This window comes from Ambystoma mexicanum, chromosome 5p, assembly GCF_040938575.1.
Source record: "Ambystoma mexicanum isolate Mex_15411 chromosome 5p, UKY_AmexF1_1, whole genome shotgun sequence".
Classification (NCBI taxonomy): Eukaryota; Metazoa; Chordata; class Amphibia; order Caudata; family Ambystomatidae; genus Ambystoma; species Ambystoma mexicanum.
Genome location: NC_090930.1, coordinates 1011559428 through 1011631516, shown reverse-complemented (window position 1 = coordinate 1011631516; position 72089 = coordinate 1011559428).

Below are 72089 nucleotides of genomic sequence, written 5' to 3'. Positions count from 1 at the left end.
CCTGCTCTTTGCCTTCTTAGTCTCCCTTCCCGTGTTCTGCCTCAGTTCGCCATTTCTTTCCCTTCCTTCCTGTCTTGCTGCTCCGTCCTGCTTTCTCTTCCCCCTCTTCGCTGGTTCTTCGTTCCCGCCTCAGTGGAGTTCCGACTTACCCTTTTAGCTTCAGTTACTCCTTCCCTTGTTCCCGTCCTTATTTGCTTACCTGATTGTTGGCGTTGAACTGCTCTGCTTGCTTTGGCTGTGCTCCGGACGCCTAGGATTCCGTTTAGTTTCTCATCTGCCTCGATCCTGCACAAGCGGCACTCTGCAGCTACATTAAGTGAAAGAAGCAACATTCAGCAACTTCCCGGAGAGGTTTTTTTAGCCTTGGCTTTTTCCTCTCGCTGGCTCCCTCGGAAGGGGGTCCTTTGTCTGCCTGGTCATCTGAGGCAGCAGAGTGGCTTCCATCCGGGGGTGGCCGTATCTCTTCAAACAAAAGGTAAAAGGCTGGAAGAAAACAAGACATTTACATTCTTCTTCTTTCGAAAACACAGGTGACGAGGAGGGGGAATTTATGTTAAGTGACGATCCGGAAGAGGTAGTCAGGATTGACACGAGTTATGACAGTAGTATTCAATCGACTAGCTGTGTTCCGCCGAGACCCTCTTCAATCGGGCTTCCGACATCTGAATTCTACCAAGTCAGCTCTACTCAATCTAAACAACTTCAGCTCTTCTGCTCGGTATGCAAACCTTTGACCTATGTGTATTCTTCTCAACCACTCTGCTGCTTTTGATAATGTTGACAAGTCTGACCTTCTCTCTACATCGTTTCTCCTTGACATCAGAGATAAGGCCCACACGTAATACATTGCCCCTGACACTTTCAGGTGTTTTAGAACTGCCTCACCTCCCCACTCACCCCCTTACTGTTGGGATTCCCCAAGGGTCTGTCCTTGGTCAACTTCTCACCACCCTCTATGCTTCAGCTCTTGCACCTGAATCTCCTTTTATTGCTTCTCCTATCAACTAGTCGAAGATAACACTCAGATCTTCTTCTCCTTTCACTCCTTATCTGACAAATATGTTAAACTGTCTCTCAGCCATCCAATATTAGATGGCTTCTCACTCGCTCATGCTCAACTCCACTAAGGCTGAAGTGCTCTACTTCCCAGCCAAACATGCTATCTGCTCCTCGCCTCCTCTTCTCCTCTTCTCTCCGGACTACTTTCCATAATCTGCTTCTGCTCGCAACCTTGGTGTCATCTTCGACAGTCACATATCTTTTTGCTCTTCATCTCCAAATCTGCAACTGCAGCTAGATGCAACCTTCTCAATATCAGAACAAATCTGTCATCTTCTTCCTTTCAATTATGCTAAATTGCTAATCTCCTCATTAGTCCCACCTTGATCTGAATACTGTGCCAGTCTCTTCTATGGCCTTCCCAACTATGCACTTTCACTTCTGGACAAAGTCCTCAACTTAGTAGTCCAAGCACTTTTCAACGTTTCTCGCTTTACCTCTCTACCTTCTCTGCCCGTCACCAGATTGGCTGGCTATCTATTAAAGAAATGGGTAAGTATAAACTTCTTCTCATTACCTTCAAAAGTTTGTCCATGGACTCACTCCACCTTAACAAAGTGCTAATCTCACTCCCTTCTCTCCTGTTCACTCATTAAGCTCATCCTTAGCTTACCTCCTTGCCACCACCTGAGTCCCCTGAACTTCATCTCGTTTCCGCTCTTTCTCTCTGTTCACTTATGGAATGCTCTTCCTCTCCCTCTCCATACTACTCCAAGTCTACCGCTATATAAATCCAACCTCAAAGCTCTACTTCTTTCCGAAGAACCTGTTTTCTAGAACTTTGTGCTACTGCATCACCCTGTTTTCCTCTCGCCCTACCCTTAATGGACAACCCTACAGCACACATCACTTCGTCACCCCTCTATCCTTAATTCAGCAGTTTATCCACCATCCCGTTCCTTTGTCATTCTGTCCTGTCCTCATCCTTGGTTTATGTTTCCACCTTCCCCTGCAACATCTGGTCTTCAAGTCACATTCTCTCACCGCATTGGAACGGACCTGTGTCCTCCGCTGTGTTCTCAATGGTAAATTCTGTAACATTTTTTGTGCCAAAAATGCATTGCTTTCCCAGAATTTTTATTTAAAAAAAATGCCTGTGGTCAGTACAGACAGTTAGTTTGGCCTTTTAGGACACACATCTGCTCTCTGCTGAATCCATTGATTTATGATATTATTAACCACACTTGTGACTTTGGTATGATGGCCTATCACTGTGTTACCTATCAGAACTTGAGTTTTTGTTAGAATTGTTGTTTTGTTAAGTTATTGGGGCTTACATAATGCAGATTATTTCTTTTTCATGGTTTTATTGTGCTTCAGGGTCTGCAAGAGAAAAACAGTGGGGTTGGTTATGAGTAATTAGGAGCAGTGTGAGAATGGCAGAATTGCTTTGTAGCAATGTTGTTGCGTGCAGATCTGAAAAGACTCCGCTCTGTGTGGTTCTTATGCAGCTGGATGTTTTGTGAGCTGTGTATGGGGAGTGATTAATGTACATCGCAGATTGGTAATAACATTTACTTTTAGTTATCTGTGGTGTCTAGAATAGTGTTGAGGATAGTGTGGAGAGTTATGTCGGTGCATCTGTGGTGTGTTTGTGTTGTGTTGCAGGAGACTCATTTGTAGAGATACATGTTTTGCGATGGTGTTGGTACTTATTCAACCTATGTCGTGTGGGCGTTAGGGATGTTTGTTGAGATGCGCTCTCCATTAGAGTAGGAACTTGGAAACGTAGGGCCTTATTCGCTGACGTGTTTTATAGTGACAAAACAATTTGGAAAAAGCGCTGTGAATAATAAGGACCTTAGAGTGTTAGTATTAGTACATGTCAAGATGATATGCAAAGAGAACTATGAAGATAACTAATCCTTCATTAAAATACAGATGTTTTGGTATTCACAAAGGTCATTTTTGGTGGGTTCATATTTATTGGGACGCTGTAAAGCAGATTGGTACACAATTTTCATCTTTGTTTTTTATGAACTGTGGGTAGATATTGGGGTAATCCTGCTTGTGTTGTAATTTTGTAATTGTTGTTTGGTTCCAGATCACTGTTTCACTCAACGGATTGGAAGGATGCTTATTTAAAATAAGGTCTGCTGATAATGCAGGTCTTAAATGCTTTACAGTTTCCTAGTCCTGTAGTTTGGACATTCCTGTTGGTAGTGTGGTCCACAGTTTGTTTATCATGATTGTTAATGATAAGACTGCATGTTATAACTTTGTGTAGTGAGGCACTATGTTGGGTGCTTCACTGCTGAATCTAAATGGCCTCATTGGGTGGTAGAGTGTGATTATCCTTTGGGTAGATTGTGGACTTCCACTAAGTAAGCCACAGTGAGCTATGCAAGGTGATTTAAATTATAGTCTTCACCCAATGGATGTGCACTGTAGAATTTAGAGTGCTGGAATGAAATGTTCTCTTTCAACAGTCACAGTAGTATTCTGGCCACAGCATTTTATATTCTTTGTAGTTTCTTCAACAGGTGCCCTGGGGCACCCAAATAAATGTTATTGACACAATCCAGTCTTGATTGGATAATTTGTCTGGTTGCAATGTTTCACACTGGAATTAGATGAAAGGCAGGACAGATCTATTCATTGAGGGTGAACAAGCATTTCCTGATTTGTGCATTGGTTTGAGGTTCCTGAGTTAACCGGTTATCAACCATTATTCTCAGTTAGATGATCAATGTGGAGTTTTTTGGACAGTCTACTTTCTCTTGGCCAATATAGGGGATTTTGACTTGATGGAATAGATCATGATTTCTATTTTGTTGGGGCTAAAATTCAGTTGTTCCTTTATCAGATAACTAGCAAAACCAGTAGGAGTTTCATTTTTGTCATTGGGGTGTTTGAAGTCGATTTGCATGTCATCTGCATAACTGGACATGTGAGGAGATGCTTTTCTATCTGATTATTGGAAGATACATGTGAAAGTTGAAGAGGACAAGAGATCAGCTGGACTCATGTGTTACTCTACAGGTGATACTACGATGGGGTGATTGAAAATTGGGATATTGGGTGGTTTTAATTTTTTCTGGGAGGACTGATGCATTCCACAATAGTGCTGCATCTGAGCAATCATGTAATGCTCATTTGTTTCCTCTCTGTGGTCTGAAGCCCACTTGCCCGTGATCAAGGATGTTGTTGGTGCGAACATGGTAAAAGTAGTTGTCTCTAGACATAGCTTTGCAGGAACTTGGCTCGGTTTGTCTGTTGGAGATTGGGTGGCAAATAGATATTTTGGATATCTAAAGGGTTTGATGTAGGCTGCCTTGAAATCTTTAGGTACTCTTCCTTCTATCAGGCATGCATTCATAAGTGCATAGTATAAAGTAGTCTGTATTTCTTAGCTCTTAATTGACTTGCAGATGCCTGGAGGGCATGCGGGTGCTCATGTTTCCATCTTCTGTGCAACAGGTGGCCATTTATCTTAAGACAATCTGGTTTAGTAATTCATGTTAAGCTGTTAAGGTTAGATGTTCTGCAATTTTCCAAATATTATGTGGTCTTGGTTCTTGTTTTAGGCTTACTTGCATCACATCATGGGTTGTGTGTATATTTGTGACTTTGCTGGCTTAATGGTACAAAATGGTGTCACATAACTCTTGTATGTATGGATTGGTGGGTTGCTGCAGGCATTAGAGTTTCACACTTCCTTGAGGAGCATACACATTGCCTTTTGTGGGCATGCAGCATGAGCAATGTTTTCTGCATAGCGAGGTCTCCATGCTCTTAGCACTGTTGCTTTGCAGTGTTGTAGTTGTCATTGGCAGGCAACATTATTCCGCTTTGTTCTCGTTTTTCCTACAGGCCGTTTCCAGTTTTCTGTTGAATTCTTTGAGTGTGGCTATTTCTAGCATGTACCATTTAAATGCTTGCTTTTTGTCCACTGGGATGAATTTCGTCAATGCTACAAATTTGTCCAGAGCTGTAACAATCCAATTTTAACCATTGTGTACCACCTCTTCTGACTGAGTGGGGTCCCATGAGGCTATGCGCCTGATTTATAATAGCATTTTACAATGGCAAAATCCCATTGAAAAACGTTTTTATAAATCGGGCCCTATGTTGTTCTGGTGTTTTATGAATGTGTCATGTTCCTCCAGGTTGAGGGTCTTCCATGCTCTCTTGGTGACTGTCATTTTTTGTGTACTGGGTGGATATTGCTTGGTGTTGGATGACCATGCACCATGGTGGAGGTAGTGGTGGGATAACGTTTTTGATTTTTTTTCTTGCAGGAGATTGCATCAAGCGTGTGGTTTGGTACATGTGTGCTGCTTTTACCAGTTGTTTTATGTGAAGGACTTTCATGTTTGAAGATATTGGGCCTCATTACAAATCAGGCGGTCCGGAAATAACGGTGGCGGTAAACCCGCCGCCACTGTTGTTTCCGGACCGCCTGATCCCGACTCCTGCAGGCGGGAGGTGATGTTCCTGCCAGGTCTGACCTGGTGGGTTTAACACCGCCCGCCTGCAGGCGGACGAGGAAACACCGGCAGCATTATGAGAAGCTGCCGGTGTTTCCATGATCCCCATTCCCATCGAGTCCCAGAGGACTCGATGGGAATGGGGATTAACACCATTCCGCATCCGTGAATCCCTGGAAACCGGGGTTGTAATGCCCCGGTAATTCCGGGAATCACAGAGGCGGAATGGTAATACGAGTCCAGCGGTAACCAGGCGGTTTTACCGCCTCGGTTACCGCCGGACTCGTAATGAGGCCCATTGTGTCTCTGATCTATGTTGAATTCTCCAAGTGTTATGAGTTGCTTGTGATCCACTATGTTGGTGCCTGCTGCATCTGAGCATCTCGTTGTAATGGTGGGTTGTAAAACAGTAGCTGTAGATTAGAGGACATGACAGTGTTGCAAGATGGGTGACATATCATTGCTTCAAGATAAACAAGATAGAGAGCTACTGTTGCCCAAATTGAATGTTACTGGCATATATTCAGACATACTGCATGCTAAAAGAATACAATCTGGTTGAGGATATAATGTAAAAGATGTAAACAATGAGTATTTCATTTTACACCGCAGTACAGTATTGAGTAACATTTTTCTCCACATTTTAAAATACTTTTTTTTTAGAAAAACGTAAAGGCACATCGATGGGTGTGTGATGTGCACAGTGCCACCTGAAACATTTTCCTGTAAAAACTGAAAGAGAAACTCTTTAAAATTACTAGTTGGAAAAACGGTGGAGCCTTGTGACTTAGGTTTATAGATATTGGCCCTCATCACAAGTAATTGTTAAACTTGCTGGTGATTCCTTCAGTCTGGAAGTACCGTTTCCGACCACCCAAGTGACGCAATCACTGGCATATTCCAACAGCGCAGGCACACGAACCCTGCAATTCCGGAAACCCTCTTACCGGTGTGACGGTAACACCGGCAAAAGTGAGAAATGCTGGTACTACCATAAGAAAAAATTACAGTTATAGCGGTCTCCAGCATTCAGCGTGACAGAAACACCAGCAACGGTACTACCGGCACTGGAAATAGCATCATCGCAGGAACTGGAAGTTTGACAGAGGCCATTTTGGAAAGCTCAATCCATTTGAATTCCGGTATTTTCCCTTGCCATCCATCGCTGGAAACCCTGGCAAGATGTCTGGATGGTCAAAGTCAAGGCTGCCTGAGGTCCGGCTCTGCAAGCCCCACTTCACCGAGACTGAACTTACCGCCCTAACGGATAACATTTTGGCAATGTTGATGTGCTCTTGGGGGCAGGACAACTGCCGTACAAGCCAACAGTGCAAGTCAGCCATATAGGAGGAGGTAGCTTGCAAAGTCACAGCTGTAGGACCCATTCACCGTACACCCAAGGACTGCCACAAAAGGTGGGGTGATCTGTGCCTGCGAGTGTGAAACCTTCTGGCAGCACACCAAACGGAATCCCTGGCCACTGGAGGCGGTACAGACTCTCCCCTCAAGCTGATGCAGTGGGAGGACACCTGCAGTTCCATCATGCATCTTGAGGGTATTGCGTGTGTAGGATCTGCAGAGGCCAGAGCAGGGACCCAAGGAGAGGGTGATGAGTAGAAGAAGCCACACCTGAATACCCACCATGACACAAAATTGTGAACCCACACAACAGATTATGGAAATGGGTCCAAGAAAAGCATACTAAATGTGACAACACCATCAAAATGTACCATGCACACATATATGCCAGGGGTTGGGGTAAGAGTAAGCCATGTAAATTACATCGTACACCAAATGCATCGCTCGACGCACATGAGCACTGGCCATGTGCACTGTGCCATAACAAGACAATTAGCAAAACCTCAAAGCACAGACAACAAAAAGCCACCATGACATGTAAATAACAACCAAAATGGACTTACACCACATACGTATGCATGTGTGCATCAGTGCACAATTGACCCCCAGACATCATGTCCAGGCCAGGGAACATACAATGTGGTATTTATGTAATGTAAGTGGGTCGACATGACACATAGTATATAACTGCTTCTACATCACACCCTAACAGGCACAGCCACTGACAGTGACAGCGCTGGACCATCCACAGCCCATGCAAAATCTGCCAGGGTCTGGCAGGATGGCCCAACCACACCACATTCCTTGCAATGCCTGCTCCACCAACTCTGCCAGTGGCACCCCCGGAACAGCCACCTCTGCCAACTCTGCCAGTGGCCCAGGCTGATCACCCACCTCTGCCAACCCTGCAAGTGGACCAGCCGGAACACTCAGCTCTGCCAACTCTGCCAGTGGAGCAGCCAAACACCCAGCTCTGACAACTCTGCCAGTGGGCCAGCCTGAACAGCCACCTGCGCCATCCCTGCCAGTGGCTCATGCTGAACAGCCAGCACATCCCACAGTGCCAGTGGCAAAGCCAAGGTGCACATACTTTGCGCAAATTCTACATCAGCTCCCGCCTTATGATGGCACATCCTATGTGATGCTGAGACAGTGGATGGAGAGGAAGGCACTGATGCCTCACCAGACTGCACCCCATAACCCACACCCATCTTCAGTCCCTCTAACGTCCACAGCCCTCAACATTCACATCCACATTCACCAGTGGCCAGCATAGGGGAAATGGATGCACGGATCACTTCCATGGAGGCCCGTCAATCAGAAATGGCAGACATTGTACAGTAGCAGCTAACCGAATCCAGGCTGATGCGGGACTGCGTCCAAGCGAGCCGATGGTGCTGCGCACGTGCCCTGGACCACACAACATCTGCCCGCATACTCCTTGCACAAATGTTCCCGGGAGGGCAACAAGGGGGAGTCTGCTCTTGCAACTAGGAGGGCATGGGGGCCCAGGGATTTGATCCCCCTTCCAGTGACAACACCCCTGCAAGCTCATTTCAGAGCAGTCCGAGGCTCCACTCCCAGCAACCTACAGGCACACCCACTGATGCCAATAGCCGTGCCATCAAAAGGCACAGCCAATGACAATGTGGACGTGCAGATTAGACACTTTGTGGGTGGGGACAGGGTGTGTGGGGAGGGGGATGTCAGTGTGTGGGTAGGGGGAGGTGGGCACAGGGTGTTCTCTGTAGATGGTAGTTAATTCTAATACATTTCATTCATCACCTGCAGTCCGTAATCATGTGCCAGAATGCGTTAAGTGAGAACATCACAAACAGTAATGTGGCATGGGTAGTGCACAGTGTGTGGGCCTCAGAAGAAGTTGTCTATGGGTTCCTGTCGGACAATACGCCCATCCCTGGCATCCATGTGCACATGCCTGCGCCTGGCTGGTGCTGCTTCGCCATCATCATCATCATCATCATCATCGTCATCTCCACCCTCTGGTGGTGGTATGTTCAGGTCTGGGGCAGGGGTATGTTTCATCTGAAAAAGATGTTGTGCAACATTGCACAGGCCAGGACTATCTGCCCTACCTTCTCTGGTATGTACATAACTGCACCCCCTGACAGGTGTAGGCATCTGGAAAGTGCCTTCAATAGTCCAAAGGTATGCTCAGTGGTTGCCCTGGTTCGCACATGCACACAATGGTATGCCATCCCCTCCGGTGTCTGTGGATCTCTCAGAGGGGTCATCAGCCAAGGCAGCAGTGGATATCTGGAATCACCTGCAAGGCAGGGTGTGGGGGGCACAAGGTGAGCCATGGCATGCATGTTGCAGGACTATCATTCTGATAGAACGTCTGTGTATGTATTCTTCATCATGTATACTGGGCTGTGGTATGTACCTGCATCATGCACCATGCGGCACCCTGTGATTACGGATGTGTGTCATCCATATTGTGCTGTGTTGTCCCTGAGATGGATTGCTGGGCTAGGACTACACTTGCCAGTGACAGACCCAGCATGCAAATCCCCATGGTCTGGCGTGGTCATCGCCATGACACTGCCACAACTACATGACACCCACACTGCGATGTGGATGGCTTACATGGACAATAGGCCCAGATAACCATTGACAAGTTTGGCATCGCTGCAGCTGCAATAGCACTACATGGCTGTTTTGGCCATCTCCCTTACTATCCCACTGACTTTCGACCCCTGTGCTAATCACATTGCAGTCACATTTGAGCTCTGAGCATCCACGCAAATGCCAATAGTGCATTACATGAGGCCTTTTGACGTTCACATTGACTATTGCTATGCATGGAAGATGGTGCATGTCAGTGGTGTTGCCTGTGACTGAGGGTTCTACACAGTTAGCGTATGCATGCATGCACCTCGCAACGACATGCCCTCATGGGCCTGAGAGGGACAGTGTACTGCAGAACTTGATTTGGCAGAGTGGCAGCGTTGCATTCTGGTACCTGTAGTTTGTTGCCTGTCTATGTCCTCAAGGTTTAGGTATGGAATTGTCATTGACTGATGGTACATCAGTGTTGTGATACTCCGGTGTGTTGTGGCCTGCCAATTGGGCATGCGCTGGTTGGTACCGCTAATGCATGGTGGTTGTGGGAGATGCCTTTTTGTCATCCCCGCCCCCTTTAGTCTGTGACCCATGCAGCAATTTATGTGTGATTGTACATGTACTCACGGAGCATCCAGGTCCTTTGTCCTCTGTGCTGTGCCATTTTTGCCGGCAGGGTGCTGTTGCGCAGGACCATGGAGTCGTGGATTGAACCTGAGAAGCAAGCACAGCAGTGTGTGATGGTCAGGTCGGCATCACAGGTCACCTGGACATTGAGGCAATGGAACTGCTTCTGGTTCCTGTACACCTCCTCTGTGCTGTTGGGGGCAACCAGCTCTACATGTGTGCAGTCCAATGCATCAAGCACATTTGGCATGCCCACAAGCACATAAGAGCAAGCCTTGGTGGCATTTAACTGTGCCAGGATGGTTGTGAGGGCAATGTGCTGGCCCACATGGCACAGGAGGGCATACAATAGCTGCACCAGCACTCTGGAGAAGGCAGGCTGTGATGTACCATGCAGCTGGCTCATGGAGTACAGGAACATGCCTATGATGAGGTAGTGCAGGGCCAACACCAGCTTCAACAACTTTGGTATGGCTGTCCGGATCCTGATCCTGCTCCCAATATCAAACTGGATTTGGTTCAGTAGTTCACGTATTGTCACCCTGTTTAGCTGGTACAAGTTATGTATCTGGCCATCTGTTGGGGCCCAGGGCTTGCCCCTGTGGAGTATGAAAGCACACCTGCGCCTCACCACTTGCATCCCAGCCATTCTCCTCATCCTCCTCCTCCTCCTCCTCCTCTCCCTAGCCTCCTGTCGCTACTTTTGCTGCTCCACCTCATTCAGCAGCACTGCAGCGTGCATCGCCTCCATGTCCATTGCAACTACTGTGAGTGGCAGCATGGTTGTGTTGGGGGGTGTTCTGGGAATGTGAATATTTGGTGCACCTGCGGCCTCATTGGGCCCACCTGGGATCATTTACCGGCTGGTCCACGGAGCATGTGTTTCCAGCATAGATTTTCCAGTACTACTGGCATTTTTATGACGGTAGAAACGCCATATCCATGTTCGTAATGTGCCTGTATTCCTGTGATGCCGGTGTTAATGGCAGTAGTCTGGGGGATGCCGCTACTAGCGTTGCCTTTGTTACTTGTACCGGTAGCACAGTGTGTAGTGCTACTGGTGCCAGCCTTTCCGGCAACATGACTCTGAATTGGCAGGTCTGGAAAAAGTGCTGGTACACGCTGCTAGCAGCTCTTTATTACCGGATGGCCTAACTTGTGATGAGGGCCTACGCTTTAAATCTTGAGCACATATGTTGGTCAGACCAAACTCGGCCATATGGTAGTGGAATGTAACTGTAAATATAGAGATCTCTAGCTACTGTGGTCCTGGTAACATTCCTGGCCAATATCTCCATAATCGAAGTCTGCCTCATCAGGCATGTGCACAATGCTTTGGATAGCAATGTTGTGCCTGGCGTTCAAAGAGAGAGACCTTCTGCGGGTGGTACATTAAATGCACCAGCAGCCCTTTGCAGACAGCAAAGCAGTTCTTGAGAGCCCCAAATGCCCACTCCATGGAGTTGCAGGTGTAGGCGGCATAATAACAATGCTGTCTGGTTCCACAGTGGTGTCATCCATCAAGGTAATGTGTTGCATATGGTGTCAACTGGGTAGAATAGAGTATGGTAGTGATGGCCATATTAAATATCTTGAGGGTGGGATGGCTGAAAGACACTTATGGATCAATGGTCATGCTGAATGCATTTCAGTGGTTGTTGCCATGCAGCATTATTGTGCTCATTGTCCTCCACAGTGCAAAATAGAGAGTCATGCATGTGCGAGGGATCAGGGCAAGATACTCACGCGAAGGTAACAGAAACATGTATGGTGGTCGTTTATGGTATGTGAGGGATTCTATGCGTCACAAAAAGGATGCCATGTCTAAGGTCTCCGATGCCATGCCTATAGGGACATAACATCCTCTGTTTGCCTTACATCCTGTAGCCTGCAATACTGGCTGTGTGATGGATAGGGGCACTGTAAGCCACAGGGTGCAAGGAATGGAATCTGACTCGGTTACCTACCCACACAAATCAGACCAATTTTGCCAACTGAAATGCACAGGATGTGCCCACAGGGTTTATTTTGAGGGGCCAAGATCCATAACAATGCAGTGGGTACACAATTCTGACCTTTTTCATTTGCCTCGTGGCACTAGAAGAAGGTGGTCTTAATACACCAACGCACCCCCTTTGCATTCATGAGTGGAGAGGCTCAAGTAACGTGCATATTTCTTTTTCTCTATTTCTGGCAAACGGAAAGTCTTTGCTAATTCTGACAGTCCGATGTGTCTGAACTGCTGGTAGGTCTGGTCTGGGTCATTCACTTGCCAGTAATTTGTTATGGTACAGTCCATGCCCAGCCCAACTGACATTTCAGATAGGTGATCCTCCTATTGGCACAATTGCCCAGCTAGTATGCTAAACCCTTCAATGTGTATGTCTCTCCATCCCCAGGCAGCATCCCCAGAGACTCAAATGCCTGTCTAGACTGAGATGCCCACTGACCTTGCAATATCCCCCCGCACAGTGTAGCATGACCCATTCTATTTGATCCATTTTTGTCCAGTATGGTTTTCTGGCATTCTGGGACTTGCAGTGCTGTTTTTTTCTCCTGGTGAATCTTGGAATACAAGTCACAGAAAGGAATGTGGCAACAACACTTGTTGAGTAAGTACTGAAAGGAATGGGTCATGTTGGAACATATGCCCCCTTAGGGCTGGACAATGCTAGCCTAGAAGACTCATCCTCCCTAGAAACCACCCCACCAACCACACCACAAGCTACACTTGATTCAAATATTGGATTGACCTCTATACGACATTCCTCAGATCCAAATATTCCTTGCACACTCAGACAGCACAGCACACTGCTTTGCCCATCCCCAGTCATCCAATGCCCTATCAGTCTCTGATGGCCCCTGGCCATGCAAGGCAGTCTGGCACATGCATGCTCCCAAATCTGGCTTCAGGTGGTACTCAGTAAATATGCCAACATGGCTGGTTTAGTTGGGGAAATGCTTTTTCAGTGCTAACATTTCATTCTGGAATTGTATGGCAAAATGAGTGTGGGCTTAACACATATTGTAGTGGCTGAATGCAGTGGAAACAAACACGCTCGTCTCATGTGCTGCCTTGATATGACAGGGGACCACCTAACATAACTAACATTGGCCAAAGCACTGTATTTATATGACAGATTGGAGTCAAAATGCCTATAATGGCCTAGCACTCCAGATATGGGTCATTCTATGCAAAATAAAGGGATGCTTTCTCAGGTGCTCTAATACTCCATGACCAGTCCAGGCCCTGTCATGACCGCTGCCTCCAAGGAGTCAGGTCCAGCCCAACATCCTTGGAAGCAGGGTCACAACTTCCAATCCAGGCACCAGCCGGTCCCCACAGGGGCCTTTTGGACCTTGTCCTGGCGCCAGTGGCGCCAGGCTCATAAGGGAACCCAGTCCTGGCACAGGAAGCGCCGGGTTCATATTGAGAGGAATGGTGCTTGGGTGGACCTACCTGCTGCAGACCATGCTGCTCACTTACCTGTAGGATGAGATCCTCATCCATTCCTGGCTGGAACTACTTTACCTTCTGGGTGTGGCCAGCACCACTCCCTGGGACTGGATACTGGAACTGTTCTGAGAGCTGGAACTTCTTTCTTGCCTGGGCAAGGCTGTGGAAGGAGACACCTAAGCACTCCAGTGGCTTATTTAAACCACACCCGATCAGTGCAACGTGCTTCGCGTTATTCTGCACTAGCAGCAGGACGCTCACCGTGTCAGCTCCAGAGAATCTTCAGCTTCAGCATCTGTGAACAAGAATTCTTTATCTTACCTCCCGGAAAACCAGTCTTCAGTCTTCAGCAGCGTTTGAAAGAGAACAAGGACACCAGGTTAGGACAAGGCAAAACCAGCGCTGCACTTACCTCGTCCATCGGTGCATCCCGAGGCCGCGTGCCGCACTCTTCATACTCCGACAACCCTGCGGAAACAAAGGACATTGGTTAGTGAACCTCCGTGATAATTTGCTTACCTGTGCTACTTACGTCTCGATCTCCGCCAAGCGCTGTTCATCAGCACCTGCAAAAACAAGAAGGACATCATTAGGGGCACAGTACGCCATCACTACTCACGTGTCTTCTAGCTGTAATCTGCTTGCCCATACTCCGGCACGTACCTCGGCGTCCATCTCCAACGCCAGCTGCTACGGCTACCTGAAAAAGGGAAAAGAGACATTAAGAAGTGCATTTAACTTCGAAGAACATTCTTTTACTTACGTGCCTCCACGAGCTCCGGCATTCTTCTCGCTTACCGTATCTGCATTCCGGACCTGCAAAGGCAAGAGACATTTATGGGGACATATAAAAAAGACTCCATATTCAAGCATTTACCGTTCGTGCGGTTAACGACGGCCTTGCTCCCCGACTTCATCCTCTGCAATCAAGAGGCTGGGTTATGAACCAGTGAAGCAACTGGCATTAGCGCCCCTGCACAGACGCAGGATGGAGAGCTCCGCTTTCACCTATCTAAGGTGAGCACATTCCGCCTACGAGAAACGTGGGGAGTCCAGAAAGGGGAAAGTCAGATTGGCCAACCAGACGTACATTAACCCCTTGTTCTCCTACTTGCAGACACCTCACCCTCTGGGTCAAAATTACGGTGAGGAGAGGGCCCATCCAGGGTGTTATCAGAGGCCTGCGCGTGACCCTAGAAGACACTGAAATCTCCCAGCCCGGACCTGCGCCTCCGAGGGATTCAGGTGAGCGTTACAGAACGCGAAGCCTACCGCAAATCTCCCACCCAGGCGCAATGGAAACCTCGGACACAGATCAATTGGCCCAATTGCTTGGGGCACTGAGAGCTGAAGTACAGGCATCCCACCAAGAGACAAATGCTTTACGAAGGGAGTTGATCATTTCCAAAGAGCGAACGGATGATCTGGCCAGACAGTTGTTACAAACACAAGTGGGACAGACGTCTCTGCCTGACTCGGGAGGGAGCTACACTCCTACAACCTCAAATAATCCGGTGCAAATTAATCTGCCAGGGAATGTGCCTTTGGCCCCGCCCGAACGTTTTTCTGGTGATCCAAGACGGTTTGCAGTATTCCTTAATCAATGCCGCTTGCACTTTCTGTGTAGACCCGCCGCATTCCCAACAGACCAAACCAAAGTAGCGTTCGTACTTTCCTATCTTAGCGGTAGTGCTGCAGATTGGTCCATTCCTCTTGTGACACAGGATGATCCAATCCTCCATAACTTTCAAGATTTCCAGACCAGTATGGAAAAGTTGTTCGCAAGACACTCACAGGGGCAGGCCTTGGATAATGAACTCCTATCATTAAGACAAGGGAATCAGGATCTGCTGGCATACATAGCATCTTTTAACAGACTGGTGGTTGAGACTAGGTGGCCTGAGGAAAAGAGAATCACGCTGTTCTACAGAGGGCTGCGCGGAGAACTTAAAGATGTCTTAGCACAGGTGGTGAATCCTCCGCAAGATTGTTCTGATTATATCGACCTAGTAGTCCAATTAGATCACCGGCTACAGAACAGGAAGACCGATCGTTCCAGATTTGAAACCCAAATATTTTCAAGACCTCAGAGCTCCGCTAAAGGAAAGGATTCCGTGGAGCCCATGCAGTTGGGGGTTGTTAAAGGACCATTAACCTAAAAGGAGCGGGAAAGGAGAAGACAATTACAGCTGTGCCTCTACTGTGGGAATTCCGGACATTTCCTTCGTGATTGTCCAGTGAAACCGGTCAAGAAGGCTGTAGGAGCTTCCGATAAGAATGCTGAAAAACTAGAATCGGGAAACGACCTCGCCCGACAAGTGTAGAGGTCCGCTTGCCGAGCGTTAAAACCAGTCCCTTGACCTCGCATTTGGTAATGCCTATGGTCCTCATAAGTCCAGATCGGCCAGATCGCATGCATGCTATTAAAGCATACATTGATAGCGGAGCGATCGGTAACTATGTAGATCAAGATATGGCAACCAGGATGAATCTTCCTCTATGTTCTAAGATGGTTAAAGACGTAATCACTACAGTGGATGGTACAGAAATAGCTTCCGGACCGGTTTCTCACACCACCATGGAAGTGTCGTTGCTATGCCAAGATGGACATCGGGAGAAGATCGTGTTTGATGTAATCAAGGCCCCGCAGTTTCAAGTAATCCTGGGAATTCCTTGGTTGGAAAAGCACAATCCTCAGATAGACTGGCGAGCCAAGGTAATCCGGTTTCCAGAATGCGCCCCAACTTGCTATCCTCGACCCGATATCAGACTAGCAGCCATCGCTTCCGAGAGCCCCCAATTGCCTCCAGAATACCAAGAGTTCCGCGACGTCTTCCAGAAAGATCAGGCCAACACTTTGCCCCCGCATCGGTCATACGACTGCCAGATAGACCTAATACCTGGATCTACTCCTCCGTGCAGTAGAATATATGCTCTCACTGAGCCAGAAAATCTCCATCTCAGGCAATACTTGGACCAGTATCTGGCTAACGGATTTATTCGTCCCTCTAAATCTCCAGTTTCTTCAGCTTTGTTCTTCGTTCCGAAAAAAGAAGGTGACCTGAGAACATGTATCGACTACCGTGCCCTGAACCAGATTACAGTCAAAAACAGATATCCTTTGCCTCTGATTCCCGAATTATTGGACCAAGTTAAAGGTGCCTGCATATACACGAAGCTAGATCTCAGAGGAGTTTACCACTTGGTACGCATTAAGGAGGGTGACGAATGGAAGACGGCCTTTCGCACTAAATTCGGATTGTTTGAGTATCAAGTAATGCCCTTTGGACTATGCAACGCACCGGCCGCCTTCCAGTTCTTTATGAATGACGTTTTCCGAGAACTTATTGATGTGTGCGTGATTGTTTATATCAATGACATCCTGGTATACTCATCCTCAGAAGCTGAACACCGAAGACATGTCACAGCGGTTCTACAGAGACTTCGTCAACACCGTTTGCTTGCTAAATTGGAGAAGTGTACTTTTCATGTAAAGGAAGTCGAATTCTTGGGGTTCATCTTGTCACCCAATGGAGTTCACATGGACTCAAGAAAGGTGGACGCTATCACCAAATGGCCGTCCCCGACTTCCGTGAAAGGAGTACAGAGCATGTTGGGCTTTGGTAATTTTTACCGGAGATTCATTCCAGAATTCTCTCGAGTAGTTCAACCCATCACGGCCCTTCTGAAAAAGAATAAAAAATTCGAGTGGACTCCAGAGGCCGAACAAGCCTTCCAAGAATTGAAAGCCACATTTATCTCCGCTCCAGTCTTGAAGCATCCTCATCCAGAACTTCCTTATATCGTCGAGACAGACGCATCCAGCCTCGCAATGGGGGCTGTGCTATCACAAAGAGATCCCGAAACACACCAATTACACCCTGTGGCATTTTGGTCCCGCAGATTTTCGGCCCCCGAAATCAACTATACAATTACGGACAAAGAACTTCTGGCAATTAAGTCAGCCTTTAAGGCCTGGCGGCATTATCTCCTGGGAGCCCGGCACACTGTCACTGTAATCACTGATCATCGTAACCTCCAGTATCTGAAGTCAGCCAAGGCCCAATCTTCGAGACAACTCCGCTGGGCATTATTCTTTGCGGAATTTGATTTTGTGATCACGTATCGACCAGGCAATAAGAACGGAAAAGCAGATGCCCTTTCCCGAGTAGGGGTAGACGAACACACATCTAATCCAGAGCCGGTACCAATAATCCCCGAACAAAAGATACTGGGAGTAATCAACACGCTATCCCTTGAAGATATCGAAGCGAAAGTCAGTCAACTAATAACTCCTGAAGATTCAGTGAATTGGCAACTGAAAGGAAAAGATTTTACGATAGATCAGAATCTATTGTATTTCCAAGGAAGACTATATTTGCCATGTGTTGACTTACAGAAGCAGGTCATCACCTGCTACCATGATTCACTAATAGAAGGACATCCTGGAGTTGCCAAAACCTTAGAGAAAATCAAAAGACATTTTTGGTGGCCATCTTGGAGGAAAGATACTAAAGATTTTGTGGCTTCTTGCAGCATCTGCGCACAAAACAAGAGTCAAAAGGAAAGACCAGCGGGTCTGCTACATCCAATAGACATTCCACCTTGCCCTTGGCATACTCTCTCAATGGATTTTATCACGGATTTACCCCCCTGCTCCGGATACAACACAATTCTAGTAATCGTGGACCTTTTTTCAAAAATGGCTCATTTTATTCCACTGAAAGGTTTACCCACAGCTCCCGTTTTGGCCCGAGAATTCCTTGAAAACATCGTCCGGTTGCACGGTTTCCCTTCAGTGTTAATCTCCGATCGAGGGAGCCAATTTATTTCCCATTTTTGGCGAAGTTGTTGTCGTTTAGCGCAAATTGATGTACGACTTTCCAGCAGCCATCACCCCCAAACTGACGGGCAGACTGAGAGGACTAACCAAACTCTGGAACAATATCTACACTGCATGTTGCAACAATCGGAGGGCACTTGGAAGGATGTCCTTTGGATTGCTGAATACGCCTACAACAATTCAATCCATTCAGGAACTGGAAAAACCCCTTTTTTTCTGCTGTATGGAATTCATCCTCGAACCTCTAATTTGGATCCACCTCAAGCTCTCGGAACGCCCGCTGTAGACCATCTGCATGCGACAATAACTCAAGCATTTAAGGAAGCCACAGCCCACCTTCAACGAGCCAAGGAAATGTATAAGAAAGGAGCGGATCGAAATCGAAAAGAGGCCCCTCAATATCAAGTAGGAGATCAAGTCTGGCTGTCCACTAAACATTTATCCCTAAAAGGACCACGCACCTTCAACCCAAGGTATTTAGGACCCTACACGATCACGGCTGTGATAAATCCGGTGGCTGTGAAATTGGAGTTACCTACTCGGATGAAGATACATCCCGTTTTCCATGTTTCTCTCCTAAAACCTATGCAACCCGGAACCCGTTTGACTAAACCTCCAGAGCCAATCCAGGTTGATGGAGAACTCGAATTTGAAATTCGAAACATCTTGGATTCCAAAATTTCCAAATCGAAACTATACTACCTGATTGATTGGAAGGGATTCGGCCCCCAGGAGAGATCTTGGGAGCCTTCAGAATATGTCCATGCACCTCGTCTAGTCAGGAAGTTTCATCGAACTTTTCCCAATAAGCCAAAGCCTCCAGAGAAGACAAGCTTGGGAGGGGCCTTGAGGGGGGGGTGCTGTCATGACCGCTGCCTCCAAGGAGTCAGGTCCAGCCCAACATCCTTGGAAGCAGGGTCACAACTTCCATTCCAGGCACCAGCCGGTCCCCACAGGGGCCTTTTGGACCTTGTCCTGGCGCCAGTGGCGCCAGGCTCATAAGGGAACCCAGTCCCGGCACAGGAAGCGCCGGGCTCATATTGAGAGGAATGGTGCTTGGGTGGACCTACCTGCTGCAGACCATGCTGCTCACTTACCTGTAGGATGAGATCCTCATCCATTCCTGGCTGGAACTACTTTACCTTCTGGGTGTGGCCAGCACCACTCCCTGGGACTGGATACTGGAACTGTTCTGAGAGCTGGAACTTCTTTCTTGCCTGGGCAAGGCTGTGGAAGGAGACACCTAAGCACTCCAGTGGCTTATTTAAACCACACCCGATCAGTGCAACGTGCTTCGCGTTATTCTGCACTAGCAGCAGGACGCTCACCGTGTCAGCTCCAGAGAATCTTCAGCTTCAGCATCTGTGAACAAGAATTCTTTATCTTACCTCCCAGAAAACCAGTCTTCAGTCTTCAGCAGCGTCTGAAAGAGAACAAGGACACCAGGTTAGGACAAGTCAAAACCAGCGCTGCACTTACCTCGTCCATCGGTGCATCCCGAGGCCGCGTGCCGCACTCTTCATACTCCGACAACCCTGCGGAAACAAAGGACATTGGTTAGTGAACCTCCGTGATAATTTGCTTACCTGTGCTACTTACGTCTAGATCTCCGCCAAGCGCTGTTCATCAGCACCTGCAAAAACAAGAAGGACATCATTAGGGGCACAGTACGCCATCACTACTCACGTGTCTTCTAGCTGTAATCTGCTTGCCCATACTCTGGCACGTACCTCGGCGTCCATCTCCAACGCCGGCTGCTACGGCTACCTGAAAAAGGGAAAAGAGACATTAAGAAGTGCATTTAACTTCGAATAACATTCTTTTACTTACGTGCCTCCACGAGCTCCGGCATTCTTCTCGCTTACCGTATCTGCATACCGGACCTGCAAAGGCAAGAGACATTTAAGGGGACATATAAAAAAGACTCCATATTCAAGCATTTACCGTTCGTGCGGTTAACGACGGCCTTGCTCCCCGACTTCATCCTCTGCAATCAAGAGGCTGGGTTATGAACCAGTGAAGCAACTGGCATTAGCGCCCCTGCACAGACGCAGGATGGAGAGCTCCGCTTTCACCTATCTAAGGTGAGCACATTCCGCCTACGAGAAACGTGGGGAGTCCAGAAAGGGGAAAGTCAGATTGGCCAACCAGACGTACATTAACCCCTTGTTCTCCTACTTGCAGACACCTCACCCTCCGGGTCAAAATTATGGTGAGGAGAGGGCCCATCCAGGGTGTTATCAGAGGCCTGCGCGTGACCCTAGAAGACACTGAAATCTCCCAGCCCGGACCTGCGCCTCCGAGGGATTCAGGTGAGCGTTACAGGCCCTGCTCCTGGTGGGCTGGAGTTCAGGTCAATGGGGGTGGGGCTGGGAAGCAAGCTTATTGGCTACCTGGTGGGCGAGTGGCTGCAGGGCAGGCTGATGGAGTGATGGGTTGCCTAAGCGGGTCCGCATGTCAGGCTGAAGGGCTAAACAGATATGTATCAAGGTGGCAATTAAACTGAGTTCCCCTAGATGACAAGCCGTGCACAAATTCTGAAGATGCAAAAATGCTGATAGGCTCCAGTGGTCTAGTCCATTAGCGCTACTGGGCAAAAGATGGAAGTGATGACACAGGTTGGTAGACATTTCCTGAAAAGTGGCAATTGCATGAATGACCACCTACATTTTGCACGTATGTTCTTTAGGGTCTTTACCATGCAATGTTACACAAGAACATGGCGAAGTTTAAAAAGAAGGTCTAAAAACAGGAACATTCGCTGTAACTCCATTGTTTTACACTTCGCGTTCCACTAAATGCAAATATTGTATACCAATTACACTCAGAAGGCAGTACTTACATTGGATTCGTAATGCTGCCATGCAGATACATCCATTCGTTTTAGTCTTTCGAAGACAGAGCAGAAAGTCGAGGCATAAACCTATGATATGATATGATGCAGCATTTATAACGCGCCTGTACACAAGTGTTTCTTGTGTACAGGCCTATGTCCTCTCATCTCCCACTCTGCCTGCAAAGAAATCAATTTAAAAAGGATTTAGAAAACCCAGAAGGATGAAAGTAAGGCACGCACCATTAGACCTCACTTTTATACCTTACATTTAAGCTCCAGGAGTTGAATTTGAGCGTATTGAAGTAAGTCAGCAGTGCACAGTAACTCAGATCTCAAACTGTCCCATCTCCCTCACAGCCGGGAGACCGGGTGATGGGCATCAGCTCCCACTCGTGTGAGGTTTATGAATAATGCAGGGGTGTGGCTTGTACCACAGACATGCAGTAGAAGGTTGGGTGCCATTATGGGATAAGGGAGAGTTTGGTACTTGTACATATATGCAGTGAGGTGTAATTTTATAAAAAAAATGTTCCCATTGTACGTAAGGACTGCCGACACTGGCACTTGCATGCTGTTCGGTCCCCTCCACAGTTTTCCATATTTTGAAAAGAGTGTGAAAGCCAATTGCAAAAAAACAAGCAACATTACCTTTACTCCCTGCTTTTCACATTCCGTTTTGCAAAAAGCGTAAATGCCGCCTGCCATTTACGTTTGGCAGTTGGCATTTACAATGTATTCATATAGGTAATCCACCTGCTTTTAGCAGGTACTGTAACCAGGCTGTAACCAGGCAAACACCATAGGAATTCATTCATTTTACACCTGCGTGAAAATATCATACCATGTGGCAATGGCATTTTAAGATGGAGAAGGAAAGCATGGCAGACATGTTGTTCCCACTGTGTGCCCATAATCTGCTTCCAAATGTGTGGAAGAAGCCCTTGGACAAATTCTCAAAATCAAGCACAAGTCAAAAAAAATCACAGAGGGTGCGTATTTCTATTTGCACTTGTTTGCGAAACGCGCAGGTCACATTATTCTCAAAGGTGACCTACATATTTCAGTGGGGCTGAGACAGGCTCCGGAGAGCATTTAACAGTGACACACTGAAACAGCCTGTCTAAACACAAAACAAACAAAAATGCTATCTATTTTTGAGTTACAAAAATGAAAGTGGGCCAGCAATAGTTCATATAGTTGATGTTGCCCATAGACAAATGTCCCAATACTTGCACAACTGTGCAAAGAGGGGAACATTAGAACATCTGAATGTGTGCATACATGATGTTGACATTTAATTGGCCTTTGTGCATAGGGCACACGCAATTCATCACTTGTGCTAATAAAATGATTGAGAATATGTCTCATGGAGTGCAAAGGTGAAGCAGAAATGGCTTTCATCTTGTTTTCAGCCCCACTTTTGTACGCTGGACATAGAAAGTGTTAGCATGGCAAATGTATATAACTGTTTTAAAAATATATTTTGAAAATGAAACAGATGCAGAACATATCCTGTACATATAATGAAAAAGTAAAATTGAAATGCATGATTTCCCATTTATATAAGCATTGCAAACCTAAATTCCAACAATGAAATCTTCAATCACACTATAATATTGTTCAACTTTTAGTAGTCTGGTCTTTTCCAAGCAGATGCCATATTTGAGCAATTTAAACATTGAGAATGCAACATTTTCCAACAAATAAACAAAAGAAATGGTACAACCTCAACTGTGAACAATGTAAAAGTGGGAGTAGCCAGACTGTACAAAGACGTCAGTAACACATATATTTGAGCTAAACATTGTTAGAGCTGGGTTTCCCATCTTCTTATACATTATACATACGAGGGTGGAGAATATGTGTAATCCTATTTCAGGCCTTCAGTCAGGAGTATCACCTTGAGATACAGTCTCACTACCAAGAGTCAACTCAATGCCTATAAATCTTCTTTTTAAATGCCTATTTATGAGATTGTTCGCAAGAAAGTTGCCCTATAATCCTAGGAGCTTCACCACCATGAGGCTGCAGTCATCCATTTGGTGCAATGTTTAACAGGGAATTGTATCTCTTAAAAGTCATGAAATAAAATTATTAACAGCGTGCTCTGCAGGGGAAAACCTAAGATCTGTTTAATGGTTGACAAAACCTCAGATAAGTATGAGGAAATTTATGAAGACGGAGTCTAATGCCAACGATGCAATACATTAAATTGTGCAAATCATAATCTTGCTTTCCTCAGAGTTGTAACATAATTGGCTAAAACTGAATACCAGCTTTCTTTTGACTTGGTAATTTCAAATTCCTCCGCCCATTTCACCAACACATCATTAGATGATAAATCATCAAAAGCTTGTAGCAAGAAACAGTTTAACAAGAGGCAGCCAGACTCTTGCCAGTATTTCGATGGGAGAACACAATACTATTGGTGAAGTAGTTGCTGGTCATTTAATTGCTTTAACTATACTTTTTAGACAGCATTTGATAATCACCATCTGTCTGTGTTTTGAAGATTATGTTTAAGTATTACAGTTCCATAGGGAAGAAGCACATAGTTTTCGGGGTTGCATATATCTTGCATATTTCGGCTCCTTTTTGCATCCCATTTAGACTTCAAAAAAGTTACACAGCTATTTGTTGCTTATAATTGTTCCACAATCATGCTTCAAGTTGTAATTAGGGATCCACTTTAAACATTGCACGTGCACTTTTCCAGCTGTGTTTAAGACATTGTAAAATGAGGTTATAATCTGAGGAATGCTGTTATAAAGTATTGTTTCATATATCTTTGATTGTGAGTCAACTGATTTTAAAGGCATCCATGTTGTTTTTGTCAGTGTTTGAGAATAGATATAGAAAGAAGCGAATACGCAAAATTCTATGCTATATATTTATATGTTTAGTAGTTGTATGCCTCCTGCTTCCACGATTACATGTAATACATTAAAGTTCACGATAGAAGGTTTGGAACAGCAAACAAATCATCTCATTTCTATTTGGACCTCTAAAAATGGTGCCTCTAAGGTTGAATTGGAAATATGTTTAACACATAATTTAAATTTGGAGCTTCCATCATTTTGATTACTTTTTTCCCTACCCCAAAAAGATTGTCAGAGCCCTTCCCAGCAGTCAATTTCAACCAAGAAATTGTGTCAAATTGTGAAACAATATGTCCTGTCAGCTAGGATTCAATTTTATTTCCAAATATTTCATACGTTTGGAGATCCACTGAAATGGATGATAATGCAAATCAGCTATTGTTGCTGCTCCCCTTTAATTGAGATAATCCAATCATGAGTCATGGTATTTTGGTATTTTCACACATTGCTAGGGATACAGTTTCGTGCTCAAGTAATAGTAACATGTGAGATATTGAGCAACCCTGTCCTATTACTCTAGTGATCTGGAATTCTTTTGAAATAAATCCATCACAACGAACTCCGGCTATGGGACTTGTATATAATAATTTTATCTTATTCAGACATGCTCGATCAGGCCTAAACATTCCATTGTTCTAAACAGATACCGACACTCTTCTCTGTCGAAGGCTTACTCAGCATCCAATGAAAGAGCTAAATCATATGTCTCTTCTGGCAAAGCACAGGTAATATCTCTTTAAGGTTGTCTCTGGCTTTTCTGCGTGGAACATAGACCACTTAAATGGGATGGACTAAGAAAGGTAGAAATCTTTGTAACTTTGTAGCTAGGATTTGTGCTAATATAATAATATATAAATTCAGCGAAAAACACTTTAGTTGAAGCAGCATTAAGGTGAAACAATCTGACGCAACAAAACCTTTGAAAGTTGGTAAAAAAAAAAACTTTAGGTGATGTACGGTTAAGGTGCAACTTTAACTCCACAAATTCCCTGAAGATTGCCAGGTGCTGGAAGCTACGCCACCTTAACTATGAGGCCACCATTGCACAGCCTGTAAGCACTGTGATGACATCACAAATGACATTACACATGATATCATATATGACAGCACTTAGGGCATCATGGGTGACATCACTGGCACAGCACATCATGTGGGTGGATTCAGGAGCAAAGCTTGGCTGTAATTTGTATTTAAAAAACAAAACCTGTGATATGATGAAGTATCTGGGTAAGCAGACCACACATTTACATTTTCCAGTAGATCACACTTGTGCATTGACATTCCACTGTGTTTCCCTGAATTTCAAGAATGATGTTGCACTGAACGTATTTACATTAGCTGTCCCTTAACTAAAGTTTTTTTACTGAATTTCAAGGGTTTTGTCATACTATACCTACCACCACCTGTAATTCTGTCTTTTTTTCTGATAACATACCTAATGACTGTTCATTTGTTATGAATATCTGTTCTTGAGTAACACAACATCGGGTTTATAAAGGAAATCTTTTTTGTATCCGCTAGATAGGAAGGAATTACTAATGGTGTACTGTGACGAGGAATAGTGAGGTGGGCTTTGTGGGGGACGGCTACGAGATATAGTGACTCGATAGTAGTAGGGGACTGTGATAAGGAAGTTTGAGGCGGTTTAAAAAAAATATCTAAACTGGGGGTGATGTGGGTTTAACATTAAGCACCATGGTAACAGGATAACCCTACAGGTAACTATCCGCTGCACAAGTTAAAGGCCCATTTAAGGCAAGCATTCCTTAACTTAGACAGCAGTACTGTTTGTTACCAGCCATTTTGGCCCACCACCGCAGATGATATCGCCATCAGCACCAGTGTAGTTTCCTACACGGCTGCTAAGGGAGTAAAACATTTTTTAAGACACTTTGCGGCGCAGCTCACTGCCGCCTCGTAGTTCCTGAAATCCATTTTCTTTGTAGATGACTGTGACATCATCAACAGAGAAATAGCCTGGGTTGGTATGAAGTTGCAAGGCACAATACCGCTATGTCATTTTAAAACAAAAATTGTACACACTAAGCATGAAGCATAGGAAACTGCACAGGTGCAAAGAGGTGAGGGGAGTGAGGGAGGGGAAGGAGGCTCAGCGAAGGGGCGCTGGACACAGGCTCATGCTTGAGAATACAGCCGGGTTCCGAGCATCCTCATTGGCTAGTGCCACCTTTCAGGGAGTTAATGAAAAAAAGAAAAACATACCTTTAGATTATGGTGCACCACTGCCCAATCCTCCTGAAGTCTGTTTCATATAAATGTAAACATAAGAAAGTTAACACAACATCAAAACCTCTGTGCAATGCCTGACTTAGAGAACCATGTGAAAGGGAACACTGAACTGAGAAGCGTTCCCTAGGATCACTTGAAAAACCCATCCATGCAAAACAAACCACAATGTAACCATGGCTCGACAGTGAATGCTTCTCAATGACACACTTTATATTCACAAAACAAAGTTAAATAAAACAGATCTCAATCTCAATACACAAATTCAGAATGGTAAATCACCTTAATACAACCCTCCAACACATTTTACATTAATTTTGAAAGCATTATTTAAATATATATTTCCCCCCAAAATGCTTCCTAAATTAACTTAAACTACTCATTTTCCTCTAGCTAGCAGCCACAATGATTGCTGCACCTCAATGTACCATTGTTTTTGTCTATTTACTCAGAAAAACACTTGGAAAACTGATTCAATACTATGCTATTCACAAGCCACAAACCGTCACCAAACATCACATCAATAAAATGCAAATCCTTCAAAATAATGCTCTCAGAGCAGCCCTCGACATACCACGTAGAGCTCATATATCCAACATCAGGAAAGATCACCACTGGCTAAAAATTAGCGATAGAGTCCTTCTCAAGACACTATCTCTCACACACAAAGGGATCAACAACACTGCACCCCCCTACATTTCGGCTAGACTGACCAGAAAATCGTCCAGTCACTACACTAGAGCTACTAACCATTTCCTGCTAGAAACCCCTAGATTTAAACGATCCAAAGCGGGAGGAGCTAGCTTCCCTGTTAGAGCTGCCCAGGCTTGGAATGCATTGCCCACTGCATTCAGAGCAACCCCATCTTATTCCCGCTTTAGAAGAAAGGTCAAAAACTGGCTCTGGTCCAACGACAATTAATTTTCGTCGCACCTAACTCTCGTGATACCCCTGAAATCCGGTTCTATGACTATTTTGCCTTTACCGTCCTACTTCACTGTATACATGTACTCCTAACATTGTAACCTGCTATCTCTCATCTCTATTGCTTGTATTGACTTGTATACACTGTACTCCGTATGTATGTAACCTAACCTTGCACCCGTTGCGCCCGGCTACCCTTGGGTTTTGTGCGCATTATCAAATAATAAACATATAAACATAAACATCCTTCCTTACCCTGTCCACATGCTACCCTGGCCTCAAAACTAAACAATTGACATCTCTTATATCATTTTAGGGAACTTTCCAATGCTAATTCGGAACTTGATTCTCAAACCGCATAATGGTGGAATTTCAGAAATGAAAAACCTTCCAACAAGCAATTCATCACTGGAGAGAAAACTAATGTTTTGGCTTTAGGGTCACCCTGATCTTCGCCAAATAATTAAAAAAAACACTACTGGACACATTTGTGCCAAACCCACAAAGGATTTCCTTTGAGCGCTTTGTGCCTGACTTTCTTATTTGGCAGAAATCCGTCTTGGATTGGGAAGTGTGCAGGAGCAAAAATGTAACATTCTCGCTATGAGAAAATGAGCGGAAAAGGGAAAAACAGAACCTTTTTTTGTCCCTTTATATCTTTAGAACCATAACACAGATGTGCACAAAACATTCCAGTAGGAATGTCAAACGCTGTGAAGGCAGCTCTACGGCTCAAAATGATTAACCATAGAATCACCATTTTTCCTATGGGTGATAGGTTTCACCTGAACTATAACATTATGCCTTTGGGCTAGCTCAAGACATAGTTAAGGGTGAGATAGTAACATTTTAGATTTCTACATTCACATTAACTGCTTCATAATTGACATTTTTTTTATTTTGATTGTTTTATTAACAGCTTTTAACATGGAAATTTCCCATAGGAAAACATTGGCACTTTAGATTTTCCAATTTCTTTGCTGCCTATGTTTTTGCTGGAATTGGTGCACTGAAAACAAATTTGAAAACAATTTGAAAACATTTGAAAATTGACGTGCCCAATTTTGAGATATTAACCTTTTTTAAAAATGTTTTTAATTTGTTTATTATTGTGCATTTAGTTTAACACAAAACTCTAAGCACATCAATCAAATAGAGAAAAAATAAAATTGTATACATATTGTATACATATTATTTACAAAGTCAATATTAAAAGAAAACAGTATAAACAGTAATAACAGATAACTTTTAAAATTATAAAAATATTAATAAAATAGAACAATTAACAATAAAATGATTAATAACACATCAGTCATGTTTATCCTACAAAAGGATCAATTCAAAACTATCTGACATATAGGTACTGTTGCAATTAGTACTTTTAAACCTTCTTCAGAACTTCCCGTCCATATATTGTAAGCTGCTGACATTACAACCAACGATGTTGCACTAAAAAGGGCAGACCAAAATTGGTTGCCTGAACAATCCTCTATGTTGCTAAAAAAATCAGCATACCCACGTAGATAGAGAGATTTCAAAGACTTACAGTTTGTAAGAACATGCCTGCAAGATTCAACTTCCATATGACGTAGGTGACAAAGTCTTTCCTTGTAAGGTGTTTTCAACCAAGCATCAACGAACTCCATCGTGGGCAGCAAGTTCAATAGCAGATACAGAACAAAGCGTTTGAAATCAATAGGGCACAACTTAGACAAATAAACAGTGGGTGAAGGAATACTGAAGCTCTGCCGAGACAGGTCACTATACCGAGATTTTCCATGAAGTTTATCAACGTTATTAGACAAATCCCAGCATCTAGCATTCTTTTTCAATCTAACTTCAAAATTAGGGTCCACTGCTAACACATCTGGAGCGAAATTTAGTTGAGCTATAAATGTTACTGCAGTATTCTGTAAATCTACAATAAAACAATTTTGTCCTGCATTGCCAACACTTCTTCCCATTAATAGGAGCAGATCCTTAGAATCCTGACTACTACTCATAAACTTGGCATACAATAATGTTCTTTGAAGGTGCCACAATGGGATTAATGAAGTAACCCCAAACTCGAGGCACAAGGCCTCTATTGGAAATGGGTTGGGTACATGTTTAAGAGATCTCAAAGGTTTACCCTCAAGCTGTTCTAACCAATCAATTTGCTTATATTTCAGGGTTACCAAACTGTAACGTATGGTAGGCACCATACTGGCATGATACACCTCCGAGAGAGCTTCAATGTTATAGCCACCACGATGGACAATGGAATATTTTACGGCCAACCACTTTCTCCATACTTTTGTGGTAACCTTTTCCTGATAGTATTTGGCACAGGGGTTAGTTGTTATGGAAAAACCCAAATCGTTATATCCCTTAACCCTAACAAGGGGTGTATCATTAATGCACCATAAAAAATTCTCCCTACCTATATTTTATTTACTCAAATGCAAAGTTTTAGTTTTGTTTATATTTATAACCATCACATTTGCATTTGCGTAATCTACCAAAGCATTTATAGAGTGCTGAAGGCCCATAGGGTACGATTGATCATTATTATGTCATCAGCATAAGAAAGACACAGTATCTGTGGGGCGTTAATCCTGGGCGGAAAGTTGTTAATTTGCTGAAACATCAAACTCATATCTGCTGTAAATAGGTTGTACAAAAATAGAGCCTAGCACACACCCTTGCTTAAGGCTGCTATTTGTATCTTGATATTTAGTGCAGCGTCCCGCAATGTTCAAACAAACCGAGATCAATGTATTGGTATGCAGCTGCTGTTTATAATACAGCAGGTTCTTTTCAATACCGCATGCAATATGTTTTTTCCAAAGGAGTGCACAGGGAATAAGGTCAAAAGCTGTGCTAAAGTCAACACAACAACAATATAGGTAAGTACTATTTATGTTCGCTGTCTCAGCTATTAGATATTGTAGGGCACACAAATTAATAATGGTTTTATAGTTTTTTCTGAAGCCTGTCTGAAAAGGACAAAATATTCATTTTCAGTTCCTAGTGACTGTTTCGACAGTCAAACCTTCGAATGCCAAAAGTTCCGACACCACAAAAGTGTTGAAAAAAAAGTTTCAAATCTTTGGGGGGGTTCCCCCCAAACCCCTGTTTTTTTCTTTTTTAAACACTTACTTAACTATATTAAATTAAAATAAACCCTTTAATATTAAATAAATAAATTCAAAACTTTTTGTTCGACACTTTTGTGTCGGAACTTTTTGGACACCTTCATTTTCTTCAGCCCACCTAGAGAGTTTGCGTAAAAGTATAGAGGCACATATCTTTTGGCTGGTGTCCATCATGGACAACAATCGATAATTATGGGGATTTAGGGGCCGATTCATGGAACAAACGTGCGCTGAAAATCTTCGCGCAAGCAGGCACAAGCAGGCGCAAGCAGGCGCAAGCGGAAAAAAACATGCGTGCGATCCATGGAAGTCCCTGCGCGTGTACGCCCCGGGATGTGCGCCAAACCCGTGCATGGCGCACAAGTCACTGCAACATCCAGAAAGGCGTGTGCGACGCGCACAGTGAAAGCGCACAACCTCGGCGCATACACCAGAAAGTGGGCGGGAAACGGGGCGTGACGCGCGGAATGGGGAACAACGCGCGAAAATAAGAGCGTAACTGGGGATGTACTGCAGGGAAGCAGACGGAACGCCCACACGCACTCGAACCACACGTATTCATGGAATCGAATAGGGCAAAGCCACGCACATCCAAAGAAACGCACAAGCCGAAACACGTCCGCCACACGAAGGCAGGCGGTAGCGTCCCTGCGCATTACAAAAGTGGCAACATACACCAATTGGGCCTGTGCGAGCGGGCTACGTGTATTCCAGGGGTTCGCGTGAAGTTTCTCACGCGATCGGGCCTGGGGGAGCGGGCTATGTGTATTTCTAGGGGTTCGCGTGAACCTTTTCACGCGATCGGGCTTGGGGGAGCGGGGTACCACTCACCGTCTGCCTTGCGTGTAGAAGAACGCATAGCCAACACCCGCTGTGAAGTAATAGCGTGTGAACCCCAACGGATGGAAAACACACGCACCGCACGAAAAGCATGTACAGAACAGTGTAAAGGCACGCAGGATCTCCAAGCCCTGCCAGGGCAACGCCCGTGCGCAAAACGTCACAGACGCGCTTACGCTGTAAGGGCCTTTGGTCCAATGAAATCGCATACGCGTGCTGACGCGCTTACGCGCTAAGGGCCTTTCCTCGATTTTCACGCTGACGCGCAGGATTTTCACGTGCCAAATCACTCCGTATCAAGCTGGCCACGTGAAAACAAACGGAAGACCACGCTCCTGCCCAGAAGGCCGAATTACTGCCCCCCAGAGCCCCGTGCAGCCTCCCACGTGCCATCTGCTGCTGCCTGCCTGCCTGCCTGCTGCCACCGTGCCCTGCCATTTGGTGCCTGCACATCAGCCATCTGCAGGGGTCCAGTTGCTGTGTCCACCCCTGCTGGAACAGAAGACTCACGACTCAGATAACATCGCTCCACAGCCCAGCCCCAGGACCCAGTTGCCCACCCACTCCTGCCCCTGGGGTTGCCATGTCGGGCACATCCACATCTGGCACCAGTGGCAACCCCCGGCCAGAGGGGCAGAGGGGCACCAGCTTCACTGCCACCGAAGTTGGTGTCCTGGTGGAGCAAGTCCTGGGGCAGTATGATGCCCTCTTCTGATCGTCCCGCGCCAACAAGGAAGGACGGGAGAGGATCTGGGCCGACTGTGTGGTTGGCATCAATGCGGAGGGGGTGGCAACCCGCACCATCCAGAAGGTCAAGAAGCGCTGGGAAGACATGAGGTCCAGGACCCTCATGAAGGCCCAGCGACTCGTGGTGGGGGGCCGGGGCCGCATGAGTTCCATCCAGATGGGGGTCCTGGAACGCGTACACCCAGCGCTCCACGCCCAGGTCCTTGAGAGGGAGACCCGTCTGGAGTTGAGCGGTAAGTGGCCAAGCATTGCTGTGTGAGACAGGGCATGTTGCAGTGTGCTGGTTGTCTGATACTTGCCTGTATGTGTGACATAGGCCATGTACGCATGTATGTGTGCAGGGACATCATGGTAATGCATGTGCGACCAGTAATGTGTGAACCGCACGGTTGTTGCATGTGTTTAAATGCGACATGGGGAGCCCTATGCAGATTGTACACATGAGAGCATGGCAGTCTCTGTTCCTGGACATGGGTGGGGGTGAGGGATGGGTGCTGATGCCAGGTACATATATGGTGTCCATGTCTGTGTGCCTGACCTTCGTGTCTGTGACTTGTGTATGCCATGGATGCATGACACATGTCTGTGACAATGTACAGATTCACTGATGCAGCCTAGTCATCCTTGTATCCACTGTGATTGGGGTGTACGGGGCCAGATGGATGTGACTGAGGTGAAGTGTGTGCATGTGATAGGCATGACCCATGATGCATGTGAGTTCCATTACATTGTATGTTTCGAGAGTCCATTGGACATGTATGGAAATGTCCATGGCATGCACCATGACTGTCACTGTGTGTGTTTTGCCTGGACTGACACATGTGTTGTGGAGGGACATGATGGAAGTGTACTTTGACAGTGGTACTCATCTGCTATTGCTTCCTGTCTAGGGGACCATTGTACAGTACCCTGATGCTTGTGTTCTATGTCTCCCTCTACGCAGCGGCTAGTGAAGAAGAGGGCGGAGATGGCACTGTGGAGCAAGGCGGCGGGGATGCCCCCACGGCTGCAGCGGAAGGGGTGGGTGAGCCCCCACAGGGGCCTGCTACGGCGGAAGACGGTGAGGAGCCATCCAGGTTGGTGGTTTCCACAGAGGAGGAGGAGGCCGCCACTGAGGCGCACATGGGGCCTGGTGGGGGCATCCCTGCTGGTGCAAGTGGTGCAGTCCAGGGGCAGGGGCAGGAGGCAGCACAAGTCACCGTGGAGGGGCCTGTGCATGTCGCTGTCCCTGACCCTGTGGGTGCACCAGCAGGGATGCCCCGTCCCAGGCCACCTGCGGACGAGGGGACCCCTGGCCCTATGGAGAAGGTCCTGATTGGGGTCGCGATGCGCACGGCTGTGATTCGTGATGCCGTGCGTGCTTCCCAGGAGGAGCACGCACGTCATCACGAAGAGCACCGTGCCGACGTGGCCCAATTGGGATCGTCCATGTTCGGGGGTTTCCTGCATGTGTCGGCCAATCTGGCGGCCTTCTCCTCCTCTGTGGAGACTATACGCCAGTCGTTCTCCTTGCCGTCTTCCGGCCCAGATGACACCAGGGCCCCCTGTGGAGCTGCCCTGACCAATGCAGCCAGCTCGGTGGGGATCCCATCCCTGCCACAGTCGGGAGTCAGAGGTCCAGCAGGGGTGGACACCACAGCAACTGTACCCCAGCAGATGGAGGATGTGCCGGCATCATCAGGCAGGGCACGTGCACGACGGCGTCGGTGGATTCCATCAGCCTGGATGCCGTCGTGCTGGCAGAGGCAGTGGCGTCGGAGGCAGCAGCGGAGTCAACGTGGGAGGCATCATGGCTCGGGGCCATCAACATCGGAGGGGCAGGCATCGGCCGGAGGGCAGGAGGACCCAGGACAGGAAGTGTCTTCCAGGTGGCTGCGGTTGGGCCAGCAGATAGGTGCGGAGCGGCGGCGGGCGGAAGAGGAGCGGCTCACGATGGTCAGGGCGGAGAACTCCATGCGGAGGGCCCTGAGGCGGGCCGAGTGCCTCGAGGCAATCCGCAGGGGGTTGGAGGAGCAGATGGCGTCGTCCCTGCGGACCCTCGGGGCCATGGAACAGGACCGCCTCCGGGACATAGACGAGGAGTTTGATGATGCCCTGGCCCGGAACACTACGGAGTGAGCCGCTGGACTTGCCCGCCGCCTTTGTATATAGTTCTTTAGTTTTAGGTTTCATTTGTTTATTCGTATGATTTGGAGTCGACGGACACAGCTCCACTTTTTGTATATAGTTGCATTTTTGCTAGGGTTTTTGGTTTCCTTTGTTCAGTTGGGCTCATGGACCCTTGGATATTTTGTACATAGTTCTTCATTGGATTGATTTTATTTTTAATGTGACTTTGAACAACTTTGATTTGGATTTGGATTTGTAGTTTTGATTTTGTTGGAAGGACATGCAGCTTATCTTTTTTTCATTGCCATTCTAGTTTGTTTCATTTCATTTGCATTCAATTTTTTTAATACAATTTTGTTTTCATACTTCACTGTGTGGTATCATCTCATTGGTTTCATGCATGTCATGTTGGGTGTTTTCCCATTCATTTGCAACCATTGTGTGTGACGGACATGGGTTCATTTGCTTTATGGACATTGGGGGTGTAACATGTAATTTCCATTTCCATGTGGGTGAATGGGTTACTTGGTAGGGCCTTTTGGCTGTGGAGGCTGACCATAACGCACATGATTGGGGATTGTGAGGACCTGGGTGCAGGGGGACATGAGTGGGGGCCTGGTGGAGGCTGCCCCTGGTGACTGGGGGGGTGGGGGTGCTGGGAGACATGGGTGGGGGCCTGCTGGCAGGTGCCCCACAGTGCTGGGGGGTGGGGGTGCTGGGAGACATGGGTGGGGGCCTGCTGGCAGGTGCCCCACAGTGCTGGGGGGTGGTGGTGCTGGGAGACATGGATGGGGGCCTGCTGGCAGGTGCCCCACAGTGCTGGGGGGTGGGGGGGTGGGGAAAATGAGTTGGACATGGGTGGGGGCCTGCTGGCAGGTGCCCCACAGTGCTGGGGGGTGGGGGGTGGGGAACATGAGTTGGGGCCTGCTGGCAGGTGCCCCACAGTGCTGGGGGGTGGGGGTGCTGGGAGACATGGGTGGGGGCCTGCTGGCAGGTGCCCCACAGTGCTGGGGTGTGGGGGTGCTGGGAGACATGGGCGGGGGCCTGGTGGAGGCTGCCCCTGGTGGCTGGGGGGTGGGGGTGATGGGAGACAGGAGTGGGGGCCTGGGCTGGTGGAGGGTGCCCCACAGTGCTGGGGGGGGTGGGGGGCGGGAGACATGGGTGGGGGCCTGGTGGTGGGTGCCCCTGCACTGCTGGGGGGTGGGGGTGCTGGGAGACATGAGTGGGGGCCTGGTGGAGGGTGCCCCTCAGTGCTGGGGGGTGGGGGGTGGGAGACATGGGTGGGGGCCTGGTGGTGGGTGCCCCTGCACTGCTGGGGGGTGGGGGTGCTGGGAGACATGGATGGGGGCCTGTGGAGGGTGCCCCTGGTGGCTGGGGGTGCAGGGGGACATGCGTTGGTGGGCAGTAGTGCAAGTTGACATGTGGGTTGGCTGGGGGGCATGGCCATGGTGGATGGGGTGCCTGCAGGACATGTGCAGGGAAGGCCCCTGTGGTGTGAGCCACCTGCAGGGGCCGTGGAGGGTGTAGAGGGAACACCTGGGAGGACCCACATGTGCAATTCACGTGTGGTGCTCCCCGCGCACCCCTGAAATACACGTACCCTGCTGATATCGCGTGTGTAACTTCACGCGCACCCCGAAATATACGTACCCTGATGGAATCGCGTGTGGAACTTCCCGCGCACCCCTGGTATACACGTACCCTGCTGATTTCGCGTGTGAGACTTCCCCCGCACCCTGTAATACACGTACCCTGCTGATATCGCGTGTGGAACTTCACGCGCACCCCAAAATACACGTAGCCTGATGGAATCGCGTGTGGAACTTCCCGCGCACCCCTGGTATACACGTACCCTGCTGATTTCGCGTGTGAGACTTCCCCCGCACCCTGTAATTCACGTACCCTGATGGAATCGCGTGTGGAACTTCCCGCGCACCCCTGAGATACGCGTACCCTGCTCGCACGGGCCCAATCGCGTGTGGAAATTCCCGCGCACCCCTGAAATACACGTACCCTGATGGAATCGCGTGTGGAACTTCCCGCGCACCCCTGGAATACACGTACCCTGCTGTAATCGCGTGTGTAACTTCCCCTGCACCCTGAAATACACGTACCCTGCTGATATCGCGTGTGGAACTTCCCACGCACCCCTGGAATACACGTACCCTGCTGTAATCGCGTGTGTAACTTCCCCTGCACCCTGAAATACACGTACCCTGCTGATATCGCGTGTGGAACTTCCCGCGCACCCCTGGTATACACGTACCCTGCTGATTTCGCGTGTGAGACTTCCCCCGCACCCTGTAATTCACGTACCCTGATGGAATCGCGTGAGGTACTTCCCGCGCACCCCAGTGATACACGTAGCCCGCTTGCTGTGCTGGTACAGGGTTAGCGCAGCCCTTTGCGCTGGATTGGGTATATTGATGGCTTTTCCCTGCGCGAGAGGCGTTCTTGGGGGCGTAACTGGCGCTGCTGCAGGGTCGCTGCGCCACTGTGCGCCACGGCTGGTTTTGGTGGCTGGAATCCATGAATACGCTGTGCGCGGAATTGGATTTTAGCGCACGCGGCTGGCACAGGGATTCGCACGCGCACACTGTGCGCCAGCCGCGTGCGCCACTTGTGCGCTGGATTCTATGAATTACCCAATCTTTCTTGAAAATGGGTACCAAAATAGATTTGTTCCAACTGTGAGGTATACAGCCCGTTAGTTCTACGTTCTTATAAAGCAGGCCAAGTATCCTGGTCCAAAGTTCAGGATGGGCTTTTTATAAAATGTTGGATATACCATCAAGTCCCGGAGCACGGGAACTTTTCAGTTTTTTGATGATGTTACACAATGATTCCTCATCCATATATCGAAATTAGCCACGTTCGTATGGGTAGTGTCAGTTTTTGTTTGGGTGTACATTGCTTCAGAGTTAAAGTATAAATCAGCAATATAATCTAGCCATTAACTTTCAGGTACTGAATTCAATTCAAACGTAGAAGTGCCTTTCTTATAGTTGTTAAAGTTAGACCAAAAGGCTTTACTATCGTGTGACCTCAGCCACCCAAATAATAATAACCAATTAGCATTATTAATGGAATACTTATGCTTTGTGTGCCAGTTCTTGTATCTAGTGGCCAAATTATTTATTAGGGACAATTTATCTTCAGGGATGTTTGTTGTGCTGTTTATAACTAGAGTTTTTTCTTTAAGATAGACCTTCTTTTTTGCAGCAATGATGACATCATATGGTTGTCTAATTGAATTTTCTGTGATATCACTAAACACTGTGTCACCACGAACCGCAATCCCAATTGGTTTGACATGATATGTACCAAATGAGTAAGATCCCAGTCTCCTCTTGACAGGGCATCGTGCTTATCATTTTTGTCCTGCCATAAAACATGATTGATATATAAAAAAGTACAAAATAAATTTAAAAAAAAACTCCAACCATTTGCTCAGCAACCACTCAACCCCTACACACAGCAGCTATAACCACACACAGAATTCCCACTCCCCCACTGTGTAGTGTAAGGTGCAGAGATAGGAGACAGACACAGGAATGCTTTTTTTGCTTCGTCCACTTTTATTGAAAGTTAAAGAAAAAGGGAATTTGAGGAAATACCTTGCTAGCCCTAACACTAAGAGGGGTTTTCGATGCCCCTATACAATTAAATAAAGTCAGTGTCAGAATGTCCAAAATAAAGTTCTCCATTCTCCGTCCAAAACCTAATCTGACGCTCACACTATAAACTCTACAAAATGTGCCAAAGGGAAAAGTCTCTTGGCTGGTCTCCTGCAGCCTTAGTCTGTGGTTTCGAAAATGGACAGTTCCCATGACAACCAATGTGCTTCAAAATTATAGTTTCATGCAGTTCAAAGGGGTTATTGTCATGAGCACTGCTCCCGAGAAGCCAAGTCAAGCCCAGCATAGCCGGAAGCAGGCTCACGACCCTCGTCCCCGGCTCCAGCAAACCCCTATTGGGGCCCTTTGGACCATGTCCTGGCGCCTCTGGCGCCAGGTTCATAAGGAACCTAAGTCCCGGCGCCAGGGGCGCCGGGCTCATAATTCTTGCAAAGGTGCTTGGGTGGACCTACCTGTAGCAGACCATGCTGCATACTCACCTTTGCAAATGCTGGCAGGATGAAGTCCCCAGCCTTCTGTTGGGAGGAACTATTCCCTGAACTGGGACTACTTTCTTACCTGGGTGGGGCTGGTGCCACTCCTTAGCTCTGGAACACAGGAACTCTTTTACCTGGGCGAGGCTGAGGAAGAAGACACCCAATCACTCCAACACTATTTAAACCACACCCGATTGGGAAAACGTGCTTCGCGTTATTCTGCATCTGCAGAAGGACGCTCACCGAGTCAGCTCCAGCATTCCAGTGACATCTCCAGCTTCAGCTCAGCAACCTGTGGAAGAAAGACACGAGAACTATACTTACCATCCAGGAATCCAGACACCGGCAAAACCTGCAAACAAAAGAAACATAAGGTTAGCAAGTTGCAACACGTTCGCAGCCGCGCTCGCTTACCTGATCCATCTGTGCTTTCACGGATTCTTCGCGACCTTCTCTTCAGCAGCCTAACGGCACCTGTAAAGACAAAGAACATTGTTAAGTAGGAATCGGGTGAAGGCGGCCGCATTTACTTTTCTTACCTGCTTTTGTGCGCGTATTACGATCTCTTCAACCGCAGCAGCCCGGCACCTGAAAACAAGAAAAGACATTATTTAAGTGCCATTAAAGACTGCAAGAAAGCCTAACACTTACGTGTTTCCCCACGTGCATCCGCGACTGGGAAAACGCCCGCAAGGTCCCGACACCTGCAAATAAGAAAAGAACATTGTTAGAGGTGCTATAATAAGGTCACAGATCATTATACTCACGTACTTCGCACGTGCAACGGCAACGGACGAACAACGCCCGCAACATCTTAAGACCTGAAAACAGAAAACAAGGGACATTATTGAGGTGTCATTGAAATTCCCATACCTACGAACAACCGCACCTGTCGCGCTCTCAGTGACCACGCCCTCAGCATCCAGGCACCTGAAAAAGACAATGCAAAGACTTCATTAAAGGTGCCCATCTCTTCAAGACTATAAACTCTTTATACCTACTGGCATCCGCTCATGCAGTAACGGCGGCATCACCTTTTGGCATCTCAGCACCTGTGCCACTTCTAAGGCCACAAAAGACTTTGAGGACCTCCAGTGACGTAACTGGAACCCACGCACCCCTGCATAAGTCGCAGGATGGAGAGCCCAGCATTTATACGCCTATTACCTGTTGTTTTCTCATCCACTTTGATGAGGAAGAGTGGTGATGATGATCAGTATCCTTAACCCACAGTGAGCCTTTTTAATTTTGTGGCTACTTCAGGTAGGTTTGGTTTTACTGTCCTACCCAACACTACCTTACAGCTACCTGGCCTCCTGCAACAGACATTTGCAAATGTGGCTCTGGTCTGGTTAATGCACCTCGTCTTCATCTCTGGTTAGCACTTGGTGAAGGTAAAGCTCCAGCCAAAAAAAGCAGTCTCCAAATCTTTATACCCATTTTCCCCTAGATTTAAAGAAACAATAATATGTATAAATAAACGCATGCATAATTACAAATAAGTAAAACTTCCAAAAGAATACATATACAAGCGTATTTGTAATGAAGGATACATGTCTAAAAATATATACACGAGTGTGTAAAATGCAAACTATAATAATTTGCATAACATACAAAACACCATTTGTGCATGTATGCTTAATGTTCAATACACATAATTTAATATACAAATATTGTGCGCATTGTGCGGAATCCTCAGATGTCATCACTTCTCCCCTAAGGGGAGCCCCTTCTCATGAGGCCTGGGAGGTAAGGCCGCTACCTGATATTCCCTCTAGGGGTGATACTCAGCAGGTGGATCTCATGGGGTGGGAAGCACCCTATGGGATTGGTGATGACCTGGGGAGAACATGGTATCCCTACAACCCACCTTGCCCTAGCCCATCCTCCTCACAAACCCATATCAATACCATTCCCACTGTTTGCATGTGTTTCTATTATACTTCCACTAAAGGAAAGGATGTACTGGGATGAGGAAGAGTAGTGACAACACAAACAGAGTTCCCCTTGCTAATACCAAGACGAGGATGAACTCTATTAGTACTTGGGAGACTGATCCATTTAGTACTGAGCTGAGGATGAGGCGCACAGTTTTAACGAGTAACACGTGGAACCAAAATGGAAAGTCCTGTCAATATGGACTTGATTGGGGTATAAAAAGTGAGGAGGGACTCAGACTGTTGTTGAGTCCTCCCTGGAGGAACTAGGAGTCCAGAGAAGGAATCACTCAAGAGAAGGCAGACCGGGACACCTTGAAGGGAGCAAGCCACAACAAGGAGTGTCTGGTGTCGAGGGACCACTCCATGAAGAGTGAGGAAGCAGCTCTTCGTGCCCTGTTGGGATGGCAAATGTGCGGAGCAGGAAGCAGGAAGCACAGTTGCCGGATGGAAATTTCCATTGTTGAGCCACCGCAAACAGAAGGGGACCGCTTACCAGCGAGGAAACAGAGAGGCGGGCCAGATACATCACGGAAGCCCTGAGAGCATTGTGGACCACAGAGAAAGGAACGCAAATGTGAGGGGATGTGAAAAGTGCCAAAGACAATGGTGTAGAAACTGGGTAGCTGAAAGGAAACAAGAGTCAGAGGTCTGGGACCCCAACCCTGAGAATACAAAGAGATCTGAAATCATCCAAGTTAATCACCATAGTCTCAGGGGAGTATACCAGGTGTACTGAGTGTGGTGAAAAGAAAGTGTGAGTCTGGGACCCACACCCATAAAGGCGATCAAGGCTTCCAAGTTAACCATCCTAGTCGCAGTACCTGGCAGGAGAGTATACCAGGTGGACTGTATCTGCAAGTCTGGGACCCGCACTCATAAAGAATTTTTGTAGATCCACATAACAATAGTACCTGGCAGGAGAGTATACCAGTTGAATTGTACATGTGAGTCGGAAACTCGCACCCATTTAAGTATCCTCACCAGTCTTAAGAATCACAGTGCCTGACAGTGAAGGGAGTCAGGTTGACTGTGAGTACCGAAGTAAAATAAAGGAAAGGAAGCATTACCTTTGACACAGCTTCATGAACATTGCAAAAGCAAATATTTGGCCAACTGAGAAACAAAGTTGGAGACAAGACCATGGGAAGGGAGTCATACCCGCTGCTAGTTCATGAACACAATGCATAACAGCCAAGAGAAGAGGCCCAATATGGCCTGGACCTGGCTTTGCAGTTTGGGCTGGGCTGCTACCATGGGTAGTAGTACCTGACTGATTTGCATATGGCTGGACCCCTTTTGCAAAGGCACAGATGGGCAAAAAAATGATGGTGTGGAAGGTTGCTCAGAGCAGTGTCAGTGGTTCAGATTTATTCAAAACCTTCCACCCATCACTTTTTGTTGTTGCAGTTAGTCTCCTTATGTGAGAGAGATTATGCCCAGATGCTGTTCAGGAGGTGTGAACAGTGTGGAGATAAAAGACGTTACTTTCTTTGCCCTTCGTGGAGGGGTAATCCAAGAAGCATTTTGAGATTTTGAGATTTTGTTTTAATACCTTGCCCTTAACGAAGAACACTTTATGTTTCTTATAACTGAAACTGGGGAGATCTCTGAGAGAGAGAAAGAGACATGCTTCCCAACCAAGAATATTATCTTTTTTCTTTGGTTGATTTAGAATGTAAGGGAAGGAAATAGGTTTCTGACATGTCAGTGGACCATTTATGTTTGTTTGTTTGTTTGTTTGTTTGTTTGTTTATTTATTTGGTAATGCGCACCAAACCCTTGGGTAACCGGGCGCAGCAATGTACATGAAGACTTAAGCTTGTTACAATATTTGGCATGAATATGGCGAACACAAGGCAAAAAGAAATATATACAGTAATACAATATTTGGCATGAGTATACCGAACACAAGGTAAAACGAATTATATACAGTAAAGTATACAAACATGTGTGCAAGTACAAGACATAGCTTAAAGGAGTACGAAGCATTCTAGCAAGACTGTCTAGTAGCTGAATATATGATTAAGTTTTTAGGTCAAACTATAAAGCTAGGTATCATATATTTGTAGGTGGGTGTTAGTCAGGTTATGTGTCATTGGCTAGGTATCATATACTTGTAGGTGGGTGTTAGTCGGGTTATGTGTCATTGGCCCGCAACCAGTTAATTATTTTGTGTCTAAATTTAGGGTACGGTTGTTCAGTTCTAAGGTCGAGAGGTAACTTGTTCCAACAGTGAGCAGCTTTGACTGGGAAGCTAGTTCCTCCCGCGGTCGATCGCTTAAACCGGGGAGTTTCTAGTTTAAAGGTGTTGGCCGATCTCATGAGTCCCGTGGAGGTTTTCCTCGTAATTTTTTCCATAAGATACGGGGGGCTAGGTTGTTCAGACATTTAGAGGTGATGGAAGCTGTTTTGAGTAAGATTCTGTCCGTTATTTTTAGCCAATTAACCCCTTTCCTGAATTTGGTGACGTGCTCTCTGTGGGGGATGTTTAGTGCTGCTCTCAAGGCATTGCTCTGCAGTCTTTGAATTTTGTCTGTGATGTATTTGTTATCTCATGAGTACAGGGCATTACAGTAGTCTAACCTAGACATGATGAGAGCATTAGCTAGAGTGATGCAGCTAGAGCTGGAGAGGTACGGTTTGACAAGACCTCCTGACAGAGTCCTTTGTTTATGTGAGGCAGGAACCCCCACTTAGAAATAGGGCCAGTTAGGGTTTTCCTTTTCTTTTAGTTTGAAATAAAAGTCTATAATCCACAACATGCCACCTGTGTGTCAGGCTCCTACTTCTGCACCGTATTATATGGTGTCAGCAGTGAGATTTGACTTAGTTGACGAAAACGGGGGGGACCCTAAGATTCACAAAGTTGAGTGAACGAGCAACAAGCCCTTTGCCGCTTTGAGGAAATCGACCATCCCCATGGTGGTTGAGTTCTCGCCTGGGATTTTTTTGAAATTTTAAATGAAATTGAATGATGGTAGATCAACCTCTAGAAAATGTGTGGGGGTAATCGGAACACACTTTCCTATGCTCGCACACAACATACACTCTGGGTGGACACAGCCTACAGGCGCTGTCCCCACTGTCATATTTAGTTGGAACATGACAGCCAAATGTACATCAAGGCATCTCAGAAAGGGGAAGGCAAATCCTTCCTCCTGTCATGGCCAGCCTAATTAACTAATGGATCCGCCCTGCCCTTTGTTAGCTGCTGGTGGCTGTAACGCTCACCTGATTCTCGCAGAGGCGCCGGTCTTGACTGGGCGACTACCGTATCTTCAAAGGTGATGTGTAGCACCCGGTTGGCTCTTTGGGCTGGACCTCTGTGCACTGTATGCCTGACGTGTAGAGTAAGATGTCTGCAGATAGAAAATATGGGGTTAATGAACTGGGGTTATTGGGGTGTCCCTATCTCTTTCCTCTTCTCCTCTCCTGTAGACCCCAAAGGTTAACGCTCTCACCTTAGGTAAGTGAATGCCGAGCTCTCCATCTGCCTCGGGGCAGGTTGCTGTAGCCAATTTCTTCACTGGATAGGTAGCGCAGGCCTCTTGACTTCAGAGGACTGCTGTCCGTCGTTTACTGCACGAACGGTAAGTTTCGAGTCATTCAAATGTCTTTTTAAAGTCTTTAGTAATGATGTCTCTTGTTTTGCAGGGTTCCGGCGATGGCGGATGACGGGCTGAAGTGAGTTGAAGATGGAGCCCGTGTGATGAATAGAAGCACCTGGAAGCACGTGAGTAAGCGCTTGTTGCCTGCTTCACGATGCGCTCTAACTGTCTTTTTATTTTGCAGGTAGGAGTTCGGAGCGGCTGCAGGGTGCCGGAATACCCACTGGATTAGATGTGGAAAGGAGTAATGGCACGTGAGTATTAAAGTTCCCCAATGTCTTTAAACGCACCTTGTTTTGTCTTTCAGATGCGGATGCAGCGCCGAAGGCCTCCGGAGCGTGCGAAGAGTTGGTAAGCTTTTGTCTTTCAGATGCCAGAATGCATGAAGACCTCCGGAGCGCACGAAGAGTAAGTAAGCCTTTGCCTTTCCGATGCCGGAATGCTAACCTGTTCTTTCTTGTCTTTATAGGTGTTGCTGAAGACTGGATTCAGGATGGTAAGCCTTTGCCTTTCAGATGCCGGAATGCTAACCTGTTCTTTCTTGTCTTTATAGGTGTTGCTGAAGACTGGATTCAGGATGGTAAGCCTTTTTCCTTAGGCCCAGGACTGGATGCAGAAGACACGATGAGCGTTCTGCTGCAGAGGATGCAGAATAACGCAAAGCAAGATTCATCCACCGGGTGTGGTTTAAATAGCCTCCTGTAGTGCTTAGATGTCTCCTTCCACAGCCACGCCTAAGTAAGAAAAGAGTTCCTGGTAAGAAAAGAGTTCCTGCCTTCCAGAAGAGTTCCAGTGTTCTAAATCTAGGGAGTGGCTCCAGCCCCACCCAACAGGAAAAGTAGTTCCAAACAGAAGAGGATCAGAGGCTCAACTGGCAGGCAAGTAAGCAGCATGGTCTGCTGCAGGTAAGTCCACCCAAGCATTATGAGCCCGGCGCTTCCAGCGCTGGGACTGGGCATATTTATGAGCCTGGTGCCACTGGCGCCAGGACTGGGTCCAAAAGGCCCCAATTGGGACTGGTTGGCACTCGGAACCTGGGTTATGGATCTGCTTCCAAGGGAGTTGGGAAAACCCTGACCTTTTGGAAGCAAAGATCATGACAGTACCCCCCCTCAAGGCCCCTCCCAAACCGGGCTTCTCCGGGGGTTTTGGCTTGTCAGGAAATGTTCGGTGAAATCTTTTGATTAGGCGAGGAGCGTGGACATATTCAGCAGGTTCCCAGGATCTCTCTTGGGGGCCGTAGCCTTTCCAGTCAATTAGGTAGAATAGTTTAGATTTGGAGATCTTGGAGTCCAGAATGCTTTTGACTTCAAACTCGAGTTCTCCATCCACTAGGATAGGTTTTGGAGATTTGGTTAGTCGGGTTTGAGGTTGCACGGGTTTTAATAGAGAGACGTGGAAGACCGGATGTATCTTCATGTGCGGGGGCAAGTCCAACTTGACCGCTACTGGGTTTACTATGGTAGTGATGGAATAGGGACCAAGGTATCTTGGGTTGAATGTGCGTGGCCCTTTTAGAGATAGATATTTGGTGGATAACCAGACTTGATCCCCTACTTGATAGTGAGGGGCTTCCTTCCGATGTTGATCTGCTCCTTTCTTGTATTGTTCTTTAGCCCTTTGAAGGTGAGAAACAGCTTCCTTAAAGGCTTGGGTGATTGTAGAATGCAGGTAGTCTACTGCTGGTGTTTCAAGATCTTGGAGGGGATCCAACTCTGAGGTTCGAGGGTGACTGCCGTACAAAAGAAAAAACGGGGTTTTCCCAGTTCCCGAGTGGACAGAGTTATTGTAGGCATACTCGGCTATCCAAAGGATATCTTTCCAAGTTTTTTCAGTTTGTTGCAGCATGCAGCGTAAATACTGTTCCAGAGTTTGATTGGTCCTCTCGGTTTGTCCGTCGGTCTGAGGGTGGTGACTGGTCGATAGTCTCACATCAATTTGAGCCGACCGACAGCAACTTCGCCAAAAATGAGAAATAAATTGACTACCTCGATCCGAAATTAGAACCGAAGGAAAACCGTGCAGTCGGACGATGTTTTCGAGAAATTCTCGGGCCAGAGTTGCTGCTGTTGGCAAGCCTTTGAGCGGAATGAAATGCGCCATCTTGGAGAATAAGTCCACGATTACTAGAATCGTATTGTATCCGGAGCATGGAGGTAGATCGGTGATGAAGTCCATAGAAAGCGTATGCCAAGGGCGAGGTGGGATGTCAATAGGGCGTAAGAGGCCTGCTGGTCTTTCCTTTTGACTCTTGTTTTGGGCGCATACTCCACAGGACATTATAAAGTCTCTGATATCTTTTTTCCAAGACGGCCACCAGAAGTAGCGCTTGATCTTTTCTGAGGTCTTGGCTATAGCGGGATGACCTTCCATTAAAGAGTCGTGATAACAAGAGATTACTTTTTTCTGTAAATCTGTGCTGGGTAGGTATAATCGTTCTTGGAAATACAATAAGTTGTCCTTTACTGCAAAGTCCTTTCCCTGCAGATGCCAATTCTGTATATCTGCTGGAGTTACAAGTTGCCTGGCTTTATCCTTAACTTCCTCTATGGATTCTGTGGCGATTACACCCAGAATTCTTTGTTCGGGAATGATTGGTACAGGTTTAGGGTTGATCAAGTGTTCTTCCACTCCCATCCGAGAAAGGGCATCGGCTTTACCGTTCTTTGTACCTGGTCGATAGGTAATTATGAAGTCAAACTCGGCAAAGAATAATGCCCAACGGAGTTGTCTAGAGGATTGGGCTTTTGCGGTTTTCAAATATTGCAGGTTTCGGTGATCCGTAATCACAGTAACGGTGTGTCGGGCCCCCAGCAGATAATGCCGCCAAGCCTTAAAGGCAGACTTGATAGCCAGAAGTTCCTTGTCAGTAATCGTGTAATTGACTTCAGGAGGCGAGAATTTGCGGGACCAAAATGCCACGGGATGCAACTGATTGGTTACCGGGTCCTTTTGTGATAGAACTGCCCCCATGGCAAGGCTTGAAGCATCAGTTTCCACGATGTAGGGGAGTTCGGGGCGAGGGTGTTTTAAGATTGGTGCAGAGATAAATTTAGTCTTCAAATCCTGGAAAGCTTGTTCCGCCTCGGTAGACCATTCAAAACGTTTGTTTTTCTTTAACAAGGCAGTGATGGGCTGGACTATTCGAGAGAACTCGGGGATAAACCTGCGGTAAAAGTTAGCGAAGCCTAACATGCTTTGCACACCTTTTACGGAGGATGGTGATGGCCATTTGAGAACTGCATCGACCTTCTTTGAATCCATACGCACCCCGCCAGGTGATAATATGAATCCCAAGAATTCAACTTCAGTCACGTTGAAAACACATTTTTCCAACTTAGCGAAAAGTTTGTGTTGACGCAATCTTTCGAGGACCATTTTCACGTGTTTCCGATGTTCAGATTCCGATGAAGAATAAACGAGGATGTCGTCAATGTAAACAACAACACATACATCTATGAGCTCTCTGAGGACATCGTTCATAAAATATTGAAAGGCGGCCGGGGCATTGCAAAGTCCGAAGGGCATGACCTGATATTCAAATAGCCCATACTTGGTGCGGAAGGCCGTCTTCCATTCATCGCCCTCTTTTACTCGTACCAAGTGGTAAGCTCCTCTAAGATCCAGCTTTGTATATATGCATGCTTTTCTGACTTGGTCCAGGAGTTCAGGGATCAAAGGTAACGGATATCTATTCTTAACGGTGATCTGGTTCAGGGAGCGATAATCGATACAAGTTCTAAGGTCTCCTTCCTTTTTTGGAACGAAGAACAAAGTTGAAGAAGCAGGGGACTTGGAAGGACGAATAAACCCATTTGCCAGGTATTGATCCAGGTATTGTCGAAGGTGAAGGTTCTCAGGCTCGGTGAGGGCATAAATTCTACTACAAGGAGGAGTAGATCCAGGTATCAGGTCTATCTGGCAGTCATAAGACCTATGAGGAGGTAGAGAGTTAGCCTGATCCTTCCGGAAAACATCTTGGTATTCTAGGTATTCGGGAGGTAACTGGGGAGTCTCTGAAGAAATTGCAGCCAGTGCAACACCAGGTGGAGGGTGACAAGTAGAGACACATTCTGGAAACTGGACCGTTCTTGCCCGCCAATCGATCAGAGGATTGTGTTTCTCTAACCAAGGTATTCCTAGAATAATCTGAAACTGAGGGGCCTTGATCACATCAAACACGATCTTCTCATGGTGTCCATCTTGACTTACTAGCGTCACTTCTTGAGTGGTATGCGTTACTGGCCCGGAGGCTATCTCCGTACCATCCACCGTAGTAATGACGTCCTTTACAGCCTTGGGACAAAGAGTTAGATTCATCCTCAAAACCATTTCATGATCCACATAATTGCCGATGGCACCGCTGTCGACGTAAGCTTCAATTGCATGTAATCGATCCGGATTATCAGGGCTAATGAGGACCATAGGTATCACGAAATGCGAGGTCACGGAACTGGTTTTTACGCTCGGCAAGAGGACCTCTATTCTTGTCGGGCGAGGTCGTTTCCCAGCTCAGAGTTTGTAACTTTGGTAACTGCAGCTCCTACTGCCTTCTTGGCAGGTTTCACCGGACAGTCTCGAAGAAAGTGCCCTGAGTTTCCGCAATATAGGCATAATTGCAACTGTTTCCTCCTTTCCCGCTCCCGTTGTGTTAGAGGACCTTTCAGACCCCCTATTTGCATGGATTCCCCGGAGTCTACTCCTTTGGAAGGAGTTGGCGGTTTGGAAAATACTCGAGCATCAAACTTGGAACGATCGGCCTTCCTGTTCTGCAGCCTGTGATCTATTTGAACGACCAAGTCTATGTAATCCGAACAGTCTTGTGGGGGATTCACTACTTGGGCTAAAACGTCTTTGAGCTCTCCACGTAGACCTCTATAAAAACGCGTAATCCTTTTGTCCTCAGGCCATTGAGTTTCCACTATTAGTCTATTGAAAGATGCAATATAAGCCAAAAGGTCTTGATTACCCTGTCGCAACGAAAGAAGCTCATTGTCCAAGGCCTGTTCCTGTGAATGTCTTGCGAACAGTTTTTCCATACTAAGCTGAAAGGCTTGAAAATCATGGAGAACCGGATCATCTTGATGAACTAGAGGGATCGACCAGTCTGCCGCATTGCCACTAAGGTACGAAAGTACAAAAGCTACTTTAGCTTGATCAGTTGGAAAGGCTGCTGGCCGGCATAAGAAGTGCAACCGGCACTGATTGATAAATACTGCAAACCTCTTTGGGTCACCAGAAAATCGCTCGGGCGGAGCCAGAGGTACATTCCCAGGTAGGTGGATCTGCACTGGATTCATAGAGGATGTTGAAGGAAGATTTGCCCCTGATGCGGGTAACGGGGTCTGTCCGGCTTGTGACTGTAGCACTTGTCTAGCAAGATTGTCTGTTCTCTCCTTGGAAATAATTAGTTCCCTTCTTAGAGCATTCGTTTCCTGACGAGTTGCATGCACTTCTGCCCTTAGTTCCCCAAGTAACCGGGCTAGGGGGTCAGTATCCGAGGTTTCCATAGCGCCTGGGCGAGAGTTTTGCGGTAGGCTTTGCGTTCTGTAACGCTCACCTGATTCTCGCAGAGGCGCCGGTCTTGACTGGGCGACTACCGTATCTTCAAAGGTGATGTGTAGCACCCGGTTGGCTCTTTGGGCTGGACCTCTGTGCACTGTATGCCTGACGTGTAGAGTAAGATGTCTGCAGATAGAAAATATGGGGTTAATGAACTGGGGTTATTGGGGTGTCCCTATCTCTTTCCTCTTCTCCTCTCCTGTAGACCCCAAAGGTTAACGCTCTCACCTTAGGTAAGTGAATGCCGAGCTCTCCATCTGCCTCGGGGCAGGGTGCTGTAGCCAATTTCTTCACTGGATAGGTAGCGCAGGCCTCTTGACTTCAGAGGACTGCTGTCCGTCGTTTACTGCACGAACGGTAAGTTTCGAGTCATTCAAATGTCTTTTTAAAGTCTTTAGTAATGATGTCTCTTGTTTTGCAGGGTTCCGGCGATGGCGGATGACGGGCTGAAGTGAGTTGAAGATGGAGCCCGTGTGATGAATAGAAGCGCCTGGAAGCACGTGAGTAAGCGCTTGTTGCCTGCTTCACGATGCGCTCTAACTGTCTTTTTATTTTGCAGGTAGGAGTTCGGAGCGGCTGCAGGATGCCGGAATACCCACTGGATTAGATGTGGAAAGGAGTAATGGCACGTGAGTATTAAAGTTCCCCAATGTCTTTAAACGCACCTTGTTTTGTCTTTCAGATGCGGATGCAGCGCCGAAGGCCTCCGGAGCGTGCGAAGAGTTGGTAAGCTTTTGTCTTTCAGATGCCAGAATGCATGAAGACCTCCGGAGCGCACGAAGAGTAAGTAAGCCTTTGCCTTTCCGATGCCGGAATGCTAACCTGTTCTTTCTTGTCTTTATAGGTGTTGCTGAAGACTGGATTCAGGATGGTAAGCCTTTGCCTTTCAGATGCCGGAATGCTAACCTGTTCTTTCTTGTCTTTATAGGTGTTGCTGAAGACTGGATTCAGGATGGTAAGCCTTTTTCCTTAGGCCCAGGACTGGATGCAGAAGACACGATGAGCGTCCTGCTGCAGAGGGTGCAGAATAACGCAAAGCAAGATTCATCCACCGGGTGTGGTTTAAATAGCCTCCTGTAGTGCTTAGATGTCTCCTTCCACAGCCACGCCTAAGTAAGAAAAGAGTTCCTGGTAAGAAAAGAGTTCCTGCCTTCCAGAAGAGTTCCAGTGTTCTAAATCTAGGGAGTGGCTCCAGCCCCACCCAACAGGAAAAGTAGTTCCAAACAGAAGAGGATCAGAGGCTCAACTGGCAGGCAAGTAAGCAGCATGGTCTGCTGCAGGTAAGTCCACCCAAGCATTATGAGCCCGGCGCTTCCAGCGCTGGGACTGGGCATAATTATGAGCCTGGTGCCACTGGCGCCAGGACTGGGTCCAAAAGGCCCCAATTGGGACTGGTTGGCACTCGGAACCTGGGTTATGGATCTGCTTCCAAGGGAGTTGGGAAAACCCTGACCTTTTGGAAGCAAAGATCATGACAGTGGCAGCGTTGCATACTAATTAGAGTTCAATCAAACAGGCCCATGGGGGGTCTGGTTGCAGGACTAACAAAGGACAGGAAAACCTCAAAAACCTTTGATATGCACAGTGTCAACCAGAAGCCAGTTCCTGCCTCTCAGTATCAAGGGCAGTGGCCTATCATTTCTGCAACAGCTGTTTACAGTAGTCATCGCTGCAGAGGGACCCCATTTAGAAGGTACGAGTAAGTGGTTTGGTGGCGACCAAAAGTCTGGTCTCGCCGCAGCTTGAAGGGAGGCCTGCCGCTTTAAGCAGGAACCACAGAGAGCTCAATTAACCAAAAAGACCCTTTTATCCACAACAGACAGATTCCAAAACAGAAGGCTTTCAAAGTCTGCACTTCTGCTGACAGTTCTTGCATGGCACAGATTACGTCCTGCATGGGTTCCATTATCTCAGGAGATGTTGGTATCTCAATCTGTTTTTTGCTCAGCGTAATCGAGGCGTGTGGAGAAGGTGAAGAGACATGTTTGTGACAATGCTTCTGGAGAAGATTAGAGTCCTGAAGAAATGGACACCTCTCTCCAGACACCACACTGCTCAGTGTATAGAAACTGGGTCATGTGACACTCGGATTAAGACTCTTTGCAGGAGTGGGAAAGAAAACCTTAATAGGGAAAACACCCACTATAATATGAAGAATTCCAAGATCCAATATACTGTCTTGCAGATGATATATTCCAGGATGTTTATAATGGGCAGGAAGGCAAGAAAGTTGTAAGTTCAAAGTCTGCAAAGATAACAGCGGTCTGGAAGGGGAGGGAAAAGAAGAAGTCCAAAACAGCGTAGTAAAGGGAGGAGAGACAGGAACAGAAACAGTACTGAAAGAAGGGTAAAAGCAAGGAACTAGAGTCACAGAAAAATAAGGAAGCACTGTATTAAGGTTTAGCAGAATTACCTTAGCACTGAGACATGCTGCGGGTCCCATGGCTGGGGAGTTTGTAGCTAACGCATTTTCCATTGCCATGGAAATGAGGGATCCAGCGAGAATGGGAACCATAGAACCAGGAAAGAAAAGGTAAACTCTGATTTAAGTGCAGGGCGACGGCCATCTTAACAGGGAGAACGCAAGACATTCTCCTTAATGGAAAACGCTACCTATTCCCCAATGAACATGAGGGGAACCATAACAGATGCTTCTAAATGTAGTCATTTTAGTCATTTTTTTCTAATAAACGTGGACATTAAAAAATATAAATTTATTTGAAAAAAAAATTGGAAAAGAGTTAAGGTTAAACCAACAAAAATGTAAAGTCTACAAACAAAAGAAATCACTATGTTAAGGTAATAACATAGAAATGTGTCATCAATATATTAAAAAAAATATTGTATTTGAATCAAATATTATGGTAACCTTAACTTACTCTGTTTTTTTCTCCTAATATTTGCCTTGGGTTGTAACGTTGTTTTACAATGAAGGTGATGTAATTTGTTTTATAAATATCAGTTTGTGTTTGATAAAAATGTGAAATAAGTTTTATTGATTTATGTTTTTAATGTGTGTTATATTTCAGATGCTTTTGTTACTATTTATTGTTTGCATTATTTAGTAATGTATTTTTAGAAATTGGATGTTTGCATTTTTGTATGACTATTATAATTGAAATATCACTAAGTTTTCAAATTGTATAAGTTGTATATATATAGATGATCTTTATTGAAATAAATGTCACTAAATAGTGCTTACAATATTGTAATAGTTTTTGTTTAGTCTATGTTTTATGCTTAAGTATAGTATACTGTATATTGTATTTTATGTCATGTGTATTGTTCCTGAAGTATACATATGTAAATGTAAAATGTAATTAGATTGTTTTTAGTTCAAATTATTATATCTAAATGTTTATGTATATATTGTTTTTATTTTGATGTCAAAGTTACTTTTATATTTAAAATATGTGCTGAGTACTTTATTTTTAAATAGAAGTGGTGTACATAAACTATATGGATAATATTATTTTTAATTCAATTGAAATTTTGTGTTATAAACATATGTTGTGGTTTGTTTGATGATGTATTAATGGTGTACATTTAATTACGTTTTTAATACTTTAATTTTATAAAACATTATTTTTTTGTATGCATATATGCGAGGCCATGGTTAAATGGAAAATGTTAGCATTCTATAGGAAGATAAGTACTGCAGGGAAAGTAACACTTTTTGAAAAATTCTTCATGGTTTTGAAAGGAAGGTGTCACGCCATCTACCTCGGCCTCGTTCCAGCCCACTTACCTGATGCGGCGTGCCATGCCTTGGAGGGTTTACCCACGCTTTCGCCTGGGAGGTACGGGGCGGTCTTGGGCATTGGTTACTCCCGGCCCTTCAGGACGCGTGGTCTCGCGTGTGCGCGGTTGGCCGCTCCGGGTTCCGGGCGCTTCCGGGTTCCCGGGGCGTGCCGTTCCACGCATGCGCGGCCGACCGCTTCCTGCTTTCTGCGCAGGCACGGTGTACAAAGCCCTCGGCTCTGGCGGGTCTGCGGTCCAAGCCTCGTTTTGGGCCTCCCAGCACCTGGGAAACAACACGGCTTGCATTCCAAGCCTCCCAGGTGTGGGAGGCCCTACTTAAGGAGACCGACGGTTCGGTCAAATTGCGTCTGAACGCGGTTTGATCCGGATCGTCGTTTTTTGCTCCTTGTTCTTGCCATTGTCCTGATTCCTGCTCTGCCTTGCCTGTTCCCTGTTCCTTCCCTTGGTTCCTGGTCCTGTCCTTCCCAGTCCAGGCAGGGGGTCTCCCTGTTCCTTGCTCTTGGCTCCCTCCTTCTGCCTGGGGTGGTTCCCCCTTCTCTGTTGTTCTCTGGTTCGCCTGGGTTCCTTGGTCCTCCCTGGTTCCCCTGTCTCTTGCCTGCCTCCCTTGCTGGTTACACCTTCCTGGACTCTTGTCACTGGATTTGGCTCGCATCTTCATCTTTACCCAGCTGTCTTCAGCGAACTTCAAGCCAAAGACTATCAGGCTCCCCCTGCCAGTGCTTGCACTGTCCTGACGCCACTTTAATTAGGGGTGAGCGAACCCGTGACGTTGGGAGCTGGTTCACCTCCAGTCCAGTACCTATTTGGACAGGAGTTGGGCTGGTTCCTTGCATCATACATCACTACACCTCAGAATTTCAGGCATTCTGGCATCATCTACAAGCCCGACTACTGGACAAACAGGTACGCTGCGCCTTAGTGACGCCATCTTTAACAGATTGAGACGCCAGGCTTCAGGCTCTTCGGAATCGGAGATGGATGAGGACACTAGTCTTTGTGATGAGATGCAAGCCTTACGTACAGAGATGATTGCACTCCGCCAGGAGAATTTAACTCTACGCCAGATGGTAACCCAGAGCGCAAGTGTTGTTCCTCCACCCCGAGAGCGCTATGGCACACACCACTCCCATCAGGTTTGATGGAGACCCCAGACGTGTGGGGGAATTCTGCAACCATTGCCGGATACATTTCCAGTACCGTCCAGCCCACTTCAACAATGTTAAAGCCAAGATTGGGTATATTTTGGGCAATTTGTCTCGAAACACTCTTGCTTGGGCGACTCCACTCGTGGTTACTAACAGCCCCATTCTCTGTGATTTTATGGCCTTTGAAAAGGCATTTCTGGACGTCTTTCAGTCTCCCAATTTGGCCTTAGCTGCTCCGTACCAGTTATAAAACAAGCCAATGCTGACATAATCACCTATATTGGTCGTTTTCGTCAACTAGCAACTGATTCCCAATGTCCTGAGATAACACAGAAGACTCTATTTTGCCGTGGGTTAAGAGAGGAATACAAGGACGAGCTGTTACATATTCCTGAACCTGAAGATCTACAGAGACTCATTGAACAGGTGCTAAAGTTCGACCAGAGACTGACTGAGAGAACAGGCGAAAGGTGTCGTTTTGAGAAATCGTTCCTCAGACCTCCAATCCCGCCTACTGGAACACCAGTGACTTCGGACACCACTCAAGAACCGTGCGCCACTTGTGCGCTGGATTCTATGAATTACCCAATCTTTCTTGAAAATGGGTACCAAAATAGATTTGTTCCAACTGTGAGGTATACAGCCCGTTAGTTCTACGTTCTTATAAAGCAGGCCAAGTATCCTGGTCCAAAGTTCAGGATGGGCTTTTTATACAATGTTGGATATACCATCAAGTCCCGGAGCACGGGAACTTTTCAGTTTTTTGATGATGTTACACAATGATTCCTCATCCATATATCGAAATTAGCCACGTTCGTATGGGTAGTGTCAGTTTTTGTTTGGGTGTACATTGCTTCAGAGTTAAAATATAAATCAGCAATATAATCTAGCCATTAACTTTCAGGTACTGAATTCAATTCAAACGTAGAAGTGCCTTTCTTATAGTTGTTAAAGTTAGACCAAAAGGCTTTACTATCGTGTGACCTCAGCCACCCAAATAATAATAACCAATTAGCATTATTAATGGAATACTTATGCTTTGTGTGCCAGTTCTTGTATCTAGTGGCCAAATTATTTATTAGGGACAATTTATCTTCAGGGATGTTTGTTGTGCTGTTTATAACTAGAGTTTTTTCTTTAAGATAGATCTTCTTTTTTGCAGCAATGATGACATCATATGGTTGTCTAATTGAATTTTCTGTGATATCACTAAACACTGTGTCACCACGAACCGCAATCCCAATTGGTTTGACCTGATATGTACCAAATGAGTAAGATCCCAGTCTCCTCTTGACAGGGCATCGTGCTTATCATTTTTGTCCTGCCATAAAACATGATTGATATATAAAAAAGTACAAAATAAATTAAAAAAAAAACTCCAACCATTTGCTCAGCAACCACTCAACCCCTACACACAGCAGCTATAACCACGCACAGAATTCCCACTCCCCCACTGTGTAGTGTAAGGTGCAGAGATAGGAGACAGACACAGGAATGCTTTTTTTGCTTCGTCCACTTTTATTGAAAGTTAAAGAAAAAGGGAATTTGAGGAAATACCTTGCTAGCCCTAATACTAAGAGGGGTTTTCAATGCCCCTATACAATTAAATAAAGTCAGTGTCAGAATGTCCAAAATAAAGTTCTCCATTCTCCGTCCAAAACCTAATCTGACGCTCACACTATAAACTCTACAAAATGTGCCAAAGGGAAAAGTCTCTTGGCTGGTCTCCTGCAGCCTTAGTCTGTGGTTTCGAAAATGGACAGTTCCCATGACAACCAATGTGCTTCAAAATTATAGTTTCATGCAGTTCAAAGGGGTTATTGTCATGAGCACTGCTCCCGAGAAGCCAAGTCAAGCCCAGCATCCCCGGAAGCAGGCTCACGACCCTCGTCCCCGGCTCCAGCAAAACCCTATTGGGGCCCTTTGGACCATGTCCTGGCGCCTCTGGCGCCAGGTTCATAAGGAACCTAAGTCCTGGCGCCAGGGGCGCCGGGCTCATAATTCTTGCAAAGGTGCTTGGGTGGACCTACCTGTAGCAGACCATGCTGCATACTCACCTTTGCAAATGCTGGCAGGATGAAGTCCCCAGCCTTCTGTTGGGAGGAACTATTCCCTGAACTGGGACTACTTTCTTACCTGGGTGGGGCTGGTGCCACTCCTTAGCTCTGGAACACAGGAACTCTTTTACCTGGGCGAGGCTGAGGAAGAAGACACCCAATCACTCCAACACTATTTAAACCACACCCGATTGGGAAAACGTGCTTCGCGTTATTCTGCATCTGCAGAAGGACGCTCACCGAGTCAGCTCCAGCATTCCAGTGACATCTCCAGCTTCAGCTCAGCAACCTGTGGAAGAAAGACACGAGAACTATACTTACCATCCAGGAATCCAGACACCGGCAAAACCTGCAAGCAAAAGAAACATAAGGTTAGCAAGTTGCAACACGTTCGCAGCCGCGCTCGCTTACCTGATCCATCTGTGCTTTCACGGATTCTTTGCGGCCTTCTCTTCAGCAGCCTAACGGCACCTGTAAAGACAAAGAACATTGTTAAGTAGGAATCGGGTGAAGGCGGCCGCATTTACTTTTCTTACCTGCTTTTGTGCGCGTATTACGATCTCTTCAACCGCAGCAGCCCGGCACCTGAAAACAAGAAAAGACATTATTTAAGTGGCATTAAAGACTGCAAGAAAGCCTAACACTTACGTGTTTCCCCACGTGCATCCGCGACTGGGAAAACGCCTGCAAGGTCCCGACACCTGCAAATAAGAAAAGAACATTGTTAGAGGTGCTATAATAAGGTCACAGATCATTATACTCACGTACTTCGCACGTGCAACGGCAACGGACGAACAACGGCCGCAACATCTTAAGACCTGAAAACAGAAAACAAGGGACATTATTGAGGTGTCATTGAAATTCCCATACCTACGAACAACCGCACGTGTCGCGCTCTCAGTGACCACGCCCTCAGCATCCAGGCACCTGAAAAAGACAATGCAAAGACTTCATTAAAGGTGCCCATCTCTTCAAGACTATAAACTCTTTATACCTACTGGCATCCGCTCATGCAGTAACGGCGGCATCACCTTTTGGCATCTCAGCACCTGTGCCACTTCTAAGGCCACAAAAGACTTTGAGGACCTCCAGTGACGTAACTGTAACCCACGCACCCCTGCATAAGTCGCAGGATGGAGAGCCCAGCATTTATACGCCTAAGGTGGGAGCTCGCCGAGACAAGTAGAAAGCTAGGCTGTGGGAGAAACTGGCGATTGGTGGGAGAAGGAATCCCATCAAACGGTGATTAACCCTTTTTCTTCCACCTGCAGAAAATTTACCCTGCAAGTCAGACATTCGATAAGAGGAAGCCCAGTCCTGAGAGTCGTCCGAGCTCTACGCTTCTCAATTGAAGAAACGATAGCAGCCCAGCCAGGATCAGCGCCTCTGTGGGAATCAGGTGAGCGTTACAGTTATATCCCTTCCGTTTGACCGCCTCTGTTGTTTTAAGAATTTCTACTTTTTTTAAATCAAAATTTTGGTCAATTCCCAGCCTTGCTTTGCTCTCCTGCCAAGGTCTGGGTGAGCCTCTGGAATGTTTATGGTTTTGTTCAAAAATAAAGTTCCAATTCCAAAAGTTATCAACCCCAAGGGAATGGGTTGCTTCCCTTTTGTCCTTCCTCGTGGCACAGGACTGTGACAAGGAAGATAAGTCGTGGTTATCTTCTCACTTTGTATGAAGGGTACTATTTCCTTCCCCTTCTTGTCCTGTTTTTCTGGGTAAACTTGGTTTACTCTCCAGCCAAGTATTACCTGTTGTTTTCTCATCCACTTTGATGAGGAAGAGTGGTGATGATGATCAGTATCCTTAACCCACAGTGAGCCTTTTTAATTTTGTGGCTACTTCAGGTAGGTTTGGTTTTACTGTCCTACCCAACACTACCTTACAGCTACCTGGCCTCCTGCAACAGACATTTGCAAATGTGGCTCTGGTCTGGTTAATGCACCTCGTCTTCATCTCTGGTTAGCACGTGGTGAAGGTAAAGCTCCAGCCAAAAAAAGCAGTCTCCAAATCTTTATACCCATTTTCCCCTAGATTTAAAGAAACAATAATATGTATAAATAAACGCATGCATAATTACAAATAAGTAAAACTTCCAAAAGAATACATATGCAAGCGTATTTGTAATGAAGGATACATGTCTAAAAATATATACACGAGTGTGTAAAATGCAAACTATAATAATTTGCATAACATACAAAACACCATTTGTGCATGTATGCTTAATGTTCAATACACATAATTTAATATACAAATATTGTGCGCATTGTGCGGAATCCTCAGATGTCATCACTTCTCCCCTAAGGGGAGCCCCTTCTCATGAGGCCTGGGAGGTAAGGCCGCTACCTGATATTCCCCCTAGGGGTGATACTCAGCAGGTGGATCTCATGGGGCGGGAAGCACCCTATGGGATTGGTGATGACCTGGGGAGAACATGGTATCCCTACAACCCACCTTGCCCTAGCCCATCTTCCTCACAAACCCATATCAATACCATTCCCACTGTTTGCATGTGTTTCTATTATACTTCCACTAAAGGAAAGGATGTACTGGGATGAGGAAGAGTAGTGACAACACAAACAGAGTTCCCCTTGCTAATACCAAGACGAGGATGAACTCTATTAGTACTTGGGAGACTGATCCATTTAGTACTGAGCTGAGGATGAGGCGCACAGTTTTAACGAGTAACACGTGGAACCAAAATGGAAAGTCCTGTCAATATGGACTTGATTGGGGTATAAAAAGTGAGGAGGGACTCAGACTGTTGTTGAGTCCTCCCTGGAGGAACTAGGAGTCCAGAGAAGGAATCACTCAAGAGAAGGCAGACCGGGACACCTTGAAGGGAGCAAGCCACAACAAGGAGAGTCTGGTGTCGAGGGACCACTCCATGAAGAGTGAGGAAGCAGCTCTTCGTGCCCTGTTGGGATGGCAAATGTGCGGAGCAGGAAGCACAGTTGCCGGATGGAAATTTCCATCGTTGAGCCACCGCAAACAGAAGGGGACCGCTTACCAGCGAGGAAACAGAGAGGCGGGCCAGATACATCACGGAAGCCCTGGGAGCATTGTGGACCACAGAGAAAGGAACGCAAATGTGAGGGGATGTGAAAAGTGCCAAAGACAATGGTGTAGAAACTGGGTAGCTGAAAGGAAACAAGAGTCAGAGGTCTGGGACCCCAACCCTGAGAATACAAAGAGATCTGAAATTATCCAAGTTAATCACCATAGTCTCAGGGGAGTATACCAGGTGTACTGAGTGTGGTGAAAAGAAAGTGTGAGTCTGGGACCCACACCCATAAAGGCGATCAAGGCTTCCAAGACCATCCTAGTCGCAGTACCTGGCAGGAGAGTATACCAGGTGGACTGTATCTGCAAGTCTGGGACCCGCACTCATAAAGAATTTTTGTAGATCCACATAACAATAGTACCTGGCAGGAGAGTATACCAGTTGAATTGTACATGTGAGTCGGAAACTCGCACCCATTTAAGTATCCTCACCAGTCTTAAGAATCACAGTGCCTGACAGTGAAGGGAGTCAGGTTGACTGTGAGTACCGAAGTAAAACAAGGGAAAGGAAGCATTACCTTTGACACAGCTTCATGAACATTGCAAAAGCAAATATTTGGCCAACTGAGAAACAAAGTTGGAGACAAGACCATGGGAAGGGAGTCATACCCGCTGCTAGTTCATGAACACAATGCATAACAGCCAAGAGAAGAGGCCCAATATGGCCTGGACCTGGCTTTGCAGTTTGGGCTGGGCTGCTACCATGGGTAGTAGTACCTGACTGATTTGCATATGGCTGGACCCCTTTTGCAAAGGCACAGATGGGCAAAAAAATGATGGTGTGGAAGGTTGCTCAGAGCAGTGTCAGTGGTTCAGATTTATTCAAAACCTTCCACCCATCACTTTTTGTTGTTGCAGTTAGTCTCCTTATGTGAGAGAGATTATGCCCAGATGCTGTTCAGGAGGTGTGAACAGTGTGGAGATAAAAGACGTTACTTTCTTTGCCCTTCGTGGAGGGGTAATCCAAGAAGCATTTTGAGATTTTGAGATTTTGTTTTAATACCTTGCCCTTAACGAAGAACACTTTATGTTTCTTATAACTGAAACTGGGGAGATCTCTGAGAGAGAGAAAGAGACATGCTTCCCAACCAAGAATATTATCTTTTTTCTTTGGTTGATTTAGAATGTAAGGGAAGGAAATAGGTTTCTGACATGTCAGTGGACCATTTATGTTTGTTTGTTTGTTTGTTTGTTTATTTATTTGGTAATGCGCACCAAACCCTTGGGTAACCGGGCGCAGCAATGTACATGAAGACTTAAGCTTGTTACAATATTTGGCATGAATATGGCGAACACAAGGCAAAAAGAAATATATACAGTAATACAATATTTGGCATGAGTATACCGAACACAAGGTAAAACGAATTATATACAGTAAAGTATACAAACATGTGTGCAAGTACAAGACATAGCTTAAAGGAGTACGAAGCATTCTAGCAAGACTGTCTAGTAGCTGAATATATGATTAAGTTTTTAGGTCAAACTATAAAGCTAGGTATCATATATTTGTAGGGGGGTGTTAGTCAGGTTATGTGTCATTGGCTAGGTATCATATACTTGTAGGTGGGTGTTAGTCGGGTTATGTGTCATTGGCCCGCAACCAGTTAATTATTTTGTGTCTAAATTTAGGGTACGGTTGTTCAGTTCTAAGGTCGAGAGGTAACTTGTTCCAACAGTGAGCAGCTTTGACTGGGAAGCTAGTTCCTCCCGCGGTCGATCGCTTAAACCGGGGAGTTTCTAGTTTAAAGGTGTTGGCCGATCTCATGAGTCCCGTGGAGATTTTCCTCGTAATTTTTTCCATAAGATACGGGGGGCTAGGTTGTTCAGACATTTAGAGGTGATGGAAGCTGTTTTGAGTAAGATTCTGTCCGTTATTTTTAGCCAATTAACCCCTTTCCTGAATTTGGTGACGTGCTCTCTGTGGGGGATGTTTAGTGCTGCTCTCAAGGCATTGCTCTGCAGTCTTTGAATTTTGTCTGTGATGTATTTGTTATCTCATGAGTACAGGGCATTACAGTAGTCTAACCTAGACATGATGAGAGCATTAGCTAGAGTGATGCAGCTAGAGCTGGAGAGGTACGGTTTGACAAGACCTCCTGACAGAGTCCTTTGTTTATGTGAGGCAGGAACCCCCACTTAGAAATAGGGCCAGTTAGGGTTTTCCTTTTCTTTTAGTTTGAAATAAAAGTCTATAATCCACAACATGCCACCTGTGTGTCAGGCTCCTACTTCTGCACCGTATTATATGGTGTCAGCAGTGAGATTTGACCTAGTTGACGAAAACGGGGGGGACCCTAAGATTCACAAAGTTGAGTGAACGAGCAACAAGCCCTTTGCCGCTTTGAGGAAATCGACCATCCCCATGGTGGTTGAGTTCTCGCCTGGGATTTTTTTGAAATTTTAAATGAAATTGAATGATGGTAGATCAACCTCTAGAAAATGTGTGGGGGTAATCGGAACACACTTTCCTATGCTCGCACACAACATACACTCTGGGTGGACACAGCCTACAGGCGCTGTCCCCACTGTCATATTTAGTTGGAACATGACAGCCAAATGTACATCAAGGCATCTCAGAAAGGGGAAGGCAAATCCTTCCTCCTGTCATGGCCAGCCTAATTAACTAATGGATCCGCCCTGCCCTTTGTTAGCTGCTGGTGGCAGCGTTGCATACTAATTAGAGTTCATTCAAACAGGCCCCTGGGGGGTCTGGTTGCAGGACTAACAAAGGACAGGAAAACCTCAACAACCTTTGATATGCACAGTGTCAACCAGAAGCCAGTTCCTGCCTCTCAGTATCAAGGGCAGTGGCCTATCATTTCTGCAACAGCTGTTTACAGTAGTCATCGCTGCAGAGGGACCCCATTTAGAAGGTACGAGTAAGTGGTTTGGTGGCGACCAAAAGTCTGGTCTCGCCGCAGCTTAAAGGGAGACCTGCCGCTTTAAGCAGGAACCACAGAGAGCTCAATTAACCAAAAAGACCCTTTTATCCACAACAGACAGGTTCCAAAACAGAAGGCTTTCAAAGTCTGCACTTCTGCTGACAGTTCTTGCATGGCACAGATTACGTCCTGCATGGGTTCCATTATTTCAGGAGATGTTGGTATCTCGATCTGTTTTTTGCTCAGCGTAGTCGAGGCGTGTGGAGAAGGTGAAGAGACATGTTTGTGACAATGCTTCTGGAGAAGATTAGAGTCCTGAAGAAATGGACGCCTCTCTCCAGACACCACACTGCTCAGTGTATAGAAACTGGGTCATGTGACACTCGGATTAAGACTCTTTGCAGGAGTGGGAAAGAAAACCTTAATAGGGAAAACACCCACTATAATATGAAGAATTCCAAGATCCAATATACTGTCTTGCAGATGATATATTCCAGGATGTTTATAATGGGCAGGAAGGCAAGAAAGTTGTAAGTTCAAAGTCTGCAAAGATAACAGCGGTCTGGAAGGGGAGGGAAAAGAAGAAGTCCAAAACAGCGTAGTAAAGGGAGGAGAGACAGGAACAGAAACAGTACTGAAAGAAGGGTAAAAGCAAGGAACTAGAGTCACAGAAAAATAAGGAAGCACTGTATTAAGGTTTAGCAGAATTACCTTAGCACTGAGACATGCTGCGGGTCCCATGGCTGGGGAGTTTGTAGCTAACGCATTTTCCATTGCCATGGAAATGAGGGATCCAGCGAGAACGGGAACCATAGAACCAGGAAAGAAAAGGTAAACTCTGATTTAAGTGCAGGGCGACGGCCATCTTAACAGGGAGAACGCAAGACATTCTCCTTAATGGAAAACGCTACCTATTCCCCAATGAACATGAGGGGAACCATAACAGATGCTTCTAAATGTAGTCATTTTAGTCATTTTTTTCTAATAAACGTGGACATTAAAAAATATAAATTTATTTGAAAAAAAAATTGGAAAAGAGTTAAGGTTAAACCAACAAAAATGTAAAGTCTACAAACAAAAGAAATCACTATGTTAAGGTAATAACATAGAAATGTGTCATCAATACATTAAAAAAAATATTGTATTTGAATCAAATATTATGGTAACCTTAACTTACTCTGTTTTTTTCTCCTAATATTTGCCTTGGGTTGTAACGTTGTTTTACAATGAAGGTGATGTAATTTGTTTTATAAATATCAGTTTGTGTTTGATAAAAATGTGAAATAAGTTTTATTGATTTATGTTTTTAATGTGTGTTATATTTCAGATGCTTTTGTTACTATTTATTGTTTGCATTATTTAGTAATGTATTTTTAGAAATTGGATGTTTGTATTTTTGTATGACTATTATAATTGAAACATCACTAAGTTTTCAAATTGTATAAGTTGTATATATATAGATGATCTTTATTGAAATAAATGTCACTAAATAGTGCTTACAATATTGTAATAGTTTTTGTTTAGTCTATGTTTTATGCTTAAGTATACTGTATATTGTATTTTATGTCATGTGTATTGTTCCTGAAGTATACATATGTAAATGTAAAATGTAATTAGATTGTTTTTAGTTCAAATTATTATATCTAAATGTTTATGTATATATTGTTTTTATTTTGATGTCAAAGTTACTTTTATATTTAAAATATGTGCTGAGTACTTTATTTTTAAATAGAAGTGGTGTACATAAACTATATGGATAATATTATTTTTAATTCAATTGAAATTTTGTGTTATAAACATATGTTGTGGTTTGTTTGATGATGTATTTATGGTGTACATTTAATTACGTTTTTAATACTTTAATTTTATAAAACATTATTTTTTTGTATGCATATATGCGAGGCCGTGGTTAAATGGAAAATGTTAGCATTCTATAGGAAGATAAGTACTGCAGGGAAAGTAACACTTTTTGAAAAATTCTTCATGGTTTTGAAAGGAAGGTGTCACGCCGTCTACCCCGGCCTCGTTCCAGCCCACTTACCTGATGCGGCGTGCCATGCCTTGGAGGGTTTACCCACGCTTTCGCCTGGGAGGTAAGGGGCGGTCTTGGGCATTGGTTACTCCCGGCCCTTCAGGACGCGTGGTCTCGCGTGTGCGCGGTCGGCCGCTCCGGGTTCCGGGCGCTTCCGGGTTCCCGGGGCGTGCCGTTCCACGCATGCGCGGCCGACCGCTTCCTGCTTTCTGCGCAGGCACGGTGTACAAAGCCCTCGGCTCTGGCGGGTCTGCGGTCCAAGCCTCGTTTTGGGCCTCCCAGCACCTGGGAAACAACACGGCTTGCATTCCAAGCCTCCCAGGTGTGGGAGGCCCTACTTAAGGAGACCGATGGTTCGGTCAAATTGCGTCTGAACGCGGTTTGATCCGGATCGTCGTTTTTTGCTCCTTGTTCTTGCCATTGTCCTGATTCCTGCTCTGCCTTGCCTGTTCCCTGTTCCTTCCCCTGGTTCCTGGTCCTGTCCTTCCCAGTCCGGGCAGGGGGTCTCCCTGTTCCTTGCTCTTGGCTCCCTCCTTCTGCCTGGGGTGGTTCCCCCTTCTCTGTTGTTCTCTGGTTCGCCTGGGTTCCTTGGTCCTCCCTGGTTCCCCTGTCTCTTGCCTGCCTCCCTTGCTGGTTACACCTTCCTGGACTCTTGTCACTGGATTTGGCTCGCATCTTCATCTTTACCCAGCTGTCTTCAGAGAACTTCAAGCCAAAGACTATCAGGCTCCCCCTGCCAGTGCTTGCACTGTCCTGACGCCACTTTAATTAGGGGTGAGTGAACCCGTGACGTTGGGAGCTGGTTCACCTCCAGTCCAGTACCTATTTGGACAGGAGTTGGGCTGGTTCCTTGCATCATACATCACTACACCTCAGAATTTCTGGCATTCTGGCATCATCTACAAGCCCGACTACTGGACAAACAGGTACGCTGCGCCTTAGTGACGCCATCTTTAACAGATTGAGACGCCAGGCTTCAGGCTCTTCGGAATCGGAGATGGATGAGGACACTAGTCTTTGTGATGAGATGCAAGCCTTACGTACAGAGATGATTGCACTCCGCCAGGAGAATTTAACTCTACGCCAGATGGTAACCCAGAGCGCAAGTGTTGTTCCTCCACCCCGAGAGCGCTATGGCACACACCACTCCCATCAGGTTTGATGGAGACCCCAGACGTGTGGGGGAATTCTGCAACCATTGCCGGATACATTTCCAGTACCGTCCAGCCCACTTCAACAATGTTAAAGCCAAGATTGGGTATATTTTGGGCAATTTGTCTCGAAACACTCTTGCTTGGGCGACTCCACTCGTGGTTACTAACAGCCCCATTCTCTGTGATTTTATGGCCTTTGAAAAGGCATTTCTGGACGTCTTTCAGTCTCCCAATTTGGCCTTAGCTGCTCCGACCCAGTTATAAAACAAGCCAATGCTGACATAATCACCTATATTGGTCGTTTTCGTCAACTAGCAACTGATTCCCAATGTCCTGAGATAACACAGAAGACTCTATTTTGCCGTGGGTTAAGAGAGGAATACAAGGACGAGCTGTTACATATTCCTGAACCTGAAGATCTACAGAGACTCATTGAACAGGTGCTAAAGTTCGACCAGAGACTGACTGAGAGAACAGGCGAAAGGTGTCGTTTTGAGAAATCGTTCCTCAGACCTCCAATCCCGCCTACTGGAACACCAGTGACTTCGGACACCACTCAAGAACCTATGCAGCTAGGCGCCATCAGGGGTCCCTTGTCCGAAGAAGAAAAGAAGCGGAGGAGGAGCCAACGCCTATGTCTGTACTGCAGAGCCGCTGGTCATTTTCTGGGTACTTGTCCCCTACGACCAATCAAGAAAGGGGGAAACTAGGTGACCTGTCGTGCTCCGGAAAGGCCCCGACAGGTCCGATTCAACCACTAGTCCTTTCCCGTTCCGAATCTGTGTTTCCACCCATGCAGCCTGCAGTCCTTATGATCCTGAAGGTCAGTCTCAAGTGGCTGAATAAGACTGTCGAGATCCATGGGTTGTTGGATTGTGGAGCCTCCGGGAACTACATCGATGAGCGCTTTGCCATCAACAACGGCATACCGTTGCTTACCAAGGAAGAAGCAATCCCAGTGGAAGTCATTGATGGAACCCCATTGGCTTCTGGCCCCATACGATTGCATACTATGGGTATGCTGCTATGCATCAAGGCACATGAGGAAAAGATTGCGCTAGATGTCATAAGGACACCTTCATATCCAGTGGTGTTGGGGCTGCCCTGGCTTCAACGGCACAACCCCACAATCAACTGGGAGACACGCACTCTTGTGTTCACTTCCTCTTCTTGCCTTCAAGAGTGCTGTAGCCCCAACACGTCCTCGGAGACGTTCGTCTCGACAGTCCTTGTCCCGGGTAGAGGATCGTCTGGTTTGTGTTCCTTGTCTCTGATACCTTCTGAATATGCTGACTTGATGCCTGTATTCTCCAAACCAAGGGGCATTGCACTTCCACCTCACAGGTCCTTTGACTGCTCCATAGACTTGGTTTCCGGAGCCGTGATGCCACATGGTAAGGTGTATGCCCTCACCCAGTCTGAAAAACAGGTCCTCCGGGATTATCTTGATGACTGCATCAAGAAAGGATACATCGTTCCTTCTAAGTCACCTGCGGGTTTCCCATTATTTTTTGCAAAGAAAAAGGAAGGCTCCTTACGGCCTTGTATTGACTATCACCAACTGAACGACATCACCCTTAAGGACAGGTACCCGTTACCATTGATTCGGAATATCATGGAGTCCTTACGTTCAGCCAAGATCTTTACAAAATTGGACCTCCGCGGAGCCTATCATCTCGTCAGAATCAGGAAGGGAGATGAATGGAAGACGGCTTTCAAAACACCATTCGGGCACTATGAATACAAGGTAATGCCCTTTGGGCTGTGTAACTCCCCGGCTGTCTTCCAACGATTCATGGACTACGTTTTCAGTGATTTAATTGGCATCTCTGTTTGGGTGTACTTAGACGACATCTTGATCTACTCAAACAACCTGGATGAACACGTCTCCCACGTTTGTGTAGTTCTTCAACGGTTGTTACAGCATCATCTGTTTGCCAAGGCTGAGAAATGTTCCTTTCACCGGGATGAGATGGAATTCTTGGGATATGTGATCAATAGCACAGGAATTCACATGGATACCGATAAGGTCCGGGCTATTCAGAACTGGAAACAACCTCAGGATGTGAAATCACTTCAGCGGTTCTTGGGATTCGCAAACTTTTATCAGCGTTTCATTCCGCAGTTTTCACGTCTCACAGCTCCATTGACGCGTCTGACCAGTATGAAGATACCCTACCTCTGGGATGATGAGGCATCAGCGGCATTCGATGCTTTGAAGTCAGCATTCAGTACTGCACCTGTTCTTCGTCATCCCAACGACGAAATGCCTTACATCGTGGAAGCCGATGCTTCCAACTTCGCTGTTGGAGCAGTCCTGTTGCAGAAACACCTTACTACTGGCGATGAGCATCCTGTGGCCTATTATTCACGCAAACTCTCTTCTAGTGAGCAAAACTACTCTGTCATCGAAAGAGAGCTATTGGCAATCAAGACAGTGTTTGAAGAATGGAGACAGCATTTGCTTGGTGGTCGCTTTTCTGTAGAGGTCCGCACAGACCACCGCAACCTGCAGTACTTGCAATCTCTGCAGTGTCATACCGCCCGTCAAGCTCGATGGGCCTTTTTCTTCTCTCACTACGATTTCAACATCACGTACATTCCTAGTGCCCGGAATCTAAAGGCTGATGCTTTATCCCGCTCTTTGGAAAGAGAGGTGGAGGACGTCAATCAAGCCATTCCATTGATATCCCCCAAGCACTTTCTTCTAACGATATCTCCTCATTTGCAGAAGATCCTCCAGGAGACTCAGATAGACCCAGATCGCACCAACCTACTGCTGCGTCCACAAATCACGGTGCGTGAGGGTTTCCTGTTCTTCTTAAACCGGTTGTACATACCCTCGAGATCTATTCATTTGGACATACTCCATGGGTTTCATGATTCGCAAGTAGGAGATCATCGTGGCATCAAGGCGACCCAGGAGTTGATTGCCAGGCAGTTCTGGTGGCCGGGTTGGGCTAAGGAGATCAAACAATATGTGGAGAGTTGTCCAGTTTGCACCCAGACCAAGACGCCCAGGAGAAAACCCTTGGGATTGCTTAAACCCACTGAACTACCGCCCTATCCCTGGCATACCATATCCACATACTTTATCATCGAGCTTCCATCTTCAGAGGGACACACTTGCATCATGGTTGTGGTTGATTGTTTCACAAAGTCTGCGCATTTCATTCCTTTTTCCAAGATTCTGACTTCCTCTCGAATGGCTTTGGCATTCCTACACCACATCTACCGCTTACATGGGTTACCAGAGAAGATCATCTCAGATCATGGATCTCAGTTCCTCTCTTCGTTTTGGCATCAGTTGTGCAGTCACCTTGGAATTCGCAGAGCTCCGTGTTCGGGTTATCACCCGCAGACTAACTGGCAGACTGAAAGAACAAATCAGACTTTGGAACAGTACTTACGTTGCTATGCTAACGCCACCCAATCCAACTGGATGAAGTATCTGGATTTGGCAGAAGTTTCCTTCAACAATGTCACCCATGCTGCCACTGGTGCCAGCCCGTATTTTTGCTCTACCGGACAACATCCCAAGCTGTTTCCTTTTCGTCCAGTGCCACCCAGTGCCGTTCCATCGGCTGATCAGTTGATCCATGTTATCCAGAAGCAACATGACTTGACTCGGAGTGCCCTGGCAGAAACACAACAGCGCATGAGGGTGCAGGCTAGCCGGGGTCGGACCATTGAACCTAGCTTTCAGGTGGGAGATTTTGTTTGGTTGTCGTCCAAGAACTTACCTGTACTCAATCTGCCCACTAAACTGGCACCTCGGTTTTTTGGGCCTTTTAAGATTTCCAAGTGCATCTCTGCAGTGGCTTTTCGGATGGTGTTGCCCCACTCCTGGCGGGTACACCCTGTCTTTCACGTTTCCCTGTTGAAGCCCTTTGTGAAAGACAATTTTGGGCGTTCCGGTCCACGTCCAGCCTTGATCCAAGTCCAGGGGGTTCCTGAATTTGAGGTGCAGGAGATATGTGATTCCCGGATTCGTCGAGGTGGCTCCAGTTTCTGGTTGATTGGAAGGGCTACCCTGCTTGTGATCGTACTTGGGAGCCGCACAGCTTCGTGCACGCACCTCGCCTTGTCCGTGACTTTTTTCTCCAATTTCCCTGGAAGCCTGGGGCCCCGGGTCTTTCTGGGAGGGGGCATGGTGTCACGCCGTCTACCCCGGCCTCGTTCCAGCCCACTTACCTGATCCGGCGTGCCACGCCTTGGAGGGTTTAACCCCGCTTTAGCCTGGGAGGTACGGGGCGGTCTTGGGCATCGGTTACTCCCGGCCCTTCAGGGCGCGTGGTCTCGCACGAGCGCGGTCGGCCGCTCTGGGTTCCGGGCGCTTCTGGGTTCCCGGGGCATGCCGTTCCGTGCATGCGCGGCCGACCGCTTCCTGCTTTCCGCGCATGCGCGGTGTACAAAGCCCTGGCGGGTCTGCAGTCCAAGCCTCGTTTTGGGCTTCCCAGCACCTGGGAAATAACACGGCTTGCGTTCAAAGCCTCCCAAGTGTGGGAGGCCCTACTTAAGGAGACCGGCGGTTCGGTCAAATCGCGTCTCAACGCGGTTTGATCCGGATCGTCGTTTTTCGCTCCTTGTTCTTGCCATTGTCCTGATTCCTGCTCTGCCTTGCCTGGTCCCTGTTCCTTCCCCTGGTACCTGGTCCTGTCCTTCCCAGTACGGGTAGGGGGTCTCCCTGTTCCTTGCTCTTGGCTCCCTCCTTCTGCCTGGGGTGGTTCCCCCTTCTCTGTTGTTCTCTTGTTCGCCTGGGTTCCTTGGTCCTCCCTGGTTCCCCTGTCTCTTGCCTGCCTCCCTTGCTGGTTACACCTTCCTGGACTCCTGCCACTGGATTTGGCTCGCATCTTCATCTTTACCCAGCTGTCTTCAGAGAACTTCAAGCCAAAGATATCAGGCTCCCCCTGCCATTGCTTGCACTGTCCTGACGCCACGCTAATAAGGGGTGAGCGAACCCGTGGCGTTGGGAGCTGGTTCACCTCCAGTCCAGTACCTATTTGGACAGGAGTTGGGCTGGTTCCTTGCATCATACATCACTTCACCACAGAATTCCTGGCATTCTGGCATCATCTACAAGGCCGACTACTGGACGAATAGGTACGCTGCGCCCAAGTGACGCCATCTTTAACAGAAGGAACATTTAAGCCTTGTGGAAAAAGAGGTGTTTATCCATTGTGAATGCTATAGAAACTCTGACTGAGATGCTGATAGCCAATCGGCAGGCAGAGGTTGCTCAGTGAGACTCTCACTGAGCTTGCAGATGCCTGATGCATACTCAATACCACTTTGAAGTTAGGTCATTCATGATCAATAGTGTTATATACTTTCATTGAACCTACTGAGGTTAGAAATAATCTTCACGTTTATCCAAATTTCCAAATAGCCAATCCCCTGCTAGTTAAAAGGAGAATCAAGGAATACAACTGGATACTAACTACCGATCCCAGTAAGTCAGACACCTTCCACCATTACTTGATATTAGATGGGAAAGCGTGGGGAGAATGGCCTTCTTACCTACCCTCATTTCCTGATGCCAGGTGGAGGACATTTTTCTTATGGATAAGATGGAATCTGTTAGAAACTAATGAGATTCTGTGGATTGGGAAAAAGGTTCCTCGAACTGAGAGGACTTGTAATTTTTGTAAACTAAAGGAAGTAGAAACATTGAGTCACTTAGCACTTGAATGTATAAAGTTCAAGATCCTTTGCATTACATTCCTTGGAACTTTTAAGAATAGTTATAGTCAACCTTCTTTGAAAGAAATGTGACACACGCTATTAGAAGGTCTACAAGTTTTCCAAACTTAAACTTAATGAACTTAATTCAAGTAATTCTTGATTGTGAGCTTGATGTGTAATGTCTCCATCATGGTAAAGTTTATTCAATTCTTTTTTCTTTGAAGATTTTATCTTTTTTTTTAATTGTATTAATGTTTTTTGTAAAAAGTAGATTATTTTATGATTAAGATTAAGGACATGATCACCCAGTATTTAAAGAATGAGTTATGTAATGTAATATCCAATCTATCAATGAATTGAATTTTATTCATGTAATGCGCTGTAACATTTTTAGGGTCCCACAATATCAATCCCAATACTGGAAAATGGTATATCAATAATTGGGAGGGGTTGTGAGGGAGCTGGAGGAGGGTTGTGTGGGTACTGTCCTCTGACACAGGGACATATTAAGACAATGGACCTCATTCCAACATTGTCGGTATCCTGGTGGTAGAGCCGCCAGGATACTTGCAAATGTTGTTACCATTTCCAGCACCCAGTCTGGCAGCATTGCTGCCGGATTACGGGTGCTGGAGGGACAGTGTTAATCCTCATTCATGGAGTCCACGAGGGGATTTGCCGTCATTACCGGCACCAGCAAAATCGGTACCGGCAATGATGTTTTTTTTTGCCGGTAGAGCGCCTGTTTTACCACAAGCTTTTAGCTGGAGGTAATTCAGGTGCCCCACTAGCAAACCTGTAGTCGGCCGGTCTAGTAAAGAGTAGTTATCCATGAATACTGGCACTTTTTTACGAGACCGGCTGACTTAGAATGATGCCTAATGTTTTTATGGTCAGCGTGGACTCCTGGCAGTAGAACATACTTACAACTTGCCCTTGGGTCTTGGTGGTGCCAGATGTCCCGATGTAAGATGGACAGGGGTGATTTCTAACACCATCATCCG